We start from the raw sequence: 71,862 nt of genomic DNA, 5'->3' as shown, positions 1-71,862 counted from the left end.
TCTAAATCAGAACTGTGCACATGTGTACTATGAATCACATGTTATACACAGTTTATTCTAACACAGAACTGTGCACATGTGTACTATGAATCACATGTTATACAGTTTATTCTAAATCAGAACTGTGCACATGTGTACTATGAATCACATGTTATACAGTTTATTCTAAATCAGAACTGTGCACATGTGTACTATGAATCACATGTTATACACAGTTTATTCTAACACAGAACTGTGCACATGTGTACTATGAATCACATGTTATATACAGTTTATTCTAACACAGAACTGTGCACATGTGTACTATGAATCACATGTTATACACAGTTTATTCTAAATCAGAACTGTGCACATGTGTACTATGAATCACATGTTATACACAGTTTATTCTAACACAGAACTGTGCACATGTGTACTATGAATCACATGTTATACACAGTTTATTCTAACACAGAACTGTGCACATGTGTACTATGAATCACATGTTATACACAGTTTATTCTAAATCAGAACTGTGCACATGTGTACTATGAATCACATGTTATACACAGTTTATTCTAAATCAGAACTGTGCACATGTGTACTATGAATCACATGTTATACACAGTTTATTCTAACACAGAACTGTGCACATGTGTACTATGAATCAGATGTTATACACAGTTTATTCTAAATCAGAACTGTGCACATGTGTACTATGAATCACATGTTATACACAGTTTATTCTAACACAGAACTGTGCACATGTGTACTATGAATCACATGTTATACACAGTTTATTCTAACACAATCAGCATAGTTTATCAACACTTAATCAGGGGTTTATCTAAGCCAGGGAACAGAGACGCAGAGCCCTGATACTCTTGGCTGGTGCCCTCTTACTGAAATGAAGATTGAACTAAAATTACTCCAAACATTTTCAATGGCGATAGCTACACCATTAAAATGGCGCAGAAACCTTTGGATACCTTCCACAACCTAAGCACCCCCCACCCCGCTTGGTCGCACCGCTCCCTCCTCTGTTTGTGCTACCTTTCGTTCATTTTATCTAGAAAAAAACCTCTCTAATCATCACAAAAAGCCTTGAACTATGATCAAGTCTGACAGTTGTTTTTATCACTTTTGTTGTATTTCATAATACTGTTTTCAACAGCTTTCTGAAATTCTGTATGTAAACATACATTGCTTTGCGAGTCTCCATATTTGCAATCATGATAAACTGTGTTGATTTAAAGGTAAATACAGCAATCCCTGGGATTGCACAACAGTATCGGAAACACCACTGACACCGATATTAAGATTAAAAAAGTAGTCTACATGTATATACAGTATGTTCATAAAAATAGTGCTTGCACAACAGCAATGCATTGTGGGAAATTACTGGAATACAGTTACGTATGAATGTGACTAGCTACCAAAAAATTCAAAAGCACGACAAGTGTTGATATTTTTGCTGAGCTACATGTAATGGTTTCATCAAATAGCTGAACTCGTTTCCATGGGAACAATGTCAACGTGATTTCATTCAAAATTCAATTTTGAGACTTGTAATCGAATACTAGGTACAAACAATTTCAAGAGTCAAATGTTCACCGTCTTAATACGCAAGTTTGAATCCCCCCAAAAACTTTCTATTTTATTGTATACTTCATAAATGAAAATCTCACCTCTCAGCTGCTTTAGGTTTGCTCTCTTGACTTGGTTTTGCAGGTGATGTTTTTTGTTCCTTCTCTTCGCATTTATCTGTGGGTTTTTCAACACTAATCGGATCCTCTGATTGCACTTCAACGGTTTCCACTGCAGGTGGAGCAACTGAAAAAAAATTAGTAGAGAAAGACGAAATTAACAGTTATTGTAGAACATTTGGATTTTGAACCGAATTAATCTAAATTTTACAATTAATTTTTTTATTCAAATTTCTTGCTATAGTCTGACATAAATCTACACAATAATTCCCTACCTTCGCCACGTTTATTTTTCTCTGCATCTTCTCGTTGCATCATCTGCAATGCATACTGCTCATATTTTGTGAATGTCTGAAAGAAAATAAATATTATTTAGTATATTATAAAAAAAAAGACAGAAAAGTGTGTCTATTGGCTAAGAACCTGGTAAAATATGACAGCCACACAAGACGAACAGTAGATAACACAAAACTCATCACATTACTGAATTAAGGAAGGCAACATTTAAATCAACTAAATCGTACATGTATATTGATTAGCTTGAGAAAATGAATACCAAACTGATGCATTGCAGTCATGTTGAGAGAGCGCATACTGTAAAATCTGTATTAGAAACCGCAGCTTCTATTGAAATGGTAAAATGCAATAAAGGTGATTTGGTTTCTATATCTACACATATACATGTAAGAAATGGTAAATGCCTGTGACTTCTATTATGTATGCGACTTCTAATACAGATTTTACAGTACTACCAGCCCTCAATATAGAAAATCATAGTAGCTGGGAAAACCTTGTTGAATTGCTCACCTGCATTACCATCTGCCTAGCAACTCCCGGTGGAAATCCCATCTTATCCTCCCTATTGTGCATTATACGATAGAAATCAGTTCTGAAAATATATTTTCACAAAATGTAAATTGTTCTGATCTAATAGGACCTACACGGAATCTCATGCTGTACAGTTTCATTGTGAAATCATACATCTATATATGTGCACATGTGTTCCATACAATGCAGCAGAGCCTTAGATGAATGCAATCAAACATGTGGAAGATACAATTCTGGCAAATGTAATTACTGTTACCAATTAGAAGATGAACTGCATTTTTCACATAATGTGAATTATACATAGAAACAAGCTTCTTAGAAAATTGAGAATTTTGAATTGTTACAAAATAGAGAAAAATTGTGGACAAACATTAAAGGAAGTCATTTTCTATTGGAAACAAAAATAGCCAATAAATTGATTCATGTCTCTGTTTTATTACTTTATTTACATTTTTACACATCACTCAAATGGAGATGAATATTGCCTTTCTTAAAAATGAATGCGTCATCATGGCAAGGGAAAGATCATTCTTCCTTTTGACAAAGTTATATAATAATTGCTCTTACTCACGTACAGTTATTATAATAGTACACCAATTAAAATTATCATCCCTGAGTGTGGTTGGATTAATTAAAGTGGCAATAGCTGTGAACATTTTTTGTGTGAATATAACCACATCAAGATGACCAAATTTGTCCGAAATATTGTTTTGTAACACAATTGCATGGGCATAGTTACATTTCAGCGATGCCCATTACAAATTGACACTAATGGCTCAGGAAATGATTTATTTAAATATAACAATCGGAGAAAAAAAGATTGATAGTTACAAGTATTGTCGCTTTAACAATTTATTTTTATCTGTGGAAGTTTTCCGCAGATGATGTATTAAATTGGACACAAATTTTAGAAAGTTTTTATTTTAATTGTTTAATAATTTGGGATTACACTAGCATTAGTGTTGCCCTGCGTACAGTGCTGTGTGTACAGGGACGTGTTCGTTGATAGATGTCCCCACCACAGCCCTGCGTGCCTCCATAGGCAAAGTCCGGGAGCGCACCGTAATTGGTGCTCAAGTTAAAAATAAGTAGTTTCCCAGCCGAAATCGGTTGAAATGACGATAGTTATATGTAACAACCATTATAAAGTTATCTGAAACTGAAATGTCTTTAAAAAAACAACTAGTAAAGACGGACAAATTGTAAACGCGTAGGTACCAGAGGAATGATCCACCAAACGCCGCCATTTTTAATTTCATTCACGCAAGAGAATATGTTTGTTTTTAGGGCAAAGTAGCCGATTCCATCCACAATTGGACTCCGAACTGGGAGTTAGGAATATATCTGGTAACCGATCATCATTTTTGGTACCTGGGCATATTATTTCATTAAAAAAGTTATATTTTTCAAAGTCCCGGACTTTGTCTATGGACGTTCGCAGGGCTGTGGTGGGGACATCTATCAACCGAACGCGTCCCCATACACACAGCACTGTACGCAGGGCTAGCGTTAGTGTATTGTTTTATTTGAAAGTGCGCCACCACCTGTTTTTTTTCTTTTGAATGTTTGTTTATGTTTACTCTAGGTTTATGAAAGTTGAATGACCCACGTGCTTCGAATGTATTACAACTAATGATATGCGTATTAAATTACCACTTTGGATTTATCATGATAATTTGAGTGTACAAATGAAAAAACAAAAACTACGTCATCAAGACGTGCGTATTATTAAAAAGAACATCGAGCGAACAGAAGCACGCAAAGGCAAGTGCGGTATGTCGCTGATATGTCAATGAAATAACAGCGCAACCAAATTAGTCCTACCGAATATATACCTTCTTAGTAAAAAATTGAAAACCACGTCAAGGAATGGCTGGATTTCGCCAACATGTTGAATAATTCCGAGCAACGAATTGTCATACAAATCCATGGGGGCTGCCATCTTGAAGTCTTGAACCAGGAAGTGAAGTAATAGACTCCACAGGCTACAAATAATAACACACATAACCAGGTAATAGACAAATTTTAACGAAATTACACAGCAATGTTTTATGATTTTAATTTTATAGAGTGTATAATATTATTTGATGGGTTTGAGCTTAATTCCTAAGATAGCTCACTAGCCCTTACTTTTTAATTATTTTATTATACCGAGAAAAACTAGGGAGTCTCATTTAGAACAGCCTCGAAGTGGGAAATCACTAATGTCAATCGGAGCAGGGAGCTGTTGTGTTCTGCGGTAGAGTAATTTCACGTTTGATTTGGAGTGATGAACAATGACCCGGAAAAGCTCCAGTCGTAGATCTTAACAAGGAACTTATACGCAGAAATGTGAGTATAAAACAACACCACGATCTTCTAATGGCGCTGTTCTGGGCTGTAAGTCCCAGGTTGACTCTGCCTTTGAGTTTGACAACATGTATTATATTTCATGAAACTCAGGCCAGACTGTTATGAAATAAGGTTTTAAATTCACATATTATGTCTACAGCTGTGTTACGATCGACCTTGATCGTGTCGTATCAGTGTCTTTATATATGATCACACACCCGTGACAAATTATGACTTCTCATATCATACCACGTACTGATGCAAATCAATGATTTCTTAAAGCTCGGTTCCGCAATCCCCGGGATTGCACCAGTGCCTCATGGGAACTGTAATTTGAATGGCCCGCCCATCATTAGCTATGTAAACAAACGTTAATCTTATTGCTAATATCCTAAGTACACCATTGTCTGACTTTGAAGAAATTATAGTCACTATCAACAGTCTGGGTTAACACTTCATTTGAATAAACCTGTGATTGACAGTCGTTTAGAAGACTTGCCTTCTTGGCAACTTTAAGACAAGAATTACACTTAAAAATTGGCCAACTAGTAAACTAACATCGCAATCCTATTTTACAAATATTCATGGTTCAGCACTACAGAAAAAATATATGTATTCTGAATATTGAAAATATCATATTCCGAGAGTACTTCAACCAGATGAATTTGCATGAAGTGCAATTTGCATACTGAAATCTTATCACCATATACCCGTTGCTATGGTATAAATATTGTTTATTTGTGTCAATTTACGCAATGCACACTTGCCTCACAGGACAGATATATGAAATGTTAGCATGACACTAATAATGTTATTAAATAATTAAATTAATAACAACATTAATAATTAGCTCCTGGATATTGTTTTCTCACTCTCATGTTAATAAATAAAATTAATCACATGATTGTGTTTATGTTGATTATTAAAGGATTGATATTGTAACAGTTTTACACTAATACGTAAGTTTCTGTGTGGCCCACCCAATTCCGGTCTGTAATAAATTTACACCCACATGATTAGTCGTTGTCACATGTTGATTACCTAGACGAAAAACAAATCTGCATGGTATATAGCACGACACGTGTAAGTACAGTGACAAACAAATGAGTCAGACACATTTTCCAGTAGACCCCCCTTCCCCTCCTTCAGTTTTCAAATGGGTAAACCCTAATAAGTTTAAACTGACGACAGGTTAACTCACAGTAGCGTAACATTTCAATAGGAAACAATAGTGTGCCATCATTCCTCAGTGCCTTCCCTTTAAATATAAAAGTAGTGTTTTAATTTATATGTTGATTGCCTGGATAAGGAGCAGATGAACCCAGTAAGGTCAGGAAGTGTATTCATTATAGTTTAAATGGTACTCTTTAAGTACAGTAAGTGGTCTCTATAACTTCGCAATGTACTTGTATGTGTAATGCTGCCAGCCACCCAGCCAACCACCCAGCCAGCCAGCCAGCCAGCCCAGACACTTTCAAGATAAGCTCTAACCAATTTACATATATTTTATTTCTTTACACTTCTGAGAGGGTCTGTTTCAAACTACAGATTTGACCTGTGACCTTTTGATAAAATAACCGCATAGTTGTATATTATTAGTATAGTAGAACCACACCTCGGGAGGTCAGTGGGTTGAAATCAACACTGGTTAAAAATGACAACATTAAAATGAATGGAATTATAAACTCTGTAGTTCATCAGGTTACTCATAAAACTCTATCTTTTGTTTGTTTTAGAGTAAAACTCCATTGGGTGGTGAGAACTTGTATTTGACTTGCAAGATCATCTGATAGATAAGGAAATATTTGACATAACAAATGAAATATGATCCACTATGTGTTAAAAATGAAAATATGATAATTAACACTTGCAGAGAATCATAATTAATAACACATAAAATAATGCAAGGAAAATATATAATAAATTGACTGGTCCTGTTTTTATCATAATAGTAATTATTACTTTGTATATCGTTATTTCCTCAATCAATCTTATACATGTAGAGGTAACTAACTAACATTAACACACCCCCCCCCACACACACACCCCCACCCCCCGCAAGCTGCCATTATTATTAGGAATCCCAACTGTGTATGTGAGCACATAGAGTTGTCAAGTTCCTCACTTCTTAAATTATTCATAACTAAATTTCATTTTTGCAAACTGTGTGTTATTTATGATTTTTCTATTCCATCAGTTACAGCCATTAACATTTTGAGGCTGGGTTCCAGATATTCTTCCTCCTAAAATTCAGTCCAAATATTTTCACATTTTGAAAAATTTTCAATAAATCCTATCATTTTTTTTTTATTATTTATTTAAACAATATTTTTATTTCGTTTCAATAATACAGACATACAACACAAAATTCTACAATACATCATATACATACAGTTTCATATATTGCCTTTAGTTTATGATCAAAAGGTTTGTCAGTTTTTATCAACATTTCATGTAGGGAAACAAGCAGACTGTGCAAAATCATTTTGTAAATGTTGCCAAAAGTTGACAATGCCGTCAAATGGTTTACACACTGCTATGTGTGGCAGTAAATCATTACTCATTTCCCAGTATACTGTAATACAGTTTGTTTTATGTATTGTGCCATTTTAAATTCACATACTGTAAAATACTTTATTTTAGCTAGAATTTATTTTCGCTGAAAAGATTTTTTGGGTGTTTTGTATGAATTTTATTTTCACTGATTTTTGATGAGTTGAATGTAAAATATAGAGAAAAAGGTATATGCGCTGGATTTTATTTTCACTGAATCATACCTTCCGCGAAAATAGCGGAAATTAATTCCAAGCGAAAATAAAGTATTTTACAGTAGTCAATTCCAATATGGTACATACATGTGACCCCGGAAGTCTTCATGGGCCTGAGAAATTCAATTTTACAGCTGTTAAAGATTTTTTGATCATAAGATTTTTCTATGATTCACATTCTTTGGAAAATATCTTTCTTTATTGTGATATAATGCACTGAAGTTAGCAAAAGCATTTATGTAATAAATTATTCATAAACGTTAATATTTATGAACTGAAATAGCTATTACACGTTCTATGAATTCGTGCAGTAACGAAGCTATTCTGATTTATGTATAATTAATGCGTGAATAAACACTTCACTGCCTACCCAAACTATTCGTCTCATTGGATTTGCATGAGACCTTATTCACACGAAAACCGCTGGGCTTACAAATTTCTAAAATTTATTTGCAAGAATTAACATGCATCTATTGACTTCAGTTATAACATGATTATTATTCTAAATTTATGATATTTTGTTCCATGGTTTATTTGATGGATCTTTTCCTTATAATTGAATCCTACGTAGCGGGAGCCTTGGCGGTTACTACCGGTAACGAGCTCTATGACGTAACGTCACAGTTATATCAAACAGTTTAAAAACCACAGGTGTCGATTGTTGATACCTAGGTTGTTGACTGGTATTTCTGTAAATCATTAACTCAACTTATCGGTTTAAACAAATATTGCCATTATTGTTGTCTCATTGAAACTTCATGATTACATGCATTTGCACTTTATATTTTTTTTTTTATTTTTTTTTTTTTAATTGATCTGTTTGTTTCTTTTAATTTTTTATTTATTATCACATTTAAATTGACATTGAATACGTTCGATTTCATTACCATAGTGATATTAAAATCGTTAATGAATCTGTATAATGTACGGTATATGGTAATGAGAAACAAATTGGTGTCTGTGTGATGGATTTCATTTGATAATACTTGAATACAAATTTCCACGTCAACATATTGTTATCAGCATAATCAATGATGAAATTTCACAATTCTTGAAAAATGTATTATGGCATTATTTTTAAAACTTTTGATCTAGATCTATAGCCAATGGCAAATTGTATTCATTTTATTTGAAATTTTAAAAAGCATTATTGAAAAAATCATGTGCATGTGAAAAATGTTGCACCAGGGTTTGGGCAGAAAAAATTATGATTTTGAAATTAATATCTGTAAATTAGTAATGACATTGACTGAACTCGAATATGTAAATTAGGATGCCCGATCAAGATAGAGTTCAAAAGAATATACTTGATTTAATTATAGACCGTATACCAGTAGTACTGTAAATGATTTAATTGGGTGGATGCACATATACTTTAAAACATGTTGAAAAAGTGACATGCAATTTTAGCGAATTGTGGTAAAATGACGTAATAACGAAATGTTGATTTAGCGAATTTCTCTTGTCCTTGTTGATTTCCTGTTTTCACAATACTTGTCTGTTGCCTGCCAAAACGCGCAGTTATCACCTCCATAAAAACAAAGAAAAACTGTCAAGTGTAATTAGGAAGCCCCTTAGATTTTTATGTTTCGGATTACTGTATACAAATCTCCAAGCCTTGGCCATTTTGAATTTATAATAAAGTCATTAGCGACATCTTGAATTAGCGAATCAGTTCTCTCGCTAAATTCACTAGAAAGACATGCTCGCGAAAAAGACATGTTTTACAGTATTCAAACCCCCAAATCAGGACCCTAGATGAATAGCAGCTCCGGATCATGTGATCAATAAGGGCTGCTTGAAAGTGCATAGAGTAGTGACCAATCAAGAAATATTAAAGAAAATGGCTGTTCTGTTAAAAGAGCAATAGATGTTACAAATCTGTCATGCATTAAAACATTTTATTTTCTTGCTTCCAGCATTTGTAAACAGTTAGTAAGATGGCGGTGAAAGCACTGCAAACATGGTGTCAGAAAATCACGGAAGGATACCGCGATGTTAAAGTCACAAACATGACAACATCATGGAAAGATGGACTCGCATTCTGCGCAATTATACACCATTACAGGCCTGACTTGATGTAAGTATTCAAACCTTATTCTGATTTGGATGCGACTCTATTTGCTAAGGGTGGCACATATCATAGCACACTGACTTAGAATTTTTTCCTTATGTCATGATAAAATGAAGCACAATACAACACTTTGTTCAATCTCAAATACAAACAATGTTATGCAAATTAAACCAAATTTTTGTGTGTGAAATTTCTGAAAAAAAACAAAATCATGATAATGTGTTAAATTCTTCTTTTTTTCTAGTAACTTTGATTCTCTATCAAAAGAAAATATATTTGATAATAACCAGTTGGTAAGTACATTTATACTCAAAATTATTCAAATTTATCAAAAACACACAAAACTATTTTAGTCATTGATTCATTTATTGTCATGTTTTAGTGTTGTCACATGCATCAGCTCCTTAATAATCAAAAATGAAAAAAAAAATTGTAGCAGTTAATTATACCAGAGTGTGAAGACTGCACGTTACTCAAAGTGGAGTTTTTCTCTCATACACATCATGTCGAAATTATTTTCAAAGAATCGATAGAATTCTTTGTTTTTGTCCAGTACTTTAAATGTGCCACAAACTCAACAAAATAAAATGTTAACTTTAGTGTATTGCCTGGCATAATGATTAGCATAATACTGTACAACCATTTATTTTTACTGGCATTTAATGTCATTATTTTTATGTTTCTGCCTTTTTAATTTTTTTTTCATTTTGCAAAGAAACAATGAGCTCATGCAGATTTATTTTAATAGACCTAACTTATCAGCAAAAAATAGTGAAATTAAAACACAGTGAATAATTAATGCTTTTACAGTAACAAATAATTTGGTTGTGTTATTTGCATATATTTAAAGAATCTATAGGCTGTTCATGTGTATATACCTCTTCGTTTAACATTGGTTATCATAAAAATTATATTTAATAATTAATTAATTTGATAAAATTAATTTTTTGTTACTTATACATTTTGTTATTACCTATACACACAACTTTTTTTTTTTATATTAAAAAGTTAATATTTTTAAAAATCACGTGAAATATTTCACCATGAATAATTTTATTGTTATAATTTTCTAGGCGTTCAAAACGGCGGAAAGAGAACTTGGTATTTGTGCATTGTTGGATGCCGAAGATATGGTAGCTATAAAAGTGCCCGATAAGCTGAGTGTCGTGACCTATATCTCCCAATACTATAACTATTTCGTACGCAAGGTACCAGGTGAGTCAGATTCAATCTGTTTTGCATATTGCTGTACATTACCCTTCGAAGTGCCGACTCGGTACTAATACACGCTTGCTTAAACTTGGAGTATGTTCGTGTGTCAGTGCTTAGTAGAGCCATCCCACTTGTAGCGTGTGCTATTGCACTTTGAGTGGAGCTATTGACCTTTGTCCTGTTTGTGATATTCCGTGTTCGAATATGTCCAACCTGTCGTGTTTCTCTTCCAAAGGTATGTCAATATTTAATCGCAGGTATATATTTCTGCTTGAAATTTGAATATTTCATATTTGCTCACTCTTGTAATTACATATTTGATTCAAAATATGTTATGACTACAACAACATCCCTACAGCAGGTGAATGATAGATCTCTTTTCCTCAGACAATAGCAGGGATAATAGGGGGTAGTCAAGTATGTGTAACCGTACACTAAATATCGTCTGATACAAAATTTATATTCAAATAGATTCGATGCTTCAAGGTTTCATAAACTAGTGCCTTTCATAACGACCTTTGTTCCCACTAATTTTTTTCTGTAATTTGGTATGATTTCATATTGTCAGATTAATTAAAGTTACATTGTGCTTTCATCTTTGAGTATCTCTGGTATTTCAAATATGTCAACATTTTTATTATTCACTTGACTTTGTTTTGTTATTCAGGTCAGAGTTCAAATCACTGGTCCTGACCTACAAATGTACCTTCAGTGGCTACCGTGATAACAAACCATATCACATATTGGCCCAAACAACTGTTTAATTTGAATCAAATTTAATGGTTATTAAAATAAAAAAGTTAATGACCAAAATCACTTGAGATTTCAACAACAACTTGACACTGTACAAGTTCAAGTGTCTGCTTTGAAACCTTTTTATTAATGATTTATTTATGGATAAGTTTTGTCCTCGGCCATGGAGGATTTTCTTTTTGTTGTACGTCGGAAAGTTGGCAGTCGGGAAAAACCTTGTTGTTTTAAAAACATAAACATAAAGGGGCTGCCAGTGTATTATTGTGCAAATAAAAAGGCATAGACGTACTCAAACATTTTTGAAGATCACCTGGAGATATTGACTTGTGCTGTTCTTTATTGACAATGCACTATCACACCAGTAAAACTCAGCAATATTATGTTGCGCTACCTGCCACCGAACACAACGTCTAGTGAATTTGAAATTTCAAAAAAAACAATCGTGCCATGTAATTAGACTGATTGATAGAACAGGTCAGGTGTGGCTCAGAATTTCTATGTGAAATCAATGTGATAGACACAATAATGTGTGTTCATTTCACATTTCCATCTAACTATTCAGAAGTTTTTCTGGAAAATAATTTTAAGAGGGAGCACACCTTTGTTACCATTGGTAACACTTTATATTTGTTATAACTGATCATAATCTACTGACTGTTCCAGGTTTGGTATGAGTGTGCAAGCCTGAGATATGAGGCGGGTGCTGCACCCCTGTTCCCCTGTCTGAAAGAACCCCTTCTATTAAATGTATTCATAGATGCACCTCCTCTTTCCCTGCCTACCTGCCCCTCCCACACATGGACTTTCACAGAAAGCCCACTATAGTGGCCATTTCGGCCTGATCTCTTGAGTGGCCATTATAGACATGTTTGACTGTACAACGTCTGTTTCTTGCGTGTTGGCACTCATTTTTGTTTTTGTTTATTTCCAGGTGGAGCAACAGCCTTCAAAAGACATTCTCTCACAGAGAGTCCCAAGTCAAAGAAAGCGTCACCCAGTCCAAAAATCAAGCGAACGGCAGAAATGCCTGAGCAGGCACCCGCCGTCAGTGCGCAGGTAAGTCACATTATCAGGATTTGTCACCAAAGCTTATATAACTAACTAAAACTCATTGACTGACCAGTCGCTAAACTCTGTGTGTAGTTGGATTTCGTGATATTGTTCTTAAAAATAATGAATTTCTTCTAGGAGTATGAAAATATGCAGATCTTTCAAGCATCGCAGTACAGGTTACTGATTAGACTGGCAAAGTTGGGATTTCTTCATTGTTTTACCAAAAAAAATATAATTAATTGTCAATTTAGCCTTTTAACGTGATCGTGAAAACTAGCGTGACTGTGAAAGAAATCCAGACTGGACGCATCTGCAGGCAACCACTGGTGAGGAATCACTCCAGTGATTATGCTAATTATAAGTTGTTGACTAGCATTGACAACGAATCAGAGTGCAGCTGTATACGTCATATCTTATCTATGTTAATGTACATGACCTTTCACTTCTGAGGTCCCAGCAATTTTGAAAGACTACTTATATACATTGGACATTTAAATCGACTTGTTTTCAGTAAAAATAGATGAAAGTATCGCCTTCGCACTTAAAAAGTTAAAGTATCCATCTCTGCGATCAAATAAAATCAACCTTTAAAAGGTTATGTTTATTTTCATATACCGACTCATGAATAATCAATGACGTCATGAATAATTAATAGCAGTCAAATGCCCGCAGATGCGTCCAGTCGGGATTTCTTTAGCGGTCAGTTTAGTTTTCGTGATCATGCTAAAAGAACAAAAAGAACAATTAATTATTTCTCTTTGTAAAACAAAAAAGAAATCCCAACTTTGCCAGCCTAGTTACTGATACGCTACGGTAATTAGCCATCATTCTTCGATATTTAAAACTCCATAGCCTTCATACCGTGTACAAAGTTGGTGCCGTGAAACTTATGCAATGTATTGATTGTTTACATGTAATTAATAAACGTGCACTGCATTGCGTCTGTCACACTTTAGCTTGGGAAACACAGGCAGTATGTGAAGCATTTCTCAAATTTACAGGTTACTGTATTATTTATTTGGAGATGCCCTGGTAAAAATGCTCTGAATTGTTAACTAGTAGTAAGCAAATGATCTATTCTCTTTTTACTCAGGTTGAAATCAGTCAGCCGATGGAATACGTGAAAAAGCCCAGTGCAGAAGGAGGTGCCTTTGGTTACAAATGTGCAGCATGCGGTAAACGCGTTTATATCATGGAGAGAACAGTGGTTGACGGCAAACTCTATCATAGGTCTTGTTTCCGCTGTCGTGAATGTCAGAAAACTCTCAGACCAGGCAACTATAAAGTTATAGATTTTAACAAGTTTGAGTGCCCCATACACAAAAAGCCATCAAAACACTCGCACTTTCTTAAGGGGAAAAAGTCGTCTTTGGATCGTGAAAAGAAAAGTAACAACACTACTAGAGACTTGCTGAACTCAGATAGAAGTCTGACAGAGAAACAAAAAGCTGTTTTGAAAATTGGTGCTTTTTACCAAAAAGACAAGGAAAAGAGTGTTTCTGATGTGCATATTGGTGCAAAAGCGCCTGCAGTAGAGAAAATTGATTTAAAAACAAATGACAATGTGCCAGTTGTTTCCAAGGACCACCCGAGGAGTGTGGCTTCCAGAATGAAGCTATTTGAAAATAATGCTGAAAGCTCACAGTCACCACCACACAGAACTTATAAAACTGCCAATGCTCAGACCACTCAAATTAAACAGAATACTGCGATGCAAAAATCCCCAACAGAAGTATCTGAGAAATCATCGAGTGATGCAGAGCTAAGGGAAGGGCTCCTTAAGTCTCTTGCTGGGATTCGGAAGAAAGAAGAACTGAAAGAAAAAAAAGTTGAATCAGAACCTGTGTGGATTAAGAAAGATGAAATTGATACTAAACTCCCAAATGGGTCACTTAAAGATGGGAGAAAGGTCATTGGAGAACAGATACCAGTTCATGAGAAGTCGAGGCAAGTAAATGATCTGAAAGAGGATAAGCAAAAAGTTGCTCCAATTGCTCCATCTGTAAATGACAAAAAGGATGACAAGGTTACCAAGGACACAAATGTTAGTAAAGTTGTTATTGAAACAAAAGTCATTGATGTTAAAAAGAAAACTGTGATTCCTGCTGCTTCCAAGGAAACAAAAATCATTGATGTAACCAAGGAAACAAAGATAACTGATGTTGCCGAAAAGAAAAAAGACAATGACGTTACCAGGGAAACAAAAGTCATTGATACCAAGGAGAAAAAAGTTGCACAGGAAACAAAGGTCACTGATGTTTCTGAAAAGAAAAAAGACAATGATGTTACCAAGGAAACAAAAGTTTGTGGTAATACCAAGGAAACAAAAGTCATTGATACCAAGGAGAAAAAAGTTGAAAAGGAAACAAAGGTCACTGATGTTGCCGAAAAGAAAAAGGACAGTGATGTTACCAAGGAAACAAAAGTCACTGTTACCAAGGAAATAAAAGTTGACAAGGAAACAAAGATCACTGATGTTGCCGAAAAGAAAAAAGACAATGATGTTACCAAGGAAACAAAAGTTTGTGGTATTACCGAGGAAACAAAAGTTATTGATACCAAGGAGAATAAAGTTGAAAAGGAAACAAAGGTCTCTGATGTTGCAGAAAAGAAAAAAGACAATGATGTTACCAAGGAAACAAAAGTTGCTGAAATTACTGAAAATGTGAAACTAGATGATGCTACAACAGAGTCAGAAGCGAGTTTACTTGTTAAAGAAACAAAAATTGAAGAGGTTTTCAAAGAAGCTAAAGATGGCTTTTCTGAGGAGAGTGACTCTGAATCTAAATCGTTTATTTCAGCTCTGGAAGATCTGGAAACTAAAGATGATTCACATCAGGTCATTGAAGACTTTGAAAAGGATGAATCCGAAGTTGATAAAAATATATCTGAGGAGCTAGATGAACTGAATCCATTTCTGGTTGATGATGAGGTTGAGGACGAAAAGGAAGAAGAACAGGAGAAACCCAAAGAAGTTATTGATGAGAAGAAGGAATCACGTAAAGATGCAGGCAAGGACACAGCTATCAGTGAGGACTCGGCTGACTTGAAAGTCAAGAAAGACAATGAAAAGGTTAAGGAGAAGAAAGAAATTGGTGGTGAGGAGGACAATGCAAAAGTTGATGCAAAGAGACCTGTCAGTGATGATTATGATGACGAATTAAACCCTTTCTTTGCAGATGATGACGAAGATGATGATGAAGTTGTTCATGAGGAAAAGTCTAATGACCTTTTTGATGAGAATAATCCCTTTTCTGAAAACTACCATGAAGACTCGAGTGTTGCTGAAGCAGAGGAGGAATTGGTCAATCCTTTCACTGGCTCTCCTGTTCTCAAAAGGAAAGTTTATCCCCCTTTCGCTAAGACAGTGCAGCCAGCTCAGCGTTCATCTTCACAGGTCAAGTCTCGAGAAGATGTCTTGCGAGAGCTTTGTGGATCAATGGCAAGAGATAAGAAGAAAGTGCCTCCTCCACGTCCACCACCGCCTAAAGTGAAATCAAACACTTTGCAGCCAGGAAGCTCTCCTATAAAAGATACTGCTCCATCACCAGTATCACCAAGGAAACCACCGAGAGCAGTCTCGGCATCTTTACCCAGAGGTCAAGCTGGTAGCCCATTGAAATCGACGAAAACTCGAGCTGCTCCTCCTCCACCTCCTTCTTCTTTAACAGGCAGTGGTTCCTCTTCTCCTGCCACCCCAAGGAGCAAACCTAGAGCTCCCCCTCCTCCACCCCCTACAGCCAAAATTGTTAGTACAGATGAAAAAGCAGTTGCTGAAGAACCGCCAAAGCCAATGCCGAGGTCACCAAAACCCCAAATTGTTGCTGGAGGATCGCCTGTGGAAGCCAGAAAGAATGAGGAAGCACCAAGCAGATCGGTATCACCGTCACTCTCTGCACAATTTGATGAGAGTCCTCAGCCCTCCCCTAGAAGGACGCCGGAGCCAGCAAAGAGGGTTTCTAGGGATCTGTTGCCCGGAAACTTGGAAGACCGGAACAGATCTCCCAGCCCTGCTGTTAGTAGATCTGTGAAGAGAAAAGCACCACCACCACCACCACAAAGAAGAAAGGTAAATGAAAATCTGGGGAAAACTTTTTTTTAATCAGATTTCATTTCTGTAAAATTTTTCCATCTATGAATACAAATTAGAAAAATGTTACCTTGTGTCAGAAATATAAATTTGTTTTCAACATTTCGTTCCTTTTATAATTATAGTGAAAAGCTAAGAACTGGGTTTAGGGTCCCCTAGTATGGTATATTTTTATGTGTCACTTTTTTTCGTCTTACCAAATGTGAATAGAATACTAGTAAACAATAATCATTGCAGGTTGTGAAAACCATGACTCCTGAAGAAATACAGGAAGAGCTAAGCGAACTAGACACTAAACAGACTGAAATGGAACAATCTGGAGTTATCATGGAAAAGAAATTGAGAGAACAAATAGACAGTGAGTTTTGTCATTACAAATTACCCAAGATGCTTTAGTAATTTTAAGTCAGCGCACACCCTTCTTCATCTATTAGAAGTGTGCCGTTCACTTATAGAAAAACTGAGTGTTTGTACTTACTTTGCACTTATTAGTTTTTACAGGAAGTTCAAATGGTTTGTGCATCTAATGCTAAAAATTACAGTACATATATTGTCAAATTTGAGCGTTTTTCTTGGTTTCAAAAATATACTATTTTCTTTTAGCAGATGTATCGGGCCAAGACCAGGACCAAGAGGACATGCTGAAAGAATGGTTTGAATTGATCAATCAGAAAAATCAATTAGTCCGGCGTGAAAATGAGCTCGTTTACACGTAAGTAAATTCTGGCTTCTTAAATTTTAAATACAGCTGTGTATTTCACTGAAATGAGTTTGATTTTCAACTCAAATGAGTTTGATTTTCAACTCAAATGAGTTTCTTTCTTTCCATTACCAGAGCAGATTTGCAAACCACAATTACCATTTGTGGCCGGGCAAACAACTTTTTGTAAGAGATGAGATGCTTAGATTTCAAACAGTTTTTTTGAATATGGTAACTAAGCAATAGATTTGTGAGTGGAATTTTTAAACAAGCAGCCTGTTAGCAATGCACATTTCAATTAAGAACTGAAGATATCAGTAGAAAATGAACAATGTGTATAGTATCAATGCAATGGGACTTGCTGTTTTCAACAAGAATTCAAAAATATTATTTTTCACCATAAATGATTGTGTTTTTTAACAAGAAGAAAATATCACTTTTTACCAAAAATGACAAAAATATTCACCAAAATTAGATAATTAAAGATATCATTACAAAATGAACAAATCTGAGAGAGGTCCACATGTAGTACCTATATATGTAATAATATCAAAGCAATTGGACTTGTCGTTTTTAACAAGAAGTCGAAAATATCACATTTTACCAAAAATGACAAAAATATTCACCAAAATTAGAGAATTGACGATATCATTACAAAATGAACAAATTTGAGAGTGGTCCACATGTAGTACCTATATATGTAATATCAAAGCAATTGGACTTGCGGTTTTTAACAAGAAGTCGAAAATATTACTTTTTACTAAAAATGACAAAAATATTCACCAAAATTAGAGATCTAAAGATATCATTACAAAATGAACAAATCTGAGAGAGATCCACATGTAGTATATATATATGTGATATCAAAGTAATTGGACTTGCGGTTTTTAACGAGAAGTCAAAAATATCACTTTTTACCAAAAACGACAAAAATATACACCAAAATTAGAGAATTGAAGATATGATCATGAAATGAACAAATCTGAGAGAGGTCTACCCAAGGTACATATACACCAAGTATCAAAGCATTCAGGCTTGTAGTTTTCAAGAAGAAGTCGAAAAAGTAAAACATTGACACGGACGACGACGACGGACAATCACTCATATGATAAGCTTGGCTCGACAAAGTCGACAGCGGAGCTAAAAAGCGAACAACCGGTTTTGAAATGGCAGACTGACGTTTGACAAAGGATTATTCAATTAGGTACACTTTTCTAATACATTCAGGTTGAATCTGCATCATTTTGGGGGCTTTTATTATAATCTTTGGAAATGTATGTGTTGATGTATATTTTAAATTAAATTTCTTCAAAGTTATGTTACAAATTGAGCAATGTGACATTTTATTTTATTTTTGTGCTCAAGTTTGTTAGCATGATTTTTTGTGTCTACCAATTCTGATGGACAACCCAATATAAACATATAAGCTTTTAAAAGCTGATAGCCCAAGCTTCCAGGAATTTTTTTTTTTTTATTTTGAACCTGAATATGGATCTATGAAGGATGTAATTTTGGATTTCAATTCTAAACCATTTATTTTTCGATGTGTGTTCAGTTCCCAGGACCAGATTCTGGAGGAAGAGTATGCAGATGTTGAGTATGAATTGAGGTTATTGATGATAAAACCAGAAGATGGAAAAACGGAAGAAGAGAAAGCTAACGAGGAAGAACTGATAGAAAGATTGGTGGAAATTGTCAGTCAAAGAAACACTATAGTTGAATTGATGGAGCAAGATAGACTCAGGTAGGAGTACTTCTTTTCTCACAAAATGGCTTCCCATCCTTTGTTGCAACACGTCCTGCTCAAAATGAAACATTCAAATGTTATACTGTGGAATACTTTATTCTCGCTGGAATTAATTTTCGCTGAAAAATCTTTTTGAGTGTTATGTATGGAATTTATTTTCACTGATTTTTGATGAGTTTAATGTGAAATATTGGAAAAAAAGTATATTCGCTGGATTTTATTTTCAGGGAATCATCCCTTCAGCGAAAATAAATTCCAAGTGAAAATAAAGTATTCTACAGTATATTATATGTTCATGATACCCTGATCTACCATACTGTAGCTTCCCACCCTGGAGGGTCTTATTCCTTTTGACAAACGTATCTACAATGTTACTGTCCTTCAAAGACAAACAAAGCCCCCTAACTCAGTGATGAGTGTCTGTTGTTTGAAAATCTAACTTAATTTAAGAGCTTCACATCAATTCATAATCAGCAGCTAATTTCTCAACCACTATCTCAATAATTGATGGTGCATATTTTAATCAGGGGATGGTATTTACAAAATGGAAATGCAACTTTAAAAGAGGATGAAATAATATGTGCATGTGAAATATATGAAGTTATTACAAGAATACCACCATCTTGCTTGTTGTTTCACCTTGTGTCTGCACGAGTGTGATCTTCCACTTAAAAAAAAAATGTGTGTACAACAAAATTAAATAACATTTTTTTTTATTTACAGAGAAGAAGATGAAGATAAAACTCTGGAAGCAATGATGATAGAAAAAGGTATTGTCAATATCTTTGTTTATATGGTGGCATTGTTCTTTATAATATGCCTAGATTGGGATCACACCTTGTCTGCAGCACCGACAAGTTACCAAACACAAATTTGATGACTTTTGTTTTTCAACAATAAAAAATACCAGTGTTTAACTTGTTAATTGTTTAATTTTTTCTGTACCATGTGTAAATTAATTATTTCACAGATTTCCTTACTGGTATATCAATGACCTTTTTGATGCAAACAAACAATGTCTCTGCATCATCTGATTTAGTTTCTAGTTTAGCTTTCTTCTAGTTAAGGCCAAGATTTATATTTCCCTGATGTTTTGTCCTTCAGTGGTAGCATTCCGGTCTTCTTTCCTTTCGTTCTTCTCTTAGAACTGGATATTATGTAAACAGAAGTATGTTGTTTTGACTGGGTCTGTGTTTTAGTTGGGCAAAGGCAAAGAGCAGGAAAGTTGGATAGGGAAGAAATTATTCACTTTGAGATGAAAATATGTTTCCAATCTTTTATTAAATAATCCAATCAATAAATTAATATTTTTTACGTATCAAATATCTACCAATGGTGGCCAACTGATTTCATTATTGGTTTTATTGCCCTGGGCTCTCTCAGTTCATATGGCGTGTTTTTCTGTCCCTCCGACAGTACCCAACACCACCCACTCTTAAATGAGTATATCCTGGATGCTCCAGGGTCACAGGTAGATTATGTGATGGTTTTAAGGACCTCCTGCCAACCCAGTGTCTATATTAATGACCTGTCTACTAGCCTCCCTCTGTGTAATCCTCTAATCAACTAAACCAGGCAAAGAATATGAGTATTCCTGCAAAATACAGCTTTGATGAATGCAGGGCCTGCTGCAGGCATTAGTAGTGAACTAGCCAACATATTCTAGTGTGTGGGTTTGTTGATCCAAGTGGTTTTTGGTTACTGTAAAATCTGTATTAGAAACCGCGGCTTCTATTAAAATGGTACAATGCAATAGAGGGGATGCGGCTTCTATTAGAGCATCTACACATATGAGAAATGATGTTTTTTTGGTTCTCAATTTTTCAAAAAGAATGGGTGCGACTTCTATTAGGGATGCGGCTTCTAATACAGATTTTACGGTAGTACTTGAAAACACGATCCCCCTGTCACTCTTCCCTGAGGCTGAGTTCCAAGTCAGTCTAAATAAGCAAGTCTAGCACTGACTGCCTTGCTTGTATGCACATTTATGTTTTTTTCTCCCCACCAATTGGTTCACATGTTATGTTTAGTCTGTACCAATCATGGTCTTCATAAAACTGCCATAAATGGAGGCAAATCTATTTCATTACACAAATAGTGAACCAAAAAGGCTCTACTTTAATTCTACTACTGAAGCACTTTCTACAAAACACTCTCATATCTAAAAATAACCAATTCTTACTATGGCATTTTTATATATCCTTTTCACATTTTTTTTCATAATGTTGTTTATAAATAAATTTTGCACACAAAAAAGTCAATTGGCCCAATTCAGTTACACTTTAATCTATCCATCAACTTGACCTAGTGACTTACTGTCCAGGGTACTTGGCTAAAAATAAACATGTTTTTTAGGGGGTTGGAGCTTAGTCAACAAATATTGGTAATTTAAGTCTTTCTGCTTGACAGTAAATAAAAGAAGCTGTGGGGAAAATTCAATTTATTTTCTTACAGATTTGGATCTTCCTTAGTCTGCCTGAGTTAGGTGGTATTCAGTGTGACATTTCCAACTAAGTTAGATGGTAATCAGTGTGACATTTCCAACTAAGTTAGGTGGTGTTCAATGTGACATTTCCAACTAAGGGAAGAGTAGGAAATCAAACTCGCGGTTTACCGCGGTGGTGGTAGGTGCTCGCCGGTCGACCGCATTTTATGCAAATTTATGCATAGATTCCATGACCCCGGTTTACCGCGGTAGGCTCGCATGGCAATTTACACCCTATTGTTAAGACTATGAATGGACACAATAGACTGGGAAACTAAAGGTTACCGGTACTTGCCGCCAGGTTCAAATAATAAAAAATCGAGTGGTACCAGAAGATTGGAAAAATCGTCTCTATTAGTTCGCAGAAAACACTATTTTATTTTCACGAGTCTTGGTATAACATCGCAAAGCAACCCAGAATACTGTAGACCCCACATAATGTAAAATATTATCACATTATTTTGAATTTACATCATGTATAGTCTCAGGATTTATTTTAAATGATTAATGTTTCGCGTACACCAATATAATCGGGCAAAGTATAAATTCCAAGTGTAAAACACTCGATGAGAGGCCGCAGTTTACGTTATCTCGAGACCATGCACTAAGTAGGAAAAGCAAGCCGAAGTCGAAGAGGGAGTGTCACACACTTGGTGCTACAATATATACTGCAACAACTGGGTGATCAGCGAAAAAAATAGCGCACTTCTTGGCGAAACTGACTAATCTAATAAACGTTGGTCCAAGTTTAACCCCAAGTCACGCGCTGAACAAGTGGGTTGTTACCTTGGTGACCATTCGCACTCCGCGCGTTGACCTTTTTATTATACACATCCCATTACGCAAATTTTTACTGGCTCTGCGTTGCCTACGTAAAAATTGTTACCGTTCTGGTTGTGAATATTTCACCATTGCCGACATGATAATGCGTTGCCTTCGTAATAATTACGCAAACTTATTTTCCATTGTTTACGTACTGGCTGTGAATATTTCAACTTTGCCGACTTGATAATGCGTTGGCTTCGTAATAATTGCGCAAACTTGTTTTTCATTGTTTACGTACTGGCTGTGAATATTTCAACTTTGCTGACTTGATAATGCGTTGCCTTTGCAATAATTATGCAAACTTATTTTTTATACCCCTGTCGACACCTCGAGTCAGGCTGCTATCACCCTTTCTATTTCAGTAATTGTCTGTAGGTGTTAAGTTGTCACCTCCAACTGATTGAGCGGGCAATTAAATACGCGATAATACCAGACTTAGTTTTTCTACTTTAAAACTGACGGCAAAACACAATACAATCGTCCGGAGCCATCGAACTACGCGACTTAGTCGAAACCGCGACTTACTGCCTCAGAGATGGGGCCACTGAATAACTGTTGTTGATAATGATATTGTAAACAAACACGCACACACAAAACATTAAAGCCAGAAAAGTCAAGTCAAGAATAATTATGGTTTGACATCTATATCATTTTGAAATAAACTAAATTTCATGTAAATAAAATCCATGCGTCACAATTTACTGTAATTTCAAACTTGGGGCAGCGTACTTTGAACGCAGAGTATTCGATCGCTTATATTTCGAGTGAAAAAAAAACAAAACAACGTCAGGTGCTTTTGAACTACGTGCGGTTGGCACAGTAACGGACAATGACCTCAGCGGTTCACACGCAATGAAATTCTAATCGAGCCAGCTAGCGTTATCGTACAGTATCATAAACTCAATAATTATTCATTCAAAATGCCTTTCACACTCACGAATACCATGGAACACGAACATGTAACAGAAAAATAACGTCTTTTGTTTAAAAAAGATTCTGTCAACCAAGAATACATGCGCAAGGCAAGATTTATGAAACAAAACAGAAAATAATCATGTCATTGTCAGTGCAATGCAGACAGCCTGACCTGTTTTGATTAGTTCGCCCGTTTCTCGTTTGCTGGCCATTTTTTTCTGGAGTGTGACACAAATGGTGAACATGATACTGCCAAATCAATCAAAAACCAGGATACGGCTTGGATACGCTGAAACTTTGTAAATCGTCCTCTTTTCAATTGTAAACTTTATTTCAGTGTTACGCTAAATACATGTACAGTACTAAATACTAAACAAGCGCACTTATCGTATTCATTTACAGCATCGGATTTTAAAACAATGACTTGTGGAATAACAAAGAAACTGTTAAGTACGTATTTCACACATTACCGAGGACCGCGGTAGAGGCCGGTACAGCGGTAGAGACCCCTAATTATAAGCAGTCCGTGGCTCTCCCCGGCGTTCTGCGGTACACCGCGGTGCATCGCCCGTTTGATTTCCTACTCTTTCCTAAGTTAGATGGTAATCAGTCTGACATTACCAACTAAGTTAGGTGGTAATCAGTCTGACATTCCCAACTAGGTTGGGTGGTAATCAGACTAACATCTCCAACTATAAAGTGAGGTGGTATTCAGTCTGACATTTCCAACTAAGTTAGGTGGTGTTCAATGTGACATTTCCAGCTAAGTTAGATGGTAATCAGTCTGACATTACCAACTAAGTTAGGTGGTAATCAGTCTGACATTCCCAACTAGGTTGGGTGGTAATCAGACTGACATCTCCAACTAAGTGAGGTGGTATTCAGTCTGACATTTCCAACTAAGTTAGGTCTTATTCAGTATAACATTTCCAACTATTAAAGTTAGGTGGTATTCAGTCTGACATTTCTAACTAAGTTAGATGGTATTCAGTATGACATTTCCAACCAAATTAGGGATATTTAATGTATTCTATTCATCATATCTTACTCTTTTTTTTCTCTTCCTTGGTGTGTCTGTCTATATTTTTTTCGCTGTCTCACTTTTCTATGAAATTCAGAGGCAGAAATCAGTGAAAATGTAAAAGTTAGTAAAAAAGGTAGGTAGGATGGTTATGTGACAAGCATGTCTGCCGATAACCTAATACAGCATGTCACAGATGGAATATTGGGGGAAAACCTTACTAAAACTGATTATCAACTTGCCCCTTCCTCCCCTATTGGCTCTGTAAATGGTATAACCCAGCCAATGAAATGGACTAAAATGAATGGGACTACCGTATTACTTGGGGTGGGTACAAGGAAATATATATTTTTTTTTAGCTCCGCTGTCGACTTTGTCGAGCGGAGCTTATCATATGAGTGATTGTCCGTCGTCGTCGTCGTCCGTCGTCGTCGTCCGTGTCAATGTTTTACTTTTTCGACTTCTTCTTGAAAACTACAAGCCTGAATGCTTTGATACTTGGTGTATATGTACCTTGGGTAGACCTCTCTCAGATTTGTTCATTTCATGATGATATCTTCAATTCTCTAATTTTGGTGAATATTTTTGTCATTTTTAGTAAAAAGTGATATTTTCGACTTCTTGTTGAAAACCGCAAGTGCAATTGCTTTGATATTACATGTATAGGTACTACATGTGGACCTCTCTCAGATTTGTTCATTTTGTAATGATATCTTTAATTCTCTAATTTTGGTGAATATTTTTGTCATTTTTGGTAAAAAGTGATATTTTCGACTTCTTGTTGAAAACCGCAAGTCCAATTGCTTTGATATTTACATATATAGGTACTACATGTGGACCTCTCTCAGATTTGTTCATTTTGTAATGATATCTTCAATTCTCTAATTTTGGTGAATATTTTTGTAATTTTTGGTAAAAAGTGATATTTTCGGCCTCTTGTTGAAAACCGCAAGTCCAATTGCTTTGATATTACATATATAAGTACTACATGTGGACCTCTCTCAGATTTGTTCATTTTGTAATGATATCTTTAATTCTCTAATTTTGGTGAATATTTTTGTAATTTTTGGTAAAAAGTGATATTTTCGACTTCTTGTTGAAAACCGCAAGTCCAATTGCTTTGATATTACATATATAGGTACTACATGTGGACCTCTCTCAGATTTGTTCATTTTGTAATGATATCTTTAATTCTCTAATTTCGGTGAATATTTTTGTAATTTTTGGTAAAAAGTGATATTTTCGACTTCTTGTTGAAAACCGCAAGTCCAATTGCTTTGATATTACATATATAGGTACTACATGTGGACCTCTCTCAGATTTGTTCATTTCATGATGATATCTTTAATTCTCTAATTTTGATGAATATTTTTGTAATTTTTGGTAAAAAGTGATATTTTCGACTTCTTGTTGAAAACCGCAAGTCCAATTGCTTTGATATATTATACATATAGGTACTACATGTGGACCTCTCTCAGATTTGTTCATTTTCTAATGATATCTTCTGTTCTTTAATTGCCATGTGCATTGCTAACAGCGGAGCTATCTCAGCCGACAGGCTGCTTGTTTTAGTTTCTTACTCAATAATTAATTGACTAATGTTTACCTGGTGTGTACATATTTTGCAAACTAACAAGCATTGCATCTTGTATAGCCTGTGATTCACCATGTTTTTTTTGTTCTAGCATATCGATAATTGTAACCAGTGTACAAATGCCATCATTTATTTGTTTATTGTTTTAATTTTAAGCATTATTATTATTATGATATAACTTAAAATAATGTAATTTGTATCCATATTGCTGACACTATTTAAACAATAAAATAAAGATATTTAGATATTTGGTTTCTTTGATTATCAATCTGATTTTTCCTGTTAAAAAGCGTTAATGCGTTAACATTGTTACGAAAAGATAAAAAAATATCATGAATAAAATGAATGAGCTGCATTAATTCATGCAATACTGAGCTGAAATGACCTTTGTGATTCAAAATGACAATCTTTGGAGTAAAATGTCAAGCTATGCATATGCAAACGACACCTAAAGAAGTTGAATATTTGTTCGTGCAAATAGTTATTCCGGATTATCTGGTTATTATATTTATATTCTTAGGGTAATACAATGTGACATGAAATATCACCCTGTATTTATACATTGGTTCCATGTAGATAATTTTGGCTCACTATTACATGAATTCAAAAATAAAATTTAAAAAGTCTGCCTTTAAATTTAAGGTCATAATGGTTGTACTACAAATTCGCTGAATTCTAAATATGCTTGTTCTCTTCAGGGTGGATCGAAGGTGCATCTGGTGCAGGTGATGCCAAGGAGGATACTACGGAGGAGACTGTTAAAAGCAAAGCCAAGAAACAGAAAGATAAGAAAAAGGAGAAGAAGAAAGACAAGACAGAGAAAAAGAAACATAAGAAGGATAAAAAGTCAGAAGAGGAAAACGATCCTAACTTAATGAAAACCGCTCATGGTGTTTTCTATCTTTGAGGATTTATTCACGGCATTGTGTACCTTAATTACAATACATGTAGGTGTCATTTTAAAACATTTTTTTAGAGAATAAATATATACCGGTAAATGTTATCTTGTTCAAAATGAAAAAAATAAAAATTCTTTTTTTTTATTGCCACCGATTGTTATATTCATAACTATATTTCATTTTTCATTTGTTGTATTTATGAAATTTTTACACATCTTCATTTACAAAAACTGAAGCCAATATTTTTTTTTTTCATATTATTATGTTATCTATTTCTGCATCTCAATACAGTGTCATTTTTTTTAGCAGAAAAGTAGCTTTCAAGTTGTATTAAATAGTTAACACTATCTTGAATTTGAACTTGAACATATCTGCAGTGCAAGCTTTACAGCATAGTAATGAAACATGTATATTTAATATACTGTATCAGATAATATTCCGGTACATACACCAGAAACCCAGCACCAGGTTTATTTAGTTAGTTTATATATGAGTGTGAGACGTGCCTGAGAGCATTTAAACAAATTAAAGCTAAAACAAATATTTATTTTTTCATCTCGTTTTTTTTTATTTTTTTTTTTTATTTTCTTGATAAATGAATATCCTAGTATAAAAAATAGAAAATAGATCACAAAAGTCATCAGTTTTTGGTACTTTATTTATTTAAATGCACATTACTGGTTTGTAGGCATTTCAACTGTGAATTATTTTCACTTATCTTGTTATCCTATTTTTCAAATATACTTACTTTCAGTTGAACTGCATTGTGGGCAACAACCAATGGGGTTACAGCATGTGATTAGAGAGGGTAGGTAAATGGTGTGTGCAATTTTGTTGAGCAAAATTTTGCTTACCAAATCAGATAAGATATCCTTGTTGAAAATGGTTTACCCAGTATGTTAACTATTGCAAGTACATTGAAATGTATACAAAGGTGATCAAAGTTGTGCTGACACTTAATTTAATACGTGATCGATTTTACAATCAATAGTATCCTAATCCATTCTGATTTTCTTCGAAGAGTGGTAATTATAAAAAGCAGAGAGAGATTTTTCCGGCACTGCCAATTAATTTATTCCATTATATCGGTCATATTCATAATTGCAGTAAACGTGCATGTAAAGGACAAACTTGCGATCAGTGAAACTTTTAATTCTATCGTAGTATGTGTTTTTAGTGTAGACTGCATCAAAAAATATCCAGATTTCTTTATTTTTATTTTTATTGACATTGTTTATTAATTTTAAAAGTAATTGGTTCACCTGTTCATATAAAATGTTTTTCAAAGTCCTAATCTGCACATTTACAAGTTAGGTTTCAACTGCACAAGAGATTTATTTTACTTCTTTTTCCCCCTAGTTGACGTACTGGAATATGCAAATTTTAGTTTGTTGTTCACCATTTCTTTTTTGTAACCTTTTTTCTGATTGGCTTACAATGACCCTAAGCTCTCATTACTTTACGAAGTTATCCAATCACAAATGTGCTTTCTTTTAGCAATAAAGGTGCTAAGTATGGCTTTTATAGTTGATAAAATGATGCAATCCATGTCACAAATTGTTATCTCGATAGCGTATTCCACCAATTTGTTTTGTTTTGTTTTTTAAGTTTATTTTTAATACATAGTAAAATTAAAATTTGCAAGTGAAATTATACCTTTTTTAAAATAATTTAATACTGTTAGAAGTGCTTGTGATTGCATAGCTATTAAATCTGTTCTATCCCTGTTAAATCCAGTTTCCTAACAGATGCAATTTAGTTTTATAATATGATTCTACGTATAGTCAAAATAAACTTGTTGCATACATAATTGTACTTACGATTACCATTTGTGATTCACTTCCAATAATGTATCATCCTTTTGTCCATTTGCACCATGAAGTATATTTTTTTAATTTTCTCCATTTTTAGCTCCGCTGTCGACTTTGTCGAGCGGAGCTTATCATATGAGTGATTGTCCGTCGTCGTCGTCGTCCGTGTCAATGTTTTACTTTTTCGACTTCTTCTTGAAAACTACAAGCCTGAATGCTTTGATACTTGGTGTATATGTACCTTGGGTAGACCTCTCTCAGATTTGTTCATTTCATGATGATATCTTCAATTCTCTAATTTTGGTGAATATTTTTGTCATTTTTAGTAAAAAGTGATATTTTCGACTTCTTGTTGAAAACCGCAAGTGCAATTGCTTTGATATTACATATATACATGTAGGTACTACATGTGGACCTCTCTCAGATTTGTTCATTTTGTAATGATATCTTTAATTTTCTAATTTTGGTGAATATTTTTGTCATTTTTGGTAAAAAGTGATATTTTCGACTTCTTGTTGAAAACCGCAAGTCCAATTGCTTTGATATTACATATATAGGTACTACATGTGGACCTCTCTCAGATTTGTTCATTTCATAATGATATCTTTAATTCTCTAATTTTGATGAATATTTTTGTAATTTTTGGTAAAAAGTGATATTTTCGACTTCTTGTTGAAAACCGCAAGTCCAATTGCTTTGATATATTATACATATAGGTACTACATGTGGACCTCTCTCAGATTTGTTCATTTTCTAATGATATCTTCTGTTCTTTAATTGCCATGTGCATTGCTAACAGCGGAGCTATCTCAGCCGACAGGCTGCTTGTTTAATATTTACATTTAGTTTTTTCGTATTTATTGTAGTTAATGACTTTTATCTTTTATCGGTATATAATTTTGTTTTTAACACTCAATTGTAGTTTGGCAGGATGCAGATGAGGAAGATGCAAAATACTGTTGCATTGTGGGAAAACATGATTATGCTGCAAATTAGTATCGTAAACACTCACTCAGAAGTTATAGTACAGTAACCACTTTAATCTCACAACAGTCATCTTTTTTTAGCAGTACTCTAGTCTGAAAAAAAATTTGTAAAATTTTGTAGCAGTGAAAATGTAACTCAAAACAAGAAGCCACTGAAATTTAGTTCCGCAAAATCTGCCTACAAGAAATTGAATGACTTACGCTAAAGTGTCCCAGTGCTGCCTGAGTACCAGTTATAGTCTGGACTTGTATGCTACTAAGATTTTATTTCAATGTCAGTTGGTGTTTGTGGGTGATGTTGATTGGCTGATAAATATAGTATGCTACTAATCTAAATATGCTAATTTTCTAATCAGTGTATGATAGTTGTATTTTCCATGGTCTATATTAACCGATAGTTGCCTCAGTAATGAAAATGTTACTGCCAAATTCTTTATCGTATGGCAAATTAATTTGGAGAATAAATTTACCGTACTTAGTTAATGAGTGAATAAATTTACATAGTTAATGAGTGAATAAATTTACATAGTTAATGAGTAAATAAATTTACATAGTTAATGAGCAACTATGACGAATATGTGTTTATTATTGTGGAGAGTGTTAAAGAAACGATAATCTGATCCCAAGGCAGTACAAGTTACTCAAGTTAATCCTAACCAGAATCACAATAGATAATATTTTGTTATTGTTGTTCAGTAGAATAAAAATAATTGTAAATCCGAGACAGGGATACTTGCAGTATCATGGGTGCTGAAATCCTTTTATTTGTATAATTGTTGTAGCTTCACTTGTCAGTGAGTAGAATTTTCAGATCAGCAAACACCAACATCACATAGCAACTGTGAATTGAATTGAATTGAATAGAAAATTTATGTGTATATATTTATTTTATAAGTACTGTTATGAGCAATCACTCACTAACTGAAATTTAGTAATGTTTGCCTCTAGTACTTGATTACCAATGTTGAATTCATCAAATACATTTCAATTTATGAATAGAATTAAACTCTAAGATTGCATAAATCTGTTATCTCTCTGGCCCTGATTTAAAACAATAATTGTTTTTGTGAGACAAATGTGATGGATGACTTAGAAGTTTTCTAATCAAGTATTACCGTATTCACTTAATCTGAATGTTTACTTTCTTATAGTTCAATTCTGAGTTCATTTATAATGATGTAAAATATCGGATGATTTAAATTTGCGCAAATCAACTATTAAACGTATTAGTCTCAAGAACACAGTAAACAGGAATTTTTTCAGAATACAACTTCAACTCTTTGAGCATCATTATTTTACTAGTAAAATGTTGGTGCAACATTATTTGGTTTAAAATTTGTGATGGTGACATAAGTTGACTTTTGTGCTTAACCTATTCACCACCAGTTCTCTGTTTTCATCACAAATTCACAAAATAGTCCTGTTTATAGTCTGCACTTCAAAAGATCGGGATAAAAATAGCCAAAGTTTTTGAATGAAAATTGACTCAAATTTTGTTTTTAGGCTCCAAAATTAGGGTTCATTTCCAGAAATATTAAAGAATATAGGAAAAAAGTACAGAAAAATTTGGGCAAGAAAGTTTGGTGGTGAAAAGGTTAGAGTTAAGGTGCATCCATGCTTGGACACAGAAGTGTGTTAGCTTCCATGTCTCGTGCAGAAAGTATTGTAGACACCTAACTTTTTGCTGCTAGGAATTTATCATGGTTTAATGGCATTCATGATGACAACATTTTGTAGATGTAGCTGACACAGCTTTGTGCCAAGACCTGGAGAGAAATTTTCACTGCTACAAAATTTCATTGTTTTCACTGACTCGTTTTAATAAGCAGTTCATAGTTGTTTGTGTATAGAAGCCATGTTGACGTGGTTTTAAAGCAACGTAAATTTGTAGTAGTACAAGCAGTATTCTATGCAGCACAACAAGGAGTGATGAGTGCCTTTAATTTCTGTTTGCAAAATATTCAATAATAAAAGTTTGCTTTTTGTACAATGTCAAGGTTTATTTGTGGTTTATTTCATTAACGCTATACTGGTTTGAAAGTCATCCAAGTTAAGACTGAAATTTACTCTACATGTTACTGAAAATGGTAATTTCTTTTGATTTCCAAAACAGTTGCATCAATAAATTGCATATAAAAAACTTTCAGTCTATTAAAATTCATATTTGCATCACTGACACCCATTTTGCCGAAACTGTTCTTGCACACAGTGGAGCTAGGTTACACTGTGAGAGTATTATTGGGTTTTTTTGAATGATTAACACATTTGTATCATTAGATGCACACATAAACCGAAAATTGCACTTGTGTGCTGGATCATTATATTTGACCATAGAAACACCTCTGTTATTTACGTAAGTGCATTCAAAATAGTATGTTGAAATAATGAAGGAGGGAGATGCATGTTTCAACACTTACAGAAAGTGATCCAATGCACGTTAATTCAAAAAGAATGTGTTGTGAATAATTGTATGCCACAGTAATTTGATTAAGGCTTCAGATTGCAAAGACATTTTATTGGTCACCGTAAATGCAGTAATTAGTTGTTGGTTAATGATGGTAATATCCGCAATCACCTTCAGATTGCAAGATCATACCAGGCTGTGTAAATGGCATATGGCAAAAATAAAATTGTATCTTACATCTCTACCGTCAAAATTGCTGAAAACGAAACTTCTATACCAAAACATTTTATTTCCAAAATTCAATTGAAATACATGTAATATTTACAAAGGTTACACCAATTTGTGCATGGCATAAAATTACAGCTGTCCTTCACAATGACAAAAGCATTAACAACAAACTGCCACTACTCCAGAATAAAAATTTTTAAATATACACAAAACATTGATGAAATATCCATTTTGAGCATTTTAAGTTGCACCGACGCAAATTCAATCACTCAAACAGTTTGAGAAGGCGCCCTCATAGTTAGAACAGATTAACACTCAGAATGAGACTCTTGGGTCTCAATGTTTTCCCTTATACATGCACCAAACCTTTACTCATAAGCATATTTATTTAGTGCGCTTCAAGTACAAGAATAGTGAAAACTATTCACATAAAAAGAAATTGCTTTCCTCCAGAAAAGTCCATGTGCAACAATAATATGCCCATTACCATCCAGTGACCTGTAAATATTGCATGTGGACACTTGCACAAAATGCTTCCATTTTACTTCAATATTCATCAAATCTCAAGCTTATGCTGGGGGCTGCCCCCAGACCAACATTTAACTTAAGACATTTGCTAGTAAGCAGCAATGGTAATTGAAAGTCTTCATTATTACAGGATGAAAATCAAACACACTTTTTAACATTTACAAAAAAATACATATAAAATAAAATAATGTAAAACACACAGGTCAAATTGTCAATGCAATATTATTTGGATATATAACTAGGGTTTTTCTGCAGCATGCTATGTACTTGTAGTTTATCACTAGAATTATCACTTTGTATGATCTGTAGAAAAATTTTCACTGACTTCTGTAAGCATCAGAAGTGATTAGATTACGAGTTGGGAACTTGCCCATATTATGCTAATTGATATATTTGAGCATGAAATACCGTTTTTTTTTAGTAACTGTATACTACGATACAGCTGTTTTCGAGATAATGTTGATCAATGGGTACGTGGGCAGGCTAAATAAATAACATACATGTAAAAATTAAAGCTTGTATTAACATTATAAATTGACAGGTACACATATCTACATATATGCTACAATGTAGCAAAAAAAGCAATGATCAAAATAGTGGTGTACATACTGGCAGTTCAAACACAGGTAAGATTGAAATCATAATTATAGTAAATAAATTTGAAAAATAATTGCTGCAGAGGCTACTGTATTTTGACTCAATATGTATATATAGCTGGGGTACAAACCATTGTTACAGTAAGAGTCATTCATTTCAAAAAAAAAGTTCGTAAGTAGAGGCGTATTATGACTTGTCAGGGAAGTCGGCTAAAATATCAACTGTAGACATGGATGGTTTTGTATCACTTTTTACGCTTTTAGTTGACAAAGTACTTTTCTCACTTTCCATTTTTATAACGTCCGGGAGTGGAATAGTGTTTTCTCGTTTGGTAGATAGTTGTCGCTGCCTCTCTCGTTCAGCTATTGCTTTCTCTAATTCAGCCGTTCGCTGCTTATCTATAATTTCCATCTCTCGTATTGACTGTGAATGAAGAAAACAAAAATACATAAATAGGATCATTCTTGGCATAATTGTTCTGTCTGTGTTTCATCACCACAATTCCATATCATCAATATGTCTAACATCATCTCAGTAAATTAAAAAAAACAAAAGAATTTTTATTAAATCTACTAAAGGGCGCTACAAAACAAACATCAGTTACATTTCAATACTGTTGAAATTATTGTGAAGAATATGCACCATACAGTCATCTGATGACGAAACATACTAGTACTGTATGTAATTTATAATCTGCCCACCTAATTTAAATTAATGACATGCCCGCTAATTTTGATTTTTACGCCTAAATCAGTTTTAAAATTTGATTTGTTCCACATTTACAGGGACTTTAATAAAAACAAAAACGATTTCCTGAACACTTAAGGCCATATTACTTTGTGACAAATAACATTTAATAATTGAATACCGGAATCTACAAATGAGTCTTTCTCACCCTGGATATTTCAGTTGCAATGATTGGACGGAATTCTTTTCCTTTTCCCAGTGACTCCATGTCCGCTAGAAAAGCTTGCCTTTCTTCCACTTCAGCTTGTACTGTACAGAAGGAAACAAATTTAAATACTTAGATGTAGATAATGTATATATTAAAAAAATTACATAAAAAAAAAGAGGTGTGACTTACGCAGAGGGTTCTTGGAACCCATATTCACATAGTTCATACCCACCATAGACTCCGATCAGTCAAAATGACTATTTTGAACTGTAGGCATTAATCTGTGATTCAGCCAATGACGGAGAAATAAATCAAGGTCAGGGGAAGCCCCATGACCTCAAGATTTTCCCTCACGTCACGAACCAGGTCTATAGAATCTATGGTGGGTAATTGAACTTAGTGAATAGTGTTGTATTTCACAAGTGTTACCATTCTTAATAACTTGATCATTAGTTCTAAATTGAATGTTATTGTCATGTTAGTTTTCAGTTAACATTCCAGAATTCGGGAGCCATGTGGGTTCCTAGCTACAACAATTTGTAGCCAGTCTAAGAAACAAGGAGCACAGACTTTTACAAAGTTTTAGGAAATTCAAAAGAATAGATCACACTATCGGATGGGTGAATGATTCAGAGTATTTAAGGGCAAAAGATGAAGTGGTGATAGTGTTGTTAAAAATTACTGATGAAAGCAAAGACCTTGTAAAGCATAGTTTGAAGATCATGATGAGCATTCAGAAATGATTAATATCGCAGCGATGAGGTATGTACTGCCAAGTAAAGAGCTTGGAAGCAATTCTAGAATTTCCAGGTTCTAAAACATGGGGGCAATACTTACACTCATCAAACCTATCCACTTCTTTAGGCGGCGTCTTTGGTCTCAGTATTTGTTCTAATCTTTGATTGGTCATCTTGGGTAAATCTTCACCGTATGCCATTATGTGGGACAACCTATCTTTCTCTTTGTCCCCCAGTGATTCTGTGAGATAAACAAAAACAAATATCCACCTATTTATAACAATACATCAAAACTTGATTATGGAGTTACACATGTATAAAAGGGCAGTGCAAGAATGAGTATTTAAAATCTTTATTAGAAGCTGCGGCTTCTATTAAAATGATACAATGCAACAGAGGGGATGCGCCTTCTATTAGAGCATCTCCACATATGAGAAATTGTGAATTTTTGGTTCTCAATTGTTCAAAAAGAATGGGTGCAGCTGCTATCAGGGATGCAGCTTTTAATACAGATTTTACGGTAACAGTAATCAATGAATAAAAAACCTAACAAAAATAAACCATGCCAACTTATTTGTTATTTATAATAGTTAACTGCATGAACCCCCACTTTAATGAAAATGTGAGGTTGAAACACAAACCTGGGTTTATATTTAGATTGCTTATTTTAAAGAGCTGGAAAGGTTTTAAAGTTACAGAAGCAATTCACTGTAGGTTTGATTCCAATATCCCCAAAACATATATTGTGCAACATTAAAAGCTAGGAGTTATTGTAAATGTCAAAGTGCATCTATCCAATAGATATGTCATCATGAAAGCATGAAACATAATTACCACATAATCTAATTAACCTTTTGAAGCACAATAATTTTTTAAATTACCCCATAATTTTTTGCTCGTGCAGGTCAAAATTTTGAAAAAAATATGTAGAAAATATTTTGTAAATGATGACAACAATGGCCTTTGGCGCTTAATTTGGTTAAAATATTGATTCATTAAGATAACACATGACTACTTGTATTGAGACACAAGACTACTGAAATCTCACGTACACAGTATGTAATAAAAACCTAATAACTACATGTAGCCTCCCACGACAATGGCAACATTTCAACTGGACACGTAATTCAGTTCAATAAACTGAATGAACAATAAATGAGGAATGTTTATTTGAGACTCACAGAAAAGAAAATATTTATTTCACAAATATTAGAATGGCTTGGTCTTTGTATAGACATGGGTTGTGAAAAGCAATGAAATGCCTTGTTAGTGTGTGTGTGAGTTCAGTAGGGGCTTTCACACAATAATGTCTCAACAAACTTAACTGACATTTCTATCTCATTGTTATCAAATACAAGCAGCCTCTTGGCTGAGAAACCTCCGTTGTTAGCAATTTCAATTAAAGATATGACAACAAAATGAAAAAATCGGAGAGAGGTCCACCTATAGCACCTATGTGAATAATATCAAAGCAATCGGACTTGCATTTTCAACGAGAAGTCGAAAATATCACTTTTTATCAAAAATTACAAAAATATTTATCAAAATTAGCAAATTAACAAATCTAAGAGAGGTCTGTCCTGGGTACAGATACACCAAATATCAAAGCAATAAGAATTGTAGTTTTCAAGAAAAAGTCAAAAAAGTAAAAAGTTGACACGGACGACAGATGAGGGCGGTCAGTCACTCATATGATAAGCTCCGCTCGTCAAAGTGGACAGCGGAGCTAATAAAGATTAATATTAATATAAGTTATCCAGACACTAAACCTAAACACAATCATTTTAACTGTACACACACAATGAACTTGAGATGACCTGACTGACATACCATTGATTTCAGATGCAATTAAATCAGCTCAATGACCAACCAGAGCAAATGAATGGGTTTCTTATATTCAATTTTCACAAAGCACAGTGGCCATTGAAGTTAAATGTATTGTCTAATTATAAAGAAAATATAACTGTCTATGGTCTACAAGGGGCTGTATTGTTGGATGTTTTTTTTTCCACGTACAATGTACATACTTGCAAGTGTGTTTACACACATATTAAGTAATGTGTCTGTGTGTTGTTGCCAGGTATTAATGTACACCCACATGTTTGGTATGCTGAGCTGCATTTTATTTTGGCATCTTTTGTTATCATTATAATATAAAACCTTGTTTTTTGATCCAGTTCATTGTGAAAAGTTATTGTATTTATTGAAAACAAGGCTTGTTGGCGAAAAGCAAAGAAGCATTTTTATTTAGGTATCGAAGGGATTAAATTTTGGTATTCTAAAAACACCCAAGAAAGCTTTTAAAATGGCATTACACTGATAATATATGAGGGAAATATTGACAGCTCCATGACAACCAGGTGAAGGTATTAAGTGCAGGGTTTTCATGGCAACCCTGAATTTTGAGCCTGTAACACCTGTCTATTGATTACATAACACCATACCATAGGGACAACAGCGAAGACAATGACATCACTCAGACAGAACTTTTTCAATGCATCTATATCAATGAAAGATGGAATCAAACAAACATGATTTAGCGGAACGAAAAAAAAAAATGAAACAGTACAAAATCACTATAAATTTAGCAACCACTCTGAGTATCGTATTCACTCTATTACAAAAACCACACTCCAATAAAAGTGCATATCAATGACAAATTGCATTTACTGTATACGGGGTCAATAAAATATAACTTTTATTTAACCATAGACACGCCTTTATCACTATCATAAGTGTGTGATAGTAATAGAGCAAATACGGTATTGATTACTTGTTACTGTAGAATGCTTTATTTTCGCTTGGAATTTATTTTTGCTATTTTCGCTGAAGGGATGATTCCGTGAAAATAAAATCCAGTGAATATACTTTTTTTCCTATATTTCACATTAAACTCATGAAAAATCAGTGAAAATAAATTCCAAGCAAAACGCCCAAAAAGCCTTTTCAGCGAAAATTAATTCCAGCGAAAATAAGGTATTCCACAATATTCTAGCAGTACATCAGAACACGGAGGTTCTGAGAATAATCCATGATCAGAATAATCCAGCTCTGGAAAACCTACACCCTGAATTAGACTTTACATTCAAACTTACTTGTTGGCAGTGGTCGGTAATCAGATTTATATTTGTCCATGCGCCCTTCAATAACGTCTTTTGATCTCAGTCCTGGTTTATGATTCCTAGCATCAACTCTTTTACTCTTTGGTCTTGGTGGTGGTGGGGCTGCTGGTTCTGCACTGCTGGTTGGATGTACTCTCAAGGGTAAATTTCCACCTCCTGTTTTGATCATGAAAAATATGCAAACAAATTTACAGAAGAGAAGAAGAAAATGAAAAAAAAGAATGAAAGTCATTCCTCAACCCTTTGAGTGCCAAAATTAACTTTTGTCATTATTCACAAATTTTAAACCCATATAATTTTTCTTTGTAATTTTCTGAATTGTTAATCATGACATGGTGCTCAAAGTTAAAGTTCGCAGAATGAAACATGGTACATTCTCAGACTTGTTTTTCATTAACATTTTATGTACTGTGTACCCTTCAATACCTGACTCAATTCATTTCACTTTTTCTGAAACTTGATCTACCGGTACTAATCTGATTCCATGAACTGAATTCAGCACCCGGTTTGCAAAATTTAATAAATATTTTGGAGACATTTTGTTCTGAATGGAACCTAGAAATAAATTTATCTAAAACAAAAATCTTAATTTTTAGGAACAAATCATTAAAAACATCTGAATACTTCTATTACAAAAATACAATTATTTGCTGTGTGACAAGTTATACTTATCTTGGGATAATAATCTCATCATCTGGAAATTTTATAGAAGCAAAGAAAACATTAGCAGAGAAAGTATGCAAAGCTATGTTTATATTGAACAAAACATTGGAAGGGAACACTGACATCAAACTTTTTCTGAAATTATTTCATTCAAACATTAAACCCATTTTACTCTATGGTGCAGATGTCTGGGGATCAGACATTTTGGATTTTGGAAAATGGGAGAAATTTCCAATTGAGAAAACTCACTTAAAATTTTGTAAGAGAACACTTTGTTTAAACAGATATACAAGCATGTAGTAGCGAAATAGGCGAACTACCACTATTAATAGAAATTAAAAAAATGCTAATAAAATACTGGTTAAGACTAAAAGATATGCCAGAGGATAACCTTGCAAAACAAGCATACTATGAACAACGAAAATCACAGCAACATACATGGTTATCATCAGTAAATAAAATATTAAAAGATAATTATTACACATCATTAATAAATTTTACAACAGGTATTCCAAAAAGAAACATTCATAAGATTATAAATAACATTGAAGCAAATATAAAACAAAAATATGTAAACCAGTGGAAGTCACAAATCTCAAATGATAATAGTAAACTTAGAACATTTGCAAAAATCAAATTTAAATACTCTTTTGAGCCGTATTTGACACTACAGAACATTAACCATAGAAATGCATTACTACAATTGAGAACAAGCACACACAAACTTGAAATTGAAAAGGGCAGATACACACACCCTAAAACACCAGTAAATGAAAGAAAATGCAAACAGTGCAACATGAATGTGATTGAGGATGAATTTCACTTTCTCATTATCTGTCCAAAATATGGAAACTTGCGCCAACAACTTATGTCTGAATTTAATTTTCTATCACATGATGCACACAATACATTCATTCGATTGCTCAGTGCAGATGATTGTGAAATTATAAAAAAGGTTTCACAGTTTATTTACAAAGCCTTTCAAGAAAGAATAGATAGTTGATAGCTTTGAATTATTATTAGTCTTAGTTTTATTATTATTAAACTTATTAGTATTAGTAAAAAATTTAACACATTACATTTTACTTTTATACTTAACATTATAATATTTTCTCTTTCTTTATTATTTAATTATTATTATACTTTTATTGCTACTGTACTGATAGAAATACTGTATTTCTAAAGATGCAATAAATATTATTATTATATCATTGCTGACACTTTCACAGACAAAATTTACAAGAGATCTGATATTATTGAAGATGCTAAAAAATATTTACAAAAAGCCATAACACTTTCCCACAGAATATTATTGAATGATACAATTTGTTCTTTTACTCAGTACACTCTTGACCATAATCTCTGGCTATACAAGTTTTTATACAGATAAGTGGGCGCAATGCACTCCTATTTATTACATGCAGCAATCAAACCCTGATATTACACATACATTAAGTAATCAAGTCAAAATCCTGGGGTAGATATTGTTGGGAAAAGGGTGTTCAAATTAGAATACTTTCTTTTAAAACAATTTTAGTATAAACTACAATGGAATAACCTTCACACACGACCCCTAAAGGTCACACATCCTGGTACTTTCTGGTGGTATTCTGGCCAAATAACAGCAATAATTTCCAATATTATATTACAAATCAATTTTTTCATGTTTAACTGCTCTCAACTGACAACTGCTTGCATTTGGAGGAGATTTCAAGAAATTCTCATTGATAATGAATTTGTACCCCCCCCCCTCAAAAGTACCAGGATGTATAACTTTTTGAGGGGTCACACAAAAATCACAATCCCATCTTTCAAGTGGTAAACACCTTACACTCACCTCTCATTTCATTGTTTATTTGTCTCTGTTGGAAATTTGTTAATCTGGATTCTGCCATCATGACTTGAAATATACGAAAAAAGAAAAAGATGAAAATCACATCTGAAGTAGAAGACACTTGTTATAGGCACCATAACAAATAATGCATTGAATTTAATTTCAAGACTTCTGCACGATATACAAATATTTTTATTACAGACTTTAATTGTTTATTTTTTGTTCTGTATTAAATACCTTATATGCAACTCAAATAAATAATGCATAATCACCAGGCCGTGACACCGGGATATGTTGCCTAATTCCCCGTCGTCCCGAAATTTCGTTTGTTTTCGTTGGATGTTTGCATTTACTTATTCGGACACTTCACACGTTCGTCTTGATCGACCAAACAAACTATTACTCTCTAGAATGACGTTATCGTTATCATACGGGGATTATTCCAGTTATATCAAGTGTGTCGTTTAGCGTCGGGTTGCCTTGGTAATACTATTTTCCCCCATTTAATTCATAGATCGACAAGTTTTTACCGGCCTCGGCCGTACTGGCGTTCGATCGCCAAATTCCATCGTTCTCACATCGTAGGGACTAAGCGATTGCAAAAACTCACCTTTCAGTAATTCCTGTGTTTCTTTACTATAGGAAACAGTATGGCCCTGCCACATACCCCCTTTCGCAACCGCTCCTTTCCGTTGTGCCATTTTGTCATCGAGAAAAATCCAACAAGTCTGTTTTGACGACGTCTGCGCACTTGTTTTCAGCGCATAAGTGGTGGCGCTCTTCGGGTCATGGGTCAAATAGAACAGCTGAATCGATCAGTGGGTTTCCTCGGATGTCATCATTTCGATCGGTACACGCCGGGACAGAACACACATTTCCAGTTAACTGCTAGTTGCCTATCTTGATATATTCCAAAGGCAATTGTTTCTGTTCTGATTTTGGTATGTATTTTCTCAAATAATTATTTTTTTAGTCGATTTTGATAATATTTTGTCAATGCATAAGCTTTGGGTGAGAGCATAGAGCTCGATCGCTGCAAACGTCTGGTCGTATTCACATGAATCTTGTTGGAGTGTTGTCAAGCCCCGGTGTAAATATCACCCATAAAACAGCCAGATCATATCTAGAACCACGAATCTTATTTCTAACGTTTATGTTGGAACTCTCACACAATACAAATCAGATTCATTACCAGGCATTAAAACCCCGGATTTCCTTCAATTTACCATATGGCTTTATTTTATGTTTGTGCTCAAAAAATTCAGATAAAAGGGTGTGGTCACCAAACTATTGTCCGTCAAACACCCTTGAAAATGACGATTTTTGAGCAATTTACCATAATGTGAAAAAATTATATGTAGTTAAAGGGTGGATACTCATGGTTGTCCAGAACTATTGGGAAGTTGTGATGAATACTATATTTTTATGAAACAACACTTGCATTTAGTGAACATAAATTCCAGGATTACAGGCACTGAAGCAAATTGCATGAAATATTGTAAAGTCAATTAACTCAGTCCTGAACACTGTTCTTTCTATCACAATTACTGAGAATTGATCAGTCTTACCGATATAATCATTGTGTGAGCTCGTTGTACATGCAAAGTGCACAGTGATATTGGTACTTTACTGGTGCTTGGGAATTATTATCGTGTATGACATATTTGATGGTATCAAGGATTTATAAGACTCTTTAACAAATTACTTGTTTGTACATGTGTATCATATTTCTTGAAATAAAGGCTTGTTTTGCATTTTTCTGATCATCTTGCTATTTGCATGACTTAGAATGAAGATTTTCATTGCATTTTACACCAGTTGTGTACCCTCATCTTATAAATCTTTGATGGTATGAATATGTGTTAATTGCGAATTTTTTGTTTTGTTTTTGAGGATTCATAGATTTCTTTTCTAACATTGGCAAATTTACTGCTATCGTGGATGATTTAAACATCCAATTCAGTTTCTCTATTTTGATGATTAAATCTCCACATATATACAATTTGTATTAGTAATTGTGGCATACAATCACTGCTGGTTATATTCATAGACACATAATCTGGTATATCTGATTTGTGGCTATGCAGTAACTTAAAAGCCGATGAAAAACAACCTGACCTGAACTTGATGGGAGCTGTTTTACAACAGCTTGAATTAATCTCCATTGTTTAAAGTGCGGTGGTCGTTGCGCAGCGCGTGTTCGCATTTCATGTAAATAAACAATGTATTTTACACGCGTTGTATACGTCGCTATGAGTCCCATATCGAACAGGACGTGACACGACGACTGCCGCCCTCTAAGGGACCATTACTGATAGATACCCTACATGTCTTTAGTGCTAATAGGTCTAATTCTTTCCCTTTTGAATTGGTTGAGTTGATTTTATCATAGAAACTCATTGATCTTTTTCAAAAATTGTACAGCATACATTTTACTAGTGTCTCTATCTCACTTACCTAACATTTCTGTTATTTAAATTGAAGGGTTATAGTGGAGCACTGATACCATATCATATTGCTGGTGATTGGAGGAACCCACTAGCTAGCTGAATGGCTGAGAGTTCTACTCTGGAAGATTGTGACAGTCCTATACAAGATGAACAAACAACAATACAATCAAGCTGCAAACTTTCCAAGAAAGCTGAAAAACGTCTGAAGAAGTACCAAGCTATTGTGCAATTAAAAAAACTGAAGAGAAAGGAGAAGAAGGAAAGAAGGCGTGCGAGAAAGAGAGAGGAAAAAGTTTGCGACTGTAATGATGGAGATGATGAAGTTGGTCAATCAACAGAAGTACTTAAAGCAAACACTGCACATACAGAGAATGGGAAAGAAACTAAAAGAGACAGGTGTCGAATGATACGAACAAGATTGAAAAATGCAATGAAAGATGGTCTCTGTATCTGCATAGACTGTGGCTTTGAAAAAAACATGGACAAAAAAGAAATCTGTAAACTATCCCAACAGCTTGGAAGACTCTATGGTTCCAACCGTCAAGCTCAGAAACCATTTCATGTGTACTTCACCAATTTGGACACAGAGGGTACAATTTACAAAGAATGTGTGCGGGTGAACTGTGGATTTGAAGACTATATCATCGATAAGGTTGAAAATAGTCACTTTGATATTTTTAGGAAGGATGAAATTGTTTATCTGTCACCAGATTCCAGCAATGTTTTGGAAACTTTAGACCCAGATAAAGTGTACATCATTGGTGGACTAGTTGACGAATCACCACAAAAAAACGTCACACTGAGTAATGCTGATGTGAATGAAATTTATACGGCTCATCTCCCGATTGCCGAGTACATGGAAAAAACAGATGGAAAATTCAGTTATTCCAAAATACTCGCAATTAATCAAGTTTTTGATATTTTGTTAACTTACCACAACACAGGGGATTGGAGGGAAGCATTGCTCACTGGCGTACCTGCAAGGAAAGGATACGTTTTAAAGGAATACGAGACTGGGAATGAAACTGAGACAACAATTTTGCAATATTCAAAACTAACTCTTTAGTATAAGCATCACGTTAGGGTGACCTCATTTCCAAGTACTGTATTGAAATGACAGACTGGTGATTCTGACCAATTTCATGAAAAAAAACGCATTATTTTCACATGTTTATAAATGAAAATTAATTAATTCCATTACCAGTATCATCATTAATTGTAATTAATGATGTAATGAACATCAAGGGGAGATAAAGTGAAGGGCAGGTAAGTTCAGTATACAGGGTTTAATTTTTAATGAATTATTCACAAAAAATATGATGCATTCCTCGTATGTACAGCTTCAAAAGGCTTCAAAACTGCAAAATTTCCAGTAAATAATGTTGCCATGGCAACCACTGCCTGACTGAATCTGCTATTGTAAATATCAAATTATATATAGAATGTTTTTATCCTAGATCTATTATTCAGGATGCGCATCTACATTTTTGCTCATTGCTTGTATTTTACCTCATTATTACCATAGTTACAAAGGGAATGCCATTCTCCAAGCCTCAACTGATTTCTGCTCTTGGTGACATAGTTGAAGGACAGAATCAGTCTCTGGCATAGGCAACATTTTACACCTAAATACGAGGAACTATACTTATGGTTGATGTGTTTTTATATATTTTATATAAAAACATTTCTTCAAGCCAAAATTCAGCAAATTTGATGAACAGCCATGGAACTGCTGCCAAACACAAAAAAGTAGGCCTGCTCTTGAGCACAATGATGTGAAGCAGCCTCACCGTCGCTTTCTGTAGAACGATCAGCATGAAAATCGTGTAAATGGGACTAGCAATGTAATTGTCAAAACTATTCCAATAAATTACAGAAAACAAAAGCTTTCCGGTTAAGTGAGATCATAACGTTCTGTTCGTCATTTTACTGTTCTTGCGTATCACTATTGATGTTCAAGCATTCACCATACACACTTGTTAAATACAAGAAACTCAAATTTGCCTGTGGCAGAGACTGATTCAGCACGCACAGTCAATACTTGGAGAATGAACGCTAATAGTTTACACTCAGCTTAAATACAATACATTGTGATTGAACACTGATTAATTGATGTTACTGGATCAACAACAAAAAGAGGATAAAAACATTTGTATTTTTAGTAGCAATTTGTATTGTCACTTGTGTTTATTGTTGTTTTATAAAAAATTTAATATTGTTATTCAAAGAGCTGCTATTATTGTTACATTTTTAAATCATTGTACTTACTAATAAAAAAACATTTTAAACATACTCAAAGTTTAAGTCTAGGTTTTTGTTTTTAAAAAGAAATTTAATTGAGCAAAAACACCAACTCGAACAATCTATGTTTAAAACATAATATCAGAAACTATGAAAACTTCATAAGATTTATCGGTCATTCCATGAATTTGTTCTAACTTGTTCACCGCCAGTTCCTTCTTTTCAACAAATTTACAAAATAATCCTATTTATTATAGTCTGCACTTTCCTGAATAATGACAAGAAACTTCTGTTCATCTGTCCCCTGGTCTGAATCCCTCCATTCTTTGCATGTGTCTTTATGTGTGATGTATGATTCAATCCAAGATGGCCAACTAGCAGCCATTTTGTTTTTTTGAAAATGTGGTATCTACATACATTATACATGTTAGGATACATTGTTTTGTGATAAGGTAAAGATGGCCAACTGGCAGACATCGTCAAATTGTATCATACTGTTTTTTTAGTCAATTAGTTTCACAGTCAGATCAAAGATGGTCGACATGGCGCTATTTCACAATGGTAGAATCATTCTTCCTGGTATTTGCATGTATAATGTTTAACACTCGTATGATGATTGATCTCACGGCGACCACACATCGTAGACAACTGCTCTAGATTCAAGTGAACTATCATCGCATCAAATTTAATTTTTACACCGATGTATCTAAATATGAGTATTGTCTATAGAATACAAAGAGGAGAACAACGTTTTGTGAGAGACGGAACATTTGAACAAATTGGGAATAAATAAGGGTTGGACCATTTGATTTTTGAGGGGAGGGGAGGTCAGAAACGAAATAAAAAAATTTGCAAAGTGAAAGGTTCTTCAAAAAAAAAAAATTGCTGCTTCACCGGTGTAAAAAAAAAAATATTTGTCACTATATGACTTAGAGAAAAATATGGCAATTCTTCCTGCCAAGATAAGAGGACACCGAGTACAAGAAGAAACTAGGTCATATATAAATGGATGTCAATAATTCTGGTTTGTGGATTAATTAATAGCAGAGGGAAAATTAATATTGCATTTCAATATTAATTTCAAAAACAATTTCACTCTGGTTGCATTTAGATTGTATACCATACATGCTCTATTAGAAGAGCATCTCCAATAGAAGCACATGTACGGCAACAATTGCATTGATTGTATACTGATTTATTAAAATATGATGTATTTTGACCATAGAAACACCTCTGTTATTTACATAAGAGCATGCGCTACTAATAGAGCAAATACGGTATTGCATGCAATATCTCTAACAATTTAGCTGTTTAATTTAAATACATTTACAGATTAAAACAGAAACATTGTTCGAAAACTTGCTTGTAATATTGCTGACTACTGTAAAATACTTTATTTTCTCTGGAATTTATTTTCGCTGAAAACAGCTTTCTGGCATTGTGTGGATCTAATTTTCACTATGTTGTATTAAGACTCAATGCAAACGTATAGAGAAAGCTGCATTTTCACTGGAATTTATTTTGCAGAAAATTGACTACAGGCAAAACAGGGAAAATAAAATGCCAGTGCAAATATAGCACTTCACGCTATGTTATGTGACCACAATAATAGACAAGATACATTCATGATTGTATGGAACCATGTCGTATTAAACAAGTAAAAAATAAAATAAATATCAAAGAAAGGAAGCTTAGAAAGAACTCTTGAGTGCTGAGAGTATTGGAGACACATTAAAATTAATCAAAATTTAAGATTTGCTTTTCAAACAAGAAGCTTGGCAACTAATTTATGTCTGCTATTTGAGATGCACAACATGAAAAAATGTGATTCACATTATCACTATTTATAATACATACAGAAAATACATTTGATTTTTTATCCAGAGCACCTCTGCGATGAATTCAATTTAAATCTGATTTTTGTTTAATACATTATCAGAAATGGGCTAATCATAGATAATCAATATGCATTAAACTAATCATGTCTGTGGATTACCTCAATGAACCAAATGAATTATTATACCAATTGAGAAATTATTACCATGTATAGATTTAGGTCTGTATATTGTTCCAGGGTGCACATGTACAAAGTTTCATTATAATGTGATGATTAATCATAACTAAATTAGTTGAAAGATGAAAAGTAAATTATTATAGATTTATATTATTATAGATATTATATAATTATTATAGATGTATATAAACCTAAAACTAACATAATCATCACATTGTGTTAGAATATATATGTACCAAGATTCATTAAATTAAGATAAGTACTGTCACAGACCATCTATGTATGAAGTTTCATTGAAATGTGATTATAACCAAAATTATGATTTATTATGCAAATTAAGTAATTAATATGATCTGATTTTAACCCAAAACTAATCAGGTCTGTGTATTGTCCTAGAACATCTATGTACCAAGATTCATTGAAAAGTAATGAAGTAATAGTACTTGAAATATCAAAAGCTAAAAATTGATTAATTAAGCAAATTAGGTAATTAATATTTCTCATATTTGTCTGTGCATCGTTCTATGTATCTATGCAAGTTTCATTGAAATGTGATGATCAGTACCTGAGATATCAGTGGAAAAGCCAAAAATTGACTTATCAAAACCTAATCAAATCTGCGTATTAGCCCAGAGCACCTATTCACCAAGTTTCATTAAAAACCAACATACGGTTCTTGAGATATCAGATCACACATACAGACAGGGTAACTGCAAAGACTCCCATTGTGTGCTTCACACACGGGAGTCAAAAATAAATAAAATGTAATAAAATAAATATTAAAATAAATGAGAAAATTTTTTTGTCAGCAAATGTTTTACATCACACTCTTACAGAGCAATCTCGTTCTGACCTACAATCCGATTCTCATCACCCACCTCACTTTCACCACCCATCTCACTCACACCTACTATCTCATTCTCACCACCCAACCCACATTCACCAACCATTCCACTCTCACCACCCACCTCACTCGCACCAACCATTCCACTGTCATCAGCCACTTTAGTACATGTAGCAGTCACCTGCCTTTTAGTCCTTTTTGTTACAATGTCAGTGATCTTTTGTTGCTTTGTAACAGGATGTGGGGACGATGCACACTTTCTCTTCTTTTTTCTTTTTGTTTTCGGACTGCCGACGAACCTTTTTAGTCCCAGTTCGGACGAAGTCCGAAAATGGGGATTATTAAACTTGGTATACAGACAATCTATGATGACCTACATATGCCAATTTTCGTTACGATTCAATTAAATATAGCTGACTGGCAGCCATTTTGTCCCCCAAATTTGCTAAATTCTGATATTTGAACGTGAACAGGGCGATTTCAATCAAACTTTGTATGGTGATCATGCATAGTGGGTTATTGGTGCACGTCACTTTTTTTCAAGATTCGGTCCAAAATGGCCGACTCACGGCCATTTCATTTTTTTTTCATTTTTGTGCTGATTCCTCTGAAAGATATCGCCTGATTCACTTGAAAGTTTTTACATAGGTACTATACTTCAAGACAATTTAAACACCATGTTTTGTTTAGAGATTTGATCAAATTTGTCGAAATGGCGGCCATTTTGTTTAATATCTTAAATTCACAGTCTGTAACGTGTCTGGAACTGTTTTCCGAAGCTGAATAGGGCGATTTCAATCAAACTTTATATGATGATCATGTATATTGGGTTACACGTGCACGTCATATTTTTTTTTCAAAATTTGGACCAAAATGGCCGCCTGTTTTGTCTTGAGATTTGATCAAATTTGTCGAAATGGAGGCCACTTTGTCAAAAAACGTAAAATAGCAGTAAAATATGAAGTCTTTTCTACCTGCGTTGAAGATAATGAAAAAAAAAATGTTAGATATGATGAACTCCTAAAAAAAAAAATTTGCAAGCAAACCTACTGATAAAAAAAAAAATTCCAAACACATAGAAAAAAAAAAAAATTTGCCTTTCACTGAGCTGACCTCCGCCCCTCAAAAATCAAATGGTCCAACCCTAAATAAATAAATAAATGTGCCGGTACCGGGCCGTCGCATGTAAAATACTGGTACATAGTTTGTTTTCATGCGCGTCGAACACCACCCTTTAAGCAATGCCTAGTCTTATTTATTCACAGATTTTAGACGGTGAAATAACGTTAGAACGTTAAATCATATGAAATTATATAAATTGAGAATATCTGCGATGAAAGTACTGTCACGATAGTATGCATGGAGACCTAGATAGTAGACTAGACAAATTCACTTTAGCATCGAATGAATGATTCCTAGGAGAATGACACAGCAGTCAGCCAGATGGGGTCTCCTCAACCTTGCGCCGAAGGCGCGACCTTAAATTACTAGAGGCTCCCCTTAAAAATTTGAAATATAGACCCTCTGAAACGCTATTTCCTGCATTTTGATGGGCAAATTTTGCTGACACAAAGGGTTTCAGCTTGATTTTAAAGGGGCGACGCCCAACATTTTTTTCGAGTGGGCGACCGCCGCCGCTGTCAGCTATGTTGCCTTTCCATTCGATAAATGGGAGGGGGTATATATCAACAATGATGTGAAAATTTGCAAAAATAAAAACACATCGTAAGTTTCAGTATGTGGTGCCGTTTGTGCATTTATTTATATAATGTTTGTTAATGAACTTAATAAGCTTATTATATGTAAAGAATTTTTCAATATTAATAAATAATGATATTTCAAATGAACTGTATGAAAATCACCTCTCCAAGTTGTGAATTCAGGAAACATTAAAACTCATTAGTTCTCAGAAATAGGTTATAAATATGCGTTGCTATTCCCGATGGCTTCAGGAGTTCAATGAACTACTTTGAATAGCACTCTGTTACCGACATAACATTCTACAAACAAACATGGCGTCGCAACAAGCCCACAGTGTTCTCAACAAAATTGGTAAGGAGTTCTTAACGTGTAGCATTTGCCTTGATTATTACACCAATGCTAAGACACTACCATGCCTGCATTCGTACTGTGACAAGTGTTTGCAGAAGCTAGTGGAGAAACACGAAGAGTTGATTTGCCCTCAATGCCGCGCTACTTTCGTGTCTGATGAAGTCCAATTGGTTACACTTGGTACTAACAGCTTCATAAATGGACTCGTGGAGTTCGTGAAAGCCAAGGACACTGACACCGGGACAGGTAAATTGTCATGTGAAGCATGTGAGGACAGTCATTGCACGAACCGGTGTCTGGATTGCGCTATAAATTTATGTCAGGCGTGTAGTAAAGCTCACAGAAAGATCAAGGTAACCAGAGGTCACCGACTTATCTCGACAGACTGTTATTTTAAGCCCGACCCTCCAGCACCAGATGAGCAAGGCGACAATAGCGACGATAATAACTGCAAAGAATCCGGCCATGAAGAGAACCATGCGAAATTCTACTGTACAGTTTGCAAGACTAGTCCTTTGTGTTACAGCTGTGTAGAACATGATCACCTGGGCCACAAATATGTTTATTTAGAGGATGTCGTAGTCGAGTGTACTAGTACATTGAAAGAACCGCTTGAGATACTTAAAGAGAAACAGGAAGAATCGAAGAAATCTGCAGATATTGTGGCACAGGAGCTTATTAGTATACCAGAGCTATTCGAAGTTGAAGTGAAACGTGTAAAGGAACATGCCGCCAAAGTTGTGGAGTGGGTGAGTGAATGTGAGAAGAAGCTGATATACGATTTAACAAAAGAGAAAGATACCATCATCAAGAATTTGGAATGTGAACTTGACCATTACGAGATAACAGAAAAGAACATTTCAAGTACGTGTAGTTTTATTGATGTGCTGATGAAGTATGGTGATGCAAGTGATATTATCTGTGAGTACAAGAAGACGATGTCGAGAGTGGAACAGCTGAGCAACACGGTCACTGCACACACACCTGTAGAAACGTTTTTAAAATTCCAGCCTGGCGAACGAATATTCAAAAGCAGCATTGGGATAAATACCAGGGTGGAGACAATCAACACCATGGGTGTTCCAACGTTTGTAGTTGTTGGAGAAGATTTCAAAGTCCGAATCCAAACAAAGGACGGTGGTGGTAATCCTATAGTACAACTGGGAACTGTAGCAGTGACTGCAAAGTTGGAAAGACAGAACGGTACATTAGAGAAACTGATAGTTATTGCCGATGGCGAGCACACTGTACAAGTTCCTGGACAGAAAGAGGGAAAACACAATCTTTTCATCTCTGTTGGAGAATATCAAGTAAAAGGATCTCCGTTCACCATTGAAGTGGTGCCTGGTATGTGGTAATATTTTATTTCGCAAAAATGACCATCAGAAATTCAAAAATGCAAAAGACCAAAATGAAATAAACATCTAAAATTATATTTTGATGCGATGAATGCTCATTCGATTTGTCCTTCATGTTTCGTGAAAGTGCATTTAACACATCCATATGTGTAGTAATTTCTGGTAGAAATATGTCTTGTCAAAATTAATTAAACGTATCCTAACCAATTAATTGGTTAATATGTATATACCTCTATTGTCGCCTTACACACATAAATATGGTAATTATGAATATAATGTTTCTTTTAAAAATAGAAGAAAGAACTTGTCAAAAAACGTTCCAATTCACAGTTCAGAATATCAGCACGTTGGACCACACAGGCCGTTACAGTCCTGAATGTCTTATTTGGGGTATACCTTGGTGAGTATCTGTCTACATAGCTATGTTATTAATTAACTATATTATTTTGAGATTATGTCTTAAGACTGAAAATACAATGCATATTGCAACTCTACACCCGCAACATACATATATATTAATATCATACATTCCAACTTTACTATATTTAGTTACACATAATAATGGTATGGTCAATGTATATAAATACATACATGCAAACAAACATTCACGTAACACGCGGCGCTATGGAAAGCACATGACTCGCGCACACGGCGAAGCTCTTCGTCATTGCAGGTGAACCCGTTAACCAATGAGCAACACTCACCTATCCCCAAATGTCGGCTCGAAATAGCCAGTAATCAGCACACCCGCAGTGACTAGTTGGAAATGCACAAGCCTGAATCCCAGACGATACAAACCACGTATAGGGTTATCCTGCATAATTAATCAAATATTATATATCAATACTTTAGGAGAATATTAGCACAAAAGACAACCGATGACCATCTTGGTGTGTATATAGAATGCAATGCACGTTCAACTGCTCTGTAAGTATGGGTATAAATTCAAGGCATGTCTGTGATTGTTCGATACTAAAAGGTGTGGTTACTGTGTTAAAATGAGTGGTTACTGTGTTAAAATTGCGGTTTATTTAATTTAAATTTAAAGTAGTTGTTGTTCTAGTCACAAACGTTAATTTGATTATAATGCGTTTTCGCCAGGTCATGGTCATGTAAAGCAAAAGTTGTTCTAGAATTGAAGAACTCTTTACGGGCGTATAATAACTATTATAATAGTAAGTGATTTTTTATAGATACTAGTTTCCACACATTGATCTGCCGTACATTACTAATAATTCGGACAAGACACAATGATTACTTATCTCTTATCACTTATGAATTTGCAGTAAACATTGTATGGCGTATATAAGCAAAGCCATTTTGTTGACATTCTTAGTTATTAATTGGATATATTTTAGTTTTTCTGCAATTTCTTCAACTGTTCAATGTTTCCCAGCAAAATTATAAGAAAATTGCAAATGTTCGTGGCTTGGAACTTTGTGTTTTGTTTGCAATATTGCCAGCATATTCATCCAACATTCAGTGGATTCCAGGCAACAAACCGGTCTGTTTATGAATTAATAAACACAACATATATCGGTTTGCTTTCAAGTCATTTGGCACATGGAATCAAATAGTTGGTTGTTCAATCAGATGTATTTGGCGTGACATATCTATAGCAGTCATTGAACAATGGCTTTTATATACACTATTTAGGGAAATGTGTTTATCTAGACTTTCATAAAATTGCGCACATGATGGTTGGTCGACGAAATTTATCAGAGATAGGGATTGTGTGTTCACGAAAAACAAAATATATATATATTTTTTTTAAATGTAATCATGGAGATACAAAAACTTACTTTCTAACCTGAAAGAAGGGGATTTTCTGCGTACTCGTGAATCTTGTATGACCAAATGCCATTTCAACAATATACTTTGTGGTATTTCTGTTTGAGTATGTCACCAATTCTGTCATTTTATTAAGCCTTGTAGGCGTGAAATTGTCGCTAATATGAACATTACTGTACAGCCAAATGTTTGATTTGAAACACCAAATATGGAGAGTGTCTAGTTTCCACATAGGCGTGTTTAAAAACATTTTATTACATAAGATCTTCCATTTTTTAGTAGCAATATATATGTTCTCCAAAGGCAATTGAATCAACAAGAGAAATATTGTGACAAATGGATAATAAAAATATGTTTTATTTAATGAAAAAGGGGCAAGTTACGTAAAACAGAGAAATGGTTCAATATGGGTGAACCATTGCCTGTTGTCTCACATTAAAATTTCCTGGGAATAATTGTATAGCCTATAAATATTTAGCTAATCAAGTCAAAAAATTATCTTTACAACCTAATTTTCCTTGCCCAGGTTTGGTCAGTTATCAGTCCAAACAAGTTTGGGTAAGTGTATTGAAATGTGTGGCTCTGGGGTTTCAGCAAGGGAACAGGTGTAGTATATACCCTATATCAGTTTTGTGAATATGCTCTAAAACTATTTTGGAAAGTTTCAGACCCCGCGGCCAAAGGTGAATGCTCAAAGACTCGTTGTTGTAGAAGAATTGTAAAATGATGTCTTTGTATACTCACCATGAAATCAAAATGTTTACCAACGTTATAATTTTGGTGAAGCCTGGATTATTCAATATATGTGTTGTGAGGAATATTTTTGTCAACTTTGAAGTCACTATGTTGTGACATCGATTATTAGTGTTCACAGGAACTGAGTCTTTCTAAAATATATTGTAGGAGAGGCAGGCATAGGAATCTGGCCAGGTCAGAATGTGTTTGTCCATTCCGTCCAAATAATTTAGTGAGTTTCATTAGGACTAATCTACTCGTTCCATGAATTGAGAAAAAAAATCATCTCTGACTACTTATATACAGATCCATATCCTCGCAAATACATCGAGTTGATGAGTACAACCCACAATCAAATTATACGTAATCTAGCCGAATCTTTGTATTTTCGCGTAAAAAACGAACCACTAAAAGAAACGAACGAACTTAATATGTAGCTGGACATGCAACTATTATAATAATTCCAGGTTAAATTTATGCTTTCTCTATTTCTGAACACTATACATTTTGTCACATGTATATGTATTTTTGAGTATGTGGAAAAAAATAACACGCATATACAACAGCCTGTGTGACTTACATGCAAACGCCTTTCACAAAATGTGTTATCTGCAGGTTTTGAGCATCTGTTTTCCGAGAAAATGAAACTTCAGGGTTCCAAAAAATTTATACCTTGGTCGGTAAGTCATTTATTTACGCTGCAGTAAATGTATTATTAGGGTTATGAATGTGAATATGGAATTAATATCGATTTGAGGGGAAAGTAAATGTATTTGACAAATACATTTGAAGTAATACACCGATGGTTGGCTTGTGCCACTGAGTATGCGATATTTTTTTTATGTTTTTCTTTTAAACTAATATTTGTTTTGACAATGTTGCGTTGTAATTCTAACACCAGAACAAACGAGTCAATTTAAACGGTTCTTATGTTTTGTAGGTGCTTCTTGAACCCAGCAATTTTTATTATAAAGAAGACACCATAGTACTGGAAGCTCGTGTTACTGCAAATGTCCCCCGTGATATTCACACAGATTACTAAGATATCGAGTAGCACCTCTCTGTATTGTAAAGTTGTCAATGTATCTAATGTCACGTTCTCGCCTTCTGACCATTTCACAACACTTCAATTCATTAATTCAATGACGTTATATTAGAATTATTATATTATTATGTCACTTTGTGCATAAACAAGTGATACAAATAAATTCACTACAATGTATTATATTGATGTGTACAATCGTAATTGGCCTAATACCTAACGCATTTTGTTTTGAAGGTAAGCATCCGATGCTGACTGGTCCTAATGTAATACAACCATGTGATTCAGACGAGTATTTTATTGTGTTGTTAGTTAATACTTTTATATATCAGCAAGCTGAATTAAAGTGTTCATGATTGACATATAAATTCACGGGTTAATTGTCTGGTTATTGAGTAGATGTTATGTTGGAAATAGTATTTTAAGATTTCTTCAGGTGAAGGCGACAATGACACAAACAACACAACGTTATTCGATGACCGTAACAGGTCTTAAATACAAGCACGTGTTGGATCTTAAGTATTCGCAGATATAATTCCCTATGGGATTGGTTAGTTATGATATATGACCTTGGCCGTGATTGGTAAAAATCTGATAAGCCGAATCTCAAATTATCAGACTCTAGTGAATGGAATGTTAAAGCAGGGGAGTCGTCACCTGCGCATGCGTCAGATGCCCTTAGCGTGTTATTGTTTACAAACAAGCGTCTACCCATGAGCCTTTGCGTTTTAAGCGTGTGTTGTTATCGTCGCTTGGGACTCAATTCCCGCGCGTGCGCAGGTGACGACCCTCCCGCTTTAATCTAGGCTTCCGAATAAGGAAATATTCCCCGTGATATTTGCACACGTTATGTATATGTCCATGTCCAAAGAGCCAGAGCGTGTGTCATGTGATATGTAATGTCGATTATTCTCGATCATTATGTGATGGCCTCGATTGATCACGGATTATGAATGACCAACAGTGGTTAATTTTTACATTTTTGTATCATAGCCATTTAAGCATTGGAGCCCATTTAAAAGAGTTACATTTTATACAGTACATGCAATACAGTATTGCATTTTGCCATGAGATCCCAAGTTAAAATACCACATCAGTCGCATTTACTAAAGAGCGTGGTTGATTTCATGGATATGTACCAGAATGCAATACTACGAGGTTGAAGACGATGCAGTTGATGAGTTGGTTGACGACAGGAAAGTCGACGAGTAGGCTGACGACAGGGCAGTTGGTGAGTAGGTTGACGACGACCGTGTTTAAATGCATCATCAAATGAATGTACAGTGTGTGATGTATATGTGAAATTGAACATGGTCGAGCCAGAATTATCAAGAGATATAGGTACAGACGTAAATTTACTTCTTGTTTCTCATTGAATTTTAATTTTAGTCTACGGTCCCTTATAGAATATGAATTCCATGAAAGTTCCAAAATAATGCAACAATTATACCTCAGCAAATTTCAGTAGAAAAAATATTGGTGAAAAAATTGGTCAAATTTTGCTGGAAAATGAATTTATACTACGTACGACAAATACCTGACTCCATGGTGTTATAAATTGAATAAATGCTGAGGGTATGTATCAATACTTGTATAATAACATTTTATACCTTCAGTAGTACATGTTTTATATTAATCCCATATTAATAACATTAATCTCATGAAAACTTATAGAATATGACATACATTTCATGAACGTTCCCAAATAACAATATACTTTGGCGAGAAAAATATAATTTTCTACATATAACTTATGCAGATTTGTAACAGTAATAGATGTTGGAGAGTATATGACAGACATCTTTTCACTAAATAGCAGTTTAAATAAATGTACTTTTTATGTCTATTTGTTTAAAATTTATTTATCCAAATTTTCACACATTCTTCGAAAACTATACATAATATTCACAACCACAAGAGACGAGGTTTTAAGACAAGAACAATGAGGAAAAGACATACACCCCTCTCATAAACCTTTCTTTTATCTAAAGATACAGGCAAGGTAAAAATAAAAGTACCTATTATCGACATTCCTTGTATACCTGTATGTTTTTTTTTCTTTACTAACTTGATTTGAACTTTCAAGTTAAGCTAGTCTTATCAGTATCCAATTGGCATGCATCTAATTACATTCAATTACAAACTCCACCTGTTCAAGCAAATGAGGCAAATATTTATCTTCATAAATATACGAGCCAGCTATTATACCAAACCTGAACTGCATTGATATTATATACTGGTTAATAGTATTGAGAAGGTTGAGAAAAATTGAACAAAATATACTTGAATTATCCTGACCACAAGAAGTGTTAACGACAACGCCGATGAAGATGTTATCCAACATTGTATCGCATATGATAAGTGCGTGTTAGAAAATTTGCTCTAGTTTATAACGTTATTTAAATTGATTCAATTGGGTGCGTAATTACCCTGAAAATATAATGCATAAATATTGCATATTTGCAAAACGTTTTGTTGGCTATTAGGTGTTGGCGACAAAATAGAGAACTTACCTTGTTTGTCCCTACGAGAGCAACCTAGTAGCGAACTTGCTAAATGAATGATACATGTCTTATGATTGGCCAGACGCTGTATTTTTGTTTCTTTCTACCTCCTTTCGTTCACATTCTTTGTCTTGATTGGCTGAACGAAGGCGACGAAAGATTTGCATATTCATTTTTCAGATTGGCTGCATAGAACGTACATCCGATTGTCGTTCTGACATCTTGTTTTCTGTTAAGATTTTATTAGTACATGTATGTTTGCAAATGTGTATGAGACAGTGAAACAATTCTCTACATGAGTTGACATTGAAACCCATTCTAGTATTTCCATGGGATTTGGGAGATACATTACCAATTACATTATTACAATGATTTGCTTCATTGAACACAAATAACAATGCTTATTCCCACTGGGACCAGTTACCTTTGAATGTGCACCACCAGTGATCAGTCAAGTAGAAGCAGTAAAAATATTTTATCAGATATTGACATGTGATATTTTCATATAGGACGTCTGTCGTTCACACTAAGGAAAGATTTTATACTGATGAATTAGGTGACCATGTTTAATTAACAAAAACAAAAAATTCAAACGCATTCCAGAAGCTTGTGGCGTGGTAAGGGAATTATGATTATTAAAGATGCAATATGAACAAAAACTGTAGACTACATGTGACTATGATTTTATCATAAACTAAACATGTTACGTTACACCACAATGTTCGTTAAATGTAAAATCAAAACCACTAATGCACATGTGTAATGTTTGTTATTGCACTCACTAAAACAACCAGTGCGCATGCGTGTTAGTGGTTTAATCAAACCAATACTAACAGCGTTTATATGTAATAATAAATCATAGTCCAAAGTATTCGTCAACTTATAGTTACAAACAATAATATTGAAACTATTGCAACTGTAAGTTCAAACGTTCCGTTTTTCACATATAGCTTCTTTAGCATAAATATGAAATTTCATCGTGTATGTCATGTTCGTAGAATTACAGCAGAAAGGTTGACATTAGATGAAAATTTACAAATATCCAGCTATACAAATATACAGTTTGTCTGATTAACTGAGAAATGAAACAAATAAAATATAGTTTCAAAAGAAAGTGCGTCGGAACTTCGACTTTGTCGACTTTGAAGTTAATGTATTATGTACAGTACCAGCCAATTGAGTATAAGGTAAACACATCATAATGACAAATTAAATAAATGCCAGTCAGTCAGTCAGTCAGTCAGTAAACCTACTTTTTTTACTTATTTTTTACTGGGACATTTAATTGATGCTTCCATAAATGTTGAGGACATTCGTAAATCAGGATTACTACTTCAAAAAAAAACATATCACAATGTATTTTATTTCGATATATGTAAAATAATGAACTGGTAATCAGTAACATAGTAACGATACCGGGAATATATGGGTGGAACGTTTAAAAAAAGGTACGTGTAGTACATGTAATTTTCAGAAATATTCACTTTTCACTTATTTCGACAACATACAATAGATTACAATTGCATTATCTGTCAAATATTAATATCTGATAATAAACCGATTTCAAATAATTCTTCCCACATGTTGTATGCGTACATACCTCTATATACACGACTTAGTCACTAGTAAAACTGAATATTGGTTCGTGTTGTTCAAATACAATCAAGTACATAGCTCACATATACAGACGATCACCTACAAAAACATACTTTTTTATTTTGTAAAACCCAATGTGTAACAACAATGTTAAACTGCAGAGTAAGAAGATCACGGAAGATACACATTAAAGAGGAAATGTGGATAACGGATTATTTTTTCTAGCAAGTTTAAATAATCGTGTTTCATATTAGGCCAGACTTTTATTATCCCTTGTTTCGCGAACCCGCCGAATGAACAGGAACCGAAAATGAAATAAAAATAAAATTTTACTTCAGCGTAATTTCTCGCGCCCGCCGCCTTGTAAGCGCATAAAATTGCTAAAAAAATATTATTTTTATCTTCATTGCATTTTCCATGTTCAAGTAACTGTCCATCTACATGAATTGTTAACAAGTAACATTTAAAAAAACAGTCGATAATGTAAAATATACGAGTTAGTGAATCGTTCTACTATATCCATATTAATAGCACTCAGCAAGCTTCAGTCTAAATACCCCGTCATAACCCATGCAATACGAGCATACAATATTGATGCTGTCCCATTTTACTTCAATTAAATCATGTGGGTTATCTTGTGCTTTAGTAACTGTTCCCTTGCCAGGAGGATTACCGTCGTCCTGAGATCAAATATGAGAAATACAATGATATAGTTAGTAGTATACATCAGAATAAATTAATACATAATTCTATAGGATGTATTTGGTCATACCATGCAACCATGCATGTTTCGCATAATTTATATGAAGACTTGTCAAATCCATGACATTTATGTGAATATATTGATTTTAAAATCACCCGCTGATTTGAAATTGTTAGCAAACTGTTTCTTTTTTAACAATATTTCATTATTTCTGATCAATTAGTTTAAACACGTTCCGTGACTGACGGGGTATATTTTGAACTGTTATTACAATCTGTATAACTCAGACATTAATCCCAAAGTGATTTTTCAGACTTATATTAGTATGTATAAACATTTTTTTTTATGAATATTTTTCCCAGGATCACGGCACTACATTTACATTTCGTCACAATATATTTTAAAGAAGAAAACAATTATAGTGCATTGAGTTTGTTGTTGCAATTTATACTTGCCAAAGCGGCAATTGATACTGTCGGAAAACGTGTGGTATCTTTGTTGTTTTTATGATTTTAGTGTTATGTAACATGCTGCTAACCTGCGATTTCTGCAAACTATTAACCTGTATTTAGTTGATTATTTTTTCATGATTAAAGCAGATGCAGGTTTATGTTCAAACTAGGCACACCTCGTCTTAGTCTTCTCTACTCCACGTCCCAAACCCTTTTCCTACACATCCACATGTTACAGCCCATTTGCCTACCTGGTTTCCAGCATCCCAATCCCTTCCTCTAACAACAACTGTACCAACTGTCATTCTCTTAGCCATATCTTTACCTTATATATAAATAATATACATTACTCATACAATGTATACAAAGTAAATATTGAATGCGGGTTGGGTTGCTAGGAAGGTAAATATTGCATGCACTGTTACTGTCTTCACATCTACACACCTTGTGAACGTGTGGCATATTGGTTTTGTATAATAGTGACATAGCAACTGATACGCTTCTGTTTCAATGGTCAATTGAGCGTCACGAGTGTACAGTAGCGCTTTACAACTGGGTTGTACTGATTTACTCAAGAGATTGTTCCAGGAGATAAAAATTATGATAAAATTTATTTGCTATCAAATATTTTTCCCCCAGAATTTGTTTGTCTATGGATACATATACATATTGTTTTCACACTGAAAGATAATGTAATTATCATAATCGGTTAGTGGTGATTGGTAGCAATTTCCTTTATCAACATATATACACGGAAGTTTTCTTCAATAAATAAAGTGGATCATAATGGCTCGTAGTTGTATGACTTACTCGGTCTGACGGTGAATTGAACATTTTATCTGTTATCGTTATTTATGAATGAACAATGTCACGTACCTGATAGTACTTCGATGACAAAAGGGGAACCTTCTATTTGAAAATCGTGATTACGGATGACAAGATTGTACTTTCCTATTTGTTGCCCTGGAAACTGTACGGTATGATTCACTGTACCATTACTATCGACCGGCAAAGTCTGTGTAGTATTATTTGGAGTAAGCAACTCAGCTGTAATCATAGACGGATACGAGAGAACATTTTGGGTTTGAATATTCACGGTAAACGTTTCATCATTTATCAAGTATTTTGGTATTTTTGACCTCAGTGACTCGTAAGTAACGATTCTACCAATGGCAGTGTCCAAGATTTCACTACTGGGAAGAAACTTCACAAAACTGTCTTTCCGACAGTGCTCTGTGTCACTGCCAATCAGCTTATCAACGTTAGACATGGCTTTCTTGTATTCCGAAACTATTTCACCGTAGTCGCCATACTTGGTCAGCACATCGATGAAACTACGTGTACTGACAATATTTTTCTCCGTTATCTCGTATCGATCAAGTTCGCATTCTAAATGCTTTGAAACCTGGTCCTTTGCCTTCTTTAAATCTTCCAATAGTTCATCACCGTTTTTCTTCACCTTTGCAATAATTTCTGAAACGTGTCTCGTCACACGGTCGACTTCAGCTTGGTAAAGTTTCTCCATAGCAACCAGCTCACACGTGATCGACTCGGCAGACTTCTTACATTCTTCCTCTTTTTCTTGGAGCTTCTTCAATGGTTCTTTTAATTTTCCCACAATTCCAGGCGCGACGTCCTCCAGGTAACAGTGATTGTGCTCAGGAACTCGATGACCAATTATTGTGCACTCCAGACATATCGGAACATCACACGAAGTACAGTGGTATTTAAGTAGGTTACACTCGTGACCATTCACGCTGCAGCACGTTCTGGGTCGGTTTTCTCTCATCTGTTCGGGACCTGTTTGTTTAAATTGGCTCATTGAGACGACTCGGTGACCTTTTGTCGCTTTGATTGACGAGTGACATCCAGTGCACGCTGTACACAGATTCAAAGCACAATCAAGACACCGATTCATTGTGGGATTAGTTGTACAACCCTCGCATGAATCCCCTTCCACGCAACCATCACACGTCTTCACAAACTGGACCAACCCGTCGATTAAACTGTTTGAGCTTAGTTTGCTAACGCTTTCTTCAGGCGACCCATTACATGAAACAGGGCATCGACATTGTGGGCAAACCAACTCACCTCGTTTTTCCACCAGCTTTTCCAAACATTCCTCGCAGTAAGAGTGTAGACATGGTAACGTCTTAGCGTTTGTGTAGAAGTCCAGACACAGGCAGCACGTCAGAATATCTCTATTGAGAACAGCGCTGTCAGAAATGGCCGCCATGGTTGCTTCAGAACGGCAGGGTGCACAAACAGCGCCATCATATGGTGACGTTAGGGTTTCTTAGAAATTCTGTTGCAAAAACTGATCTCATCATTTCGTGGAACTGATCACAATTTGTTTCTGACTAAATCGCCACTTTTCGAAGATAATGCTCAACATTACATGTAAAACGTGCAACCAACTGAAGCTTGTCATATGAAATTTTATATAAAAATTGCATTTGACATACGTGACTTAATCCTCTTTCGAAGGTATATCAGGTTTATTGATATAAACCTATAAAACTTGGTATTTTAACTGAAGAAATCATATATACCACATATAATCAAGTAATATATATAAAGGTAGAAGACGTCTCACAGAGTAGACATCGATGAATTCAACAAACAATGTAAACCATGTGTTAATTATAGTGTTATATTCTGCAGACCAAACAATTTGAAATACGCTCTCTAGTGACGAAGCGGCAGAATCTGTCGATGCCCGAATGAAAAACTGCTAGACATAAATCGATCGTCATAAATCAAATATTAATGTAGTATAGCACTCATGTGTAACCCTGGCAAAGAATTTTAATTACATTGATCAGATTGGCACATTTTTTCTCGACCACAAAACATCCGGGTATCGTTCAACGAACAACGAAATAACGTGTTAATTTCAGAACACAAATGCCCGTGTTCGTTTGTTAAATTTTAAATGTACAAAGTTCGTGCAGAGTAATGTAAATTAGTCACTGGTGTTTCACTCACGGGTTTCGGTGCGCTTTCCTCAGAATTCCACAGGGAAGTTGAAAAGTGTTACGCCAGGCCGCGGTCGAGAATGTTGCGTATGTATACCAGAAGATTTAATAAACACAAAACCACAGTGTTATTATTACTGACGCAAATACTTAAGGGGGTATATCTATCACTTATATCAGGCACATCGCATTCGTATTTCGACATACTAGTAATTGTATTTTTGTATCCTCGAAAAATCCCTGTATGTGGTTTCTTCAGACAGCTTGTGTTTCACCTTTACCGTAGTTGATCCAAACAGGAAACATTGAATTTGTTTACCATTAAATATATAATGAATGTTTGTTCGGGTGGGCATGCAAGATTTGGACATAATATTGTTATTTGTTTTTTGATCCCATTGCACTTTCAATAATTTTCATCTGGTTCAAAACATGATAAAGACCGATTTTTTTTGGCACTGACAGCTTATTAAACATCACCCGGGAAATTTGATTATAACAAACATTGCTAATAATGTAATTATTCAAATAGTGAACATTATTCGTATTTGTACAACTGTGATTTGAGTAGTGTGGGGACATATTGATTGATTTTATTTGTATTTGTTTTATTATGAGGACTCGTACTCACGATATTAAAACGTTAAATATCATTGTACATTGATAGAATATATCAAATTTATTTAATCATTCATACACATAGCTTAAACATTGAGGTCTATATACATTCAAATAGACAATCTTAATTGTTATCCATATTACAAGTTAACATAACATTAGAATAAGAAATGAGACACACATGATATATAGTAAAATCACACCTGAAGCTAATGTATGTATATGATTTTCATAATAATACGGACGGAAAAAACAATTATTTCAAAATTAGTCAATGCAATCATAAAAGTATAATTATGTTTTTTAATTAAATTAAGTACACATTGATTCGATGCATATAGTCTATTTTGGTTTACATTACTAGTATGATTACTGCCAGTGGGTGTATGTGTCATATCAAACGATTGTAGTAATCCCCCAGTCTCTATATGTCCTAAAGACATCAATGAATTCATTGTTCCACGACGATGTTTGCTTCAATTACTATAGTATCATTTTTACAGTAACCATTATTGGGGTCAAGGACTGTCTGAAAAAATAAATCAAAAATGATTTCTTTACCTTATGTGCAAGAAAGATGTGACTTGATACAAAAGAATATCAAGCGGCATATATTTCAAACGCAAAGTAAACAAGTCATTATCAATTGCAACATTTTTAGCATTTCATTTTGAAGTTATTCAAAATCACTGAAAAAAGTATTGACTTTTACCCAACTTATTAACTGCCACTCACTATGACATTAAATATAATATAGTAAACACAAAATAAAAATGGAAGAGTCCGCACAGCACAGTTGTCTTGCGATGCATGCATTAAAGGAAAAAACGTAATACAACATTGTTATTTTTATTTATTTCACACATTACACAAAGAGTATGTACAACTACCAAAACACATTGTAGCAGCACCAAGCAGCAAATCTGCTTGTAAAGTACGGGAAATAATAATGTACAATTTTAAACATTTATTCTATAGCTTGATATCTTTATGTGTAGTTGAGTGTTTAAGCAGTGACGTTCGTATATTCCAACTCGTTCATACAGTATGAATTGACTTACCTCCAAATCGATAAAGTTTGAATAACCCCTCCCACTAGGTGTTTCAAACAAATGTGTTAGTTCTGCATATAGAAAACAAAAGAAACAATATTATGCTAAACCAAGCAAGGTTATTTATTTTATCCATCAACATTGAATGTCCCAATCAACCCGACCCTTGTGAAATGTACAGTGTGATGTATGCATACATGTTAGAAGACTGTAACATTCATCCTCAACTGTTTTAACTGACCTGTATTATTTTAGATTTGCGGGCACAATAATTGCTCAGACGTTGTTAGGTTTAACAATGTTATTTTTGACTTTTGACTACTATATTCATTATATTCCACTTCTGGTATTTAATTTTGATCAGACTATATACACTATACGAACACATTTCATTAGCAATACACAACATTTCACTCAATCAATAAGTATGGTAAATTTGCAAATACACTACAATACTGAATGTATTGTCATGTAATGTGATATTGTTGAATGTAACATCTAATAATGACATAATGAGCAGCGGGATTAAGTTTGCTGGTCACTTACTCTTAGCACGAGGAAATCTGTGCTGCTTCCAGTTGAGGAGCTGCAACTGTGCTGTCACTTTACTAGGCCTGAAATATATTTGAATTTGTTACTATTTACTAAGTAGTTACTTTTTTTGTCCAAATTGATATAGCGTCATTATTCAGCTACAAATAAATGCAATATGAGAAGGGCGGAATATGCATATGTCTGTCATAGTTTTACCATTACAAATATATAATATCTACTCACACGAATTCAGTCTTATTTATACGAAGAGAACTATTCCAGTTGAAAGAATGTGGTCTGTAACTTGGTCTGTAAATATGAAAATAAAATTATTATACGACCAATGAAATGAGTTAGAATATTATGTGTTCTTCTGTCAATCATTGGAAAAAGAATAAATACTCACGTGGACTCACTACAATCGTCAGCATTCAAATATATGGCCAAACCTTTCGCGTCACTCTCCTCTATATCTTTCTTTATAGCTGATATCTTCCTATACAATAATTTCAAAAAAAGTGTAAACAGTAATTGCATGAACTCGGCATTAAAGATAGATTCCCACTTTCTATTATATGGAGAACATGTCTCATTATTGATTATTATTGATACCATGAAAAGGATAAAATCAGTTGGTATGGCAACAAATCGTGACATATTTGGATCCCTGAATGAAATGCTCAGTTATTGGTAAGGCGGAAATCTTGCGAATCCCTTAGCTGTTGCATTTACACATTTTACTAAAAAAAAGGTAAAGGCTTCAAACAAAATGTTTCCCACAATACAACTTTAATAAATATATATATACTCACCATGAGATATTCTTAGCAATGATAGGGGTGCTATATACTCCACTGGTCATGTTGCTGAAGTTAGGGATTGTCAGTTGCAATTGAGCTTCGGACCGACTTCCATCTATTCACAACATTCAAAATCAAGAGAACATTAATTTTAAAAAAAATGCGAGTAAAGCTTCGAAATAAATAAAAACATAACAATACTGATCATATAACATGATATTAGTGTTGTTTCAACATTTCAAACTAAACAAACTGTTCCAGAGATCAAATTGGAAAAAGACCATATTCGTATACGATCGACACAAAACAATTTGTTTATGCTTTAATGCAATATTGATTAATTACACGATTTAAACTGCGACTGAAAGTTTCTATAGACTGATGGAATATCATTGAAACTTTCTCAAATGACGTCATTGTGCACTGCCCTTTTAGAGCAAATGGGTCTGTTGTGTTGATAGTAAACTATTTTGCAAATCAAACAGATAACTATTTCTTCCAGGTTGATCAATAAAGTATTTGAAATGTCTGTTTTTATATTCTGTGTATAGATTGCTTCTTGCTTCACAAGGTCATATGTAAATAATAGTCGCATTTTATTATTCTACGGATTACGGAGGTGTTTCGGAAACTACATTTAATCAAAAAATAAACGGGGATAAGAACTAGTCTGCCAGTTTTGGAAGTTTCTAATGCGCATGCGTGGTTAGAACTCTTGTCAATATAACCCTAATTGAGTCTCATCGAATAAAAACACAAGCATATGCCGTCCATAAGTATTCTATACCAATGTGTACCTACAGTATCAAGAGTTAAGTCTGGTCCAGCCAATTTTATTTTGTTAAATCTTATTCCGACGCGAACGGTCTATTTCAAGGCCAATTCATTGCTTTTAATTATTCACGATATGCAGTGAAGTCATGGTACCCGGTAGAGGGAACGTAGGCGTGCGAAAGGAATTCTAAGCCTCAGCGCCACGCATATGATTTAGCTCTATGTATCATTACCGTTTGGTTGTCACCACATTCGTAGACTTTTCAGAGTCTTACTATCATACAGCAACTGGTCTAGATATATATAAAACAAATTCCAACGGCTGGGCCAGTCCATGTCCAAGTTATCTCTGTTCTCACTATTTTACAATGTATCTACTAGTATTGCGTATTGTATGAGCATTTATCTCTGTTTGTGTGTTTACTAAAAAAAACTCACCAGAAACAACTTGAATGTTGAAGGGAGATCCTGCAATATGAGAGTCGCCAATATAGATGTTGAGTTTGTACTTTCCGTCCTTCTGTCCTGGAATCGTGAGAGTATGACTACCATTACCACCAGACACCACAATCAGTGCAGTTGATGTGTAATCTGGATTATCCAATCTGGCGCTCACTTCTTCACCGTTAAACGGTACTACGCGATTTCTATCGCGGTCTTCTGTGTTGATGGTAACAGTATATTTTGTATTAACATGTATCATCTTTGGAATCTCTCTTGGAATCTTGGTACTAACAACTCTTTTAATAATACCCATATAGTTGAAATTCGCACCTTCGTTTTTAGTGTGGAATTTCACAAACGTGTCTCTGCGATTGTGCTTTGTATCACTGTCAATCAATTCATTAACTCTGAACATCAGTTTTTGACATTCTAAGATGATCTCATCTGCATCACCATATTTCGAGAGCATATCCACAAAATTACGTGTGGATGCGATATTCTTCTCTGAAATCTCATATCGATCAAGTTCACATTCCAGTTGTTTCGTCACTTTGTCGTGTTCCTTTTTCAACGTCTCTAAAAGTTTCCCTTCATTTTCCCGTATCTTCGCGACTATGTCTTCCGCCTGTTTTTTGATCTTAGCAACTTCAGCTTCGTATAACTCTGTAACTGTCAGCAGTTCCTCAGTTAAAGACTGGACTGAATGATTCGACTCGTCCTGTTTCTCTTCAAGAATTCTCATCGGTTGCTCTAACTTATCAATGAAAGATTTGGTAAAATCTTCTCGACACACCAACTTATGCCCAGAATGGGATTCAGTTGCACAATCATCGCATACAGGAACAAGCTTACAAGAAGAACAGTATCCCTCCACAGGTCGTTCTTTGTGGTCTTTTTCATAGCAATGAATGCTCTGGCTGGGTGGTTTGTGTTGGTCACACGTGTCTTTTCTGTATTCATTTGTCGAAATCAAACGATGACCTTTAGTTAACCTAACCTTAGAGTGACCTTTACTGCATGTAAGACATAAATTCATCGAGCAGTCGAGACATCGGTTGACGTACGAGTTGTCTTCACACGCATCACACGGCGCGTTGGGAACGCCCGCTTGGTACTCATCGGAGCCTGAAGTTTTGAAAAACTCGACAACTCCGTTGATAAAGCAGTTTGCACCCACGTCCGCCACAGTGTCTTCAGCTGACCCTGTTAGTGGCACAATGGCGCGACACTGCGGGCAAACCAATTCACCTCTTTTCTCAACCAGCGTCAGCAGACATTTCTCGCAGTAAGAGTGTAGGCATGGTAACGTCTTAGCATTGGTGTAATAATCAAGGCATAGGCTACACGTCAAGAACTCCTTCCCAATCTTGAGTAATCCACTACTGTTAAGTGCTGTCGCCATGGCTGGTTTCACCACAATACTGTACATGAAAATAAGTCACATGACGTAAATACGTGGTAGCCATGATGACCCAATTCCAAATAATAATTGCGTCATTCATTCTCTTGAAACTGTGATATTCATAGAATTGTTGACACCCCGTTTTACGTGCACGTATTTCTCATATGTGTATATGTAATTCACAGTTAGAAATTTATAAAGTAACTTTATTTTCTGCTGCAACATATGTTTTATTTGTCTTTATTTGAAGATTCATTTATATTCATAGACAACGTATGAAGTTTTGTAAGATGTATGTAAATTATTTTACTTTTGTACTCTTAGACTAATACTGCGTAAGGGGTCGATAATAATAATAATAATAAATATAGCTGCGTTGCAGCAATGTCGGGTTTCGAGCCCACTGACTTATTAGCAGCGTTCCAAAATCAGCATCATTGACAATAATATATTAAAGGAAATTGCATGGCCTTCACACTAAACATGTTACATGTTCCTGTCTGTAACAGTGCTTAAGGTATTACAATCTTGCATATTTAATGATGTCCCATGACCATATATGGTCATCTGATGTTTTTGTCAGCTCTGTTCTGCAATAACTTCAATATTGCATTAGTTGCATGTTCCTATCTGTAACAGTGCTTGAGATATAACATTTATGCATATTTGATGAGGTCACATTACCATATATGGTCATCACATTAGTTAGTCACATCTCTTGTTCCATAGATTCGATGTTGCACAGGTTGCATGTTCCCGTCTGTAATAGTGCTTGAGTTATTACATTTATGCTTATTTGATGAGGTCACATGACCATATATGGTCATCGGATATGTTAGTCACTTCTGTTGTGCAATAGCTTCAATACTGCACTGGTTGCATGTTCCTATCTGTAACAGTGCTTGAGTTATTACATTTATGCATATTTGATGAAGTTACATGACCATATATGGTCATCACATTAGTTAGCCACATCTCTTGTCTCATAGCTTCGGTTTTGCACAGGTTGCATGTTTCTATCTGTAACAGTGCTTGAGATAATTCAATTATGCATATTTAATGAAGTCACATGACCATATATGGTCATCACATTAGTTAGTCACATCTCTTGACCCATACCTCCGATATTGCACAGGTTGCATGTAACTAACTCTTGCAGTGCTTGATATATTACATTTATGCATATTCAATAAGGTCACATGACCATATATGGTCATCTTGTTTGTTAGTAAAATTTCATGTACCATCACTTCAATATTGCACTGGTTGCATGTTCCTGTCTGTAACTGTGCTTGAGTTATTACATTTATGTATATTTGATGAAGTCACATGACCATATATGGTCATCACATTAGTTAGTCACATCTCGTGTCTTATAGCTTCGATATTGCACAGGTTGCATGTCCCTATCTGTAACAGTGCTTGATATATTATATTTATGCATATTTAATGAGATCACATGACCATATATGGTCATCTTGTTTGTTAGTAGAATTTCATGTACCATCACTTGAATATTGCACTGGTTGCATGTTCCTATCTGTAACAGTGCTTGAGATATTGCAATTATGTCTATAAAATGAGGTCACGTGACTATATAAAAAAAACAAAAAATACGAAAAAAACATTCTAAAATCTTCTTCTAAAAAATGGCTTATCGCCTTGACTTCATATTTTGGAATTAAATACTATGTCATATGGTCTTTCAAACTTATTCAGGGTTAGTTGATTAGTCGAAAATTATGCAAATGAGATGCAAAACAAAATTTAAAAAAATTCTTAAAAAAAAAGTCACGTGACCGCTAAAGTTTTTTTTGATAAAATTTGTAGCCCATGTCCCACTGCTACTATCACAAAAAAATTGGAGCACTCAGACCCTCAGAAAGGTGCGCAATTCGGCATTGAAAATTTCGCCTTTAATCCAAGATGGCGGCCTGGTCATGTGACCTATGTGTCTGAACTTAGGATATGCACCAGATCTCATCCAGCTTTACCAATGTGGCAAGTATGGAGCTGATCGGTCCAACAGCGTTGACATAAAGCGTGACCAAAAATTTAGGCGGAATCATAATAATAAATATAGCTGCGTTGCAGCAATGTCGGGTTTCGAGCCCACTGCCTTATTAGCAGCGTTCCAAAATCAGCATCATTGACAATAATATATTAAAGGAAATTGCATGGCCTTCATACTAAACATGTTACATGTTCCAGTCTGTAACAGTGCTTAAGGTATTACAATATTGCATATTTAATGATGCCACATGACCATATATGGTCATTACATTAGTTAGTCACATCACTTGTTCCATAGATTCGATATTGCACAGGTTGCATGTTCCCGTCTGTAACAGTGCTTGAGTTATTACATTTATGAATATTTAATGATGTCACATGACCGTGTATGGTCATCAGATGTGTTTGTCATCTCTCTTGTGCAAGACCTTCAATATTGCACTAGTTGCATGTTCCTGCCTGTAACAGTGCTTGAGTTATTACATTTATGCATATTTGATGAGGTCACATGACCATATACGGTCATCGGATATGTTAGTTACCTCTGTTGTGCAATAATTTCAATATTGCACTGGTTACATGTTCCTATCTGTAACAGGGCTTGAGTTATTACATTTATGCATAATTGATGAGGTCACATGACCATATGTGGTCATCAGATGTGTTAGTCATCTCTCTTG

General features: G+C 34.5%; 8 protein-coding genes across 11 annotated transcripts in view; 3 read left to right on the top strand and 5 right to left on the bottom strand.

Annotated features, from left to right (window-relative positions):
• The window catches only part of LOC100372065 (nudC domain-containing protein 3-like), a 9,869-nt gene extending 5,392 nt beyond the window's left edge, over nt 1–4,477 (bottom strand). The window contains exons 1-4 of the mRNA XM_002733230.3: nt 4,349–4,477; nt 2,493–2,574; nt 1,961–2,036; nt 1,668–1,812 (exon numbers count right to left, since the gene is read on the bottom strand). Coding sequence (XP_002733276.1) covers nt 1,668–1,812; nt 1,961–2,036; nt 2,493–2,574; nt 4,349–4,455 — 410 coding nt within the window. The 5' untranslated portion in view covers nt 4,456–4,477. The remainder of the gene's footprint in view (nt 1–1,667; nt 1,813–1,960; nt 2,037–2,492; nt 2,575–4,348) is intronic.
• Nucleotides 4,478–4,704: 227 nt separating this feature from the next.
• LOC100372213 (uncharacterized) lies at nt 4,705–31,767 on the top strand. 3 transcript variants are annotated; one of them, XM_085502288.1, is made up of 12 exons: nt 4,705–4,844; nt 9,532–9,692; nt 9,931–9,979; nt 10,760–10,901; nt 12,583–12,707; nt 13,798–16,773; nt 17,032–17,152; nt 17,401–17,506; nt 19,050–19,238; nt 19,965–20,011; nt 24,585–24,623; nt 26,780–31,767. In XM_085502288.1, exons 2-12 carry the CDS (start codon nt 9,553–9,555, stop codon nt 26,986–26,988), a joined length of 4,143 nt encoding a protein of 1,380 aa, XP_085358414.1. In that variant the 5' UTR covers nt 4,705–4,844; nt 9,532–9,552; the 3' UTR covers nt 26,989–31,767. The 3 variants fall into 3 exon arrangements, with proteins under 3 accessions (XP_085358414.1, XP_085358413.1, XP_085358415.1); XM_085502287.1 differs by having other exon boundaries at nt 17,398–17,506; XM_085502289.1 differs by lacking the exon at nt 24,585–24,623 and having other exon boundaries at nt 17,398–17,506.
• A 1,673-nt stretch (nt 31,768–33,440) lies between these two features.
• On the bottom strand, nt 33,441–41,562 carry LOC100372365 (UPF0193 protein EVG1-like). The gene is made up of 6 exons (XM_002733232.4): nt 41,396–41,562; nt 40,789–40,851; nt 38,262–38,444; nt 35,267–35,407; nt 34,430–34,530; nt 33,441–33,957 (listed from the first exon to the last, which is right to left on the bottom strand). Exons 1-6 carry the CDS (start codon nt 41,484–41,486, stop codon nt 33,721–33,723), a joined length of 816 nt encoding a protein of 271 aa, XP_002733278.2. The 5' UTR covers nt 41,487–41,562; the 3' UTR covers nt 33,441–33,720.
• A 46-nt stretch (nt 41,563–41,608) lies between these two features.
• On the top strand, nt 41,609–44,473 carry LOC100372515 (tRNA methyltransferase 10 homolog B-like). The gene is made up of 2 exons (XM_002733233.4): nt 41,609–41,726; nt 43,270–44,473. Exon 2 carries the CDS (start codon nt 43,336–43,338, stop codon nt 44,299–44,301), a length of 966 nt encoding a protein of 321 aa, XP_002733279.2. The 5' UTR covers nt 41,609–41,726; nt 43,270–43,335; the 3' UTR covers nt 44,302–44,473.
• Nucleotides 44,474–50,332: 5,859 nt separating this feature from the next.
• Nucleotides 50,333–55,680, top strand: LOC144349435 (E3 ubiquitin-protein ligase TRIM56-like). 2 transcript variants are annotated; one of them, XM_085502285.1, is made up of 6 exons: nt 50,333–51,733; nt 52,039–52,144; nt 52,597–52,671; nt 52,846–52,919; nt 54,886–54,950; nt 55,211–55,680. In XM_085502285.1, the coding sequence occupies exons 1-6, from the start codon at nt 50,347–50,349 to the stop codon at nt 55,310–55,312; spliced, it is 1,809 nt and encodes a 602-aa protein (XP_085358411.1). In that variant the 5' UTR covers nt 50,333–50,346; the 3' UTR covers nt 55,313–55,680. The 2 variants fall into 2 exon arrangements, with proteins under 2 accessions (XP_085358411.1, XP_085358412.1); XM_085502286.1 differs by lacking the exon at nt 54,886–54,950 and having other exon boundaries at nt 55,211–55,313.
• A 3,482-nt stretch (nt 55,681–59,162) lies between these two features.
• LOC102800840 (tripartite motif-containing protein 2-like) lies at nt 59,163–62,818 on the bottom strand. The gene is made up of 3 exons (XM_085502941.1): nt 61,444–62,818; nt 60,819–60,892; nt 59,163–60,092 (listed from the first exon to the last, which is right to left on the bottom strand). The coding sequence occupies exons 1-3, from the start codon at nt 62,801–62,803 to the stop codon at nt 59,937–59,939; spliced, it is 1,590 nt and encodes a 529-aa protein (XP_085359067.1). The 5' UTR covers nt 62,804–62,818; the 3' UTR covers nt 59,163–59,936.
• A 1,380-nt stretch (nt 62,819–64,198) lies between these two features.
• LOC102800953 (uncharacterized) lies at nt 64,199–66,656 on the bottom strand. The gene is made up of 6 exons (XM_085502940.1): nt 66,562–66,656; nt 66,156–66,245; nt 65,993–66,058; nt 65,762–65,829; nt 65,225–65,286; nt 64,199–64,692 (listed from the first exon to the last, which is right to left on the bottom strand). The coding sequence occupies exons 1-6, from the start codon at nt 66,609–66,611 to the stop codon at nt 64,615–64,617; spliced, it is 414 nt and encodes a 137-aa protein (XP_085359066.1). The 5' UTR covers nt 66,612–66,656; the 3' UTR covers nt 64,199–64,614.
• A 1,025-nt stretch (nt 66,657–67,681) lies between these two features.
• LOC144363105 (tripartite motif-containing protein 2-like) lies at nt 67,682–69,191 on the bottom strand. The gene has a single exon (XM_078014050.2). It carries the CDS (start codon nt 69,167–69,169, stop codon nt 67,682–67,684), a length of 1,488 nt encoding a protein of 495 aa, XP_077870176.2. The 5' UTR covers nt 69,170–69,191.
• Nucleotides 69,192–71,862: the final 2,671 nt, after the last annotated feature.

Source organism: Saccoglossus kowalevskii, chromosome 8 (genome assembly GCF_978046115.1).
Source record: "Saccoglossus kowalevskii chromosome 8, keSacKowa6.1, whole genome shotgun sequence".
NCBI classification, from domain to species: Eukaryota; Metazoa; Hemichordata; class Enteropneusta; family Harrimaniidae; genus Saccoglossus; species Saccoglossus kowalevskii.
This window is presented reverse-complemented; position numbering and strand designations above follow the sequence as displayed.

Coding starts and splice junctions, on each gene's coding strand:
- LOC100372213 (XM_085502287.1), top strand. CDS start 9,553: ATGGCGGTGAAAGCACTGCAAACATGGTGTCAGAAAATCACGGAAGGA. Junction 17,153..17,397: donor ATTGAGAGAACAAATAGACA/GTGAGTTTTGTC, acceptor ATTTTCTTTTAG/CAGATGTATCGGGCCAAGAC. Junction 20,012..24,584: donor AGCAATGATGATAGAAAAAG/GTATTGTCAATA, acceptor TATGAAATTCAG/AGGCAGAAATCAGTGAAAAT.
- LOC100372365 (XM_002733232.4), bottom strand. CDS start 41,486: ATGGCACAACGGAAAGGAGCGGTTGCGAAAGGGGGTATGTGGCAGGGC. Junction 40,852..41,395: donor AACACAGGAATTACTGAAAG/GTGAGTTTTTGC, acceptor GTATATTTCAAG/TCATGATGGCAGAATCCAGA. Junction 33,958..34,429: donor TTGCAACTGAAATATCCAGG/GTGAGAAAGACT, acceptor CTTCATTCACAG/TCAATACGAGAGATGGAAAT.
- LOC100372515 (XM_002733233.4), top strand. CDS start 43,336: ATGGCTGAGAGTTCTACTCTGGAAGATTGTGACAGTCCTATACAAGAT.
- LOC144349435 (XM_085502285.1), top strand. CDS start 50,347: ATGGCGTCGCAACAAGCCCACAGTGTTCTCAACAAAATTGGTAAGGAG. Junction 52,145..52,596: donor CTTATTTGGGGTATACCTTG/GTGAGTATCTGT, acceptor TCAATACTTTAG/GAGAATATTAGCACAAAAGA. Junction 52,920..54,885: donor GTATAATAACTATTATAATA/GTAAGTGATTTT, acceptor TGTTATCTGCAG/GTTTTGAGCATCTGTTTTCC.
- LOC102800840 (XM_085502941.1), bottom strand. CDS start 62,803: ATGGCGGCCATTTCTGACAGCGCTGTTCTCAATAGAGATATTCTGACG. Junction 60,893..61,443: donor TGTCATCGAAGTACTATCAG/GTACGTGACATT, acceptor TTTATATATAAG/GTAAAGATATGGCTAAGAGA. Junction 60,093..60,818: donor ATTGGGATGCTGGAAACCAG/GTAGGCAAATGG, acceptor ATTTGATCTCAG/GACGACGGTAATCCTCCTGG.
- LOC102800953 (XM_085502940.1), bottom strand. CDS start 66,611: ATGACCAGTGGAGTATATAGCACCCCTATCATTGCTAAGAATATCTCA. Junction 66,246..66,561: donor ATTGCTAAGAATATCTCATG/GTGAGTATATAT, acceptor ATTATTGTATAG/GAAGATATCAGCTATAAAGA. Junction 65,287..65,761: donor CAGATTTCCTCGTGCTAAGA/GTAAGTGACCAG, acceptor TTCTATATGCAG/AACTAACACATTTGTTTGAA.
- LOC144363105 (XM_078014050.2), bottom strand. CDS start 69,169: ATGGCGACAGCACTTAACAGTAGTGGATTACTCAAGATTGGGAAGGAG.